The sequence below is a fragment of the Apodemus sylvaticus genome, chromosome 1 (assembly GCF_947179515.1).
Source record: "Apodemus sylvaticus chromosome 1, mApoSyl1.1, whole genome shotgun sequence".
Taxonomy (NCBI): Eukaryota; Metazoa; Chordata; class Mammalia; order Rodentia; family Muridae; genus Apodemus; species Apodemus sylvaticus.
In genome coordinates this window covers 22,537,752-22,609,840 of record NC_067472.1, presented here as the reverse complement: position 1 = coordinate 22,609,840, position 72,089 = coordinate 22,537,752, and the positions used below count along the sequence as shown (strand labels likewise).

Below are 72,089 nucleotides of genomic sequence, written 5' to 3'. Positions count from 1 at the left end.
CCAGAGATAACACCAGCGGGAGGCTGGGGGCTGCCAGCCAGCTCAATGCTGTGGGGGAAGGGACATATGTCGAACATTTCTTTAGGTGTTTTTCAGCCATCTGATATTCCTCACTTGAGAATTCATTGGTTTGCTCTGTACCCCGATTTAAATAGGGCTATTTGATTCTCCGGAGTCTAATCTCTTGAGTTCTTTGTATTTATTGAATATTAGCCCTCTATTGGATGTAGGGTTGGTAAAGAACTTTCCCCAATTTGTTGGTTGCTGTTTTGTACTATTGACAGTGTCCTTTGCCTCAGAAGATGGAAAGATCTCCCATGCTAATGAATTGGCAGTATTAATATAGTAAAAATGGCCATCTTGCCAAATGCAATCTACAGATTCAATGTAATCCCCATCAAATTCCAACTCAATTCTTCATGGAGTTAGAAAGAGCATGGAGTTCTCAAACTCATCTGGAGTAACAAACCCAAGGATAGGGAAAAATACTATCAACAATAAAAGAACTTCTGGGAGAATCAACATCCCGGAACTCGTGCTGTACTACTGAGCAATAGTGATAAAAACTGCATGGTATTGGTACAGTGACAGGCAGGTAGATCAATGGAAAAGAATTGAAGACCCAGAAATGAACCCATACACCCATGGTCACTTGGTCTTTGACAAAGGAGATAAAACCATCAGGAGGGGAAAAGATGTCCTTTTCAACAAATGATGCTGGTTCAATGGGTGATTAGTATGCAGAAGAATGCAAATCAACCCATTCTTATTTCCTTGTACAAATCTCAAGTACAAGTGGGTCAAGGACCTCCACATAAAATGAGATATACTGAAACTAATAGAAAAGAAAGTGGTGAAGAGCTTCAAGCACATGGGAACAGGGAAAAATTTCCTGAAAAGAACACCAATAGCTTATGGCCTAAGATCAAGAATTGACAAATGGGGTCCCAGTGCTTCTTTAAATCCCCCCTGTGGCATTTGGGGAAACACAGTCAAGCTCCCCACATTTAGCCTTCTCAATAGCCTGCCAAGTAGTGGGGCAAAACCTAGACCCACAGTCTTTATGGCAGGTGCCTTCATGGTGGTGGGTGTGCCCTCACCAGGAATTAGTGAAAATGTCATAATTCTGCCCTTGGTACACAGAAAGACATTGGCACAGGAATCACTTTTTTTCCCTGGGGTATTCATAGACATGGGAATTCCTTGGCAGGGACTCAAGAAACAAAGGTCTTTTAGATCTTCACAGTCTTTATCCAAATTATTGACTGTGTCTTAGCAAGGATTGCTGTCATGTGGAAAATCCTTGTGCATAGAATTGCTTTGGCCAGAATTTAACAGACACCTGGTATAGTTTTGATGGCAAAATAAATCCAAGCACCTCAAGTCACTGCAGGACTATATAAATTCTCTCCTACTGAGGCCAGTCAAGACAGCCCAGCAAGGGGAGCTGAATCCACAGGCAGGGAACAGAGTCAAGGTAAGCTCCCTCTCCAGTTGTTGGGGACCAGCCTGAAGATACACACCTCTTTCTACATTCCTGCTTCATATGTTCATGCATATGTGTGTGTGTGCATGTGTGCATGCATGTGTGTGTGTGAGTGTGTGTGTGTATGTGTGTGTGTGTGTGTATGTGTGTGTATGTGTTGGTCCAGCCTTTTCATGCTATTTGGTTTGCTCTGGGAGCCCCCAAGTTTACAAATTAGTTCAATCTGATGGTCTTCTTTTGGAGTCCCTATCCCCTCTGGGTTCCTCAACTCTCCCCCACTTTTTCCATAAGAATTCCCAAACTTAGTCTAGTGTTTGGCTGTGGCTCTCTGCTTTTGTTTTGTTTTGGAGTCTTTCAGAGGACAGTTACATTAGATTCCTGTCTGAAAGCATACCAGTGTATCTTTAAGAGTGTCAGGGATCAGTTCTTGCTCATAGAATCTCAAGTTGAGTCAATCATTGGTTGGCCATCCCCTCAGTCTCTATGGCATCTTTGTCCCTGTACTTCTTGTACATAGGGCAAATTCTGGGTCAAAGATTTTGTGGGTGGGTTGTTGCTCTTCTCCCTCCACTAGGAGTCCTGCTTGGCTATAGGAAGTTGTCACTTCAGGATACATATTCCCCACTAGTAGGAATCTCAGCTTAAGTCACCATCACCATCAGCTTAAGTCACCATCACACCAGGGAGCGTCCCCCATCCTAGGACTCTAGTACGTCCTAGAGATGCCCAACCCCCACTCCACTTCTCATGCCAATTTCTGTTCATTCTCCTGGTACTCTCTTCTTGTGTCTACTTACATCAGATCTATCCCCCAATCCCCTGTTGCCATCCTCTTTCCCACCCAGTTCCCTTACTCCATCCACTTAAGATGACTATTTTATTTTCCCTTTTAAGTGAGAGTCACACACACTCATTTCGGCCCTACTTCTTATTTAGCTTCTTTGGATATGTGGATTGTAGTGCGGGTATCATGTTTATTTTTATGGCTACTATCTGCTTACAAGTGAGTGCATACTGTGTATGTTCTTTTGAGTTTGAGTTACCTCACCCAGGATGGTATTTTCTAGTGCTATCCATTTGTCTGCAAATTTCACGATGTCCCTGCTTTTAATAGCCCTGTTCATTTGAGGGTCATATAGATTGTTTATAGTTTCTGGCTATCACAAATAAAGCTGCTATGAACATAGTGGAGGAAGTGTTCTTATGGTATGGTGGAGCTTCTTCTGGATATATGCTAAGGAGTGGTATATCTGGCTCTTGATGTAGAACTATTCCCAATATTCTGAGAAACTGTCAGATTGATTTCTGGGGTGGTTGTACAAGTTTGGCCACCTACCAACAATGGAGCAGTATTCTCCTTGCTCCACATCTTCGGCAGCATGTGCTGTTACTTGAATTTTTGATCTTAGCCATTCTTAGGCATATAAAGTGGAATCTCAGAGTCACTTTTGATTTGTTTTTTTCTGATGACTATGAATGTGGAAGATTTCTTTAAGAGTTTCTTGGCCATTACAGAGTCTTCTGATGAGAATTCTCTGTTTAGCTCTGTATACCATTTTTTAAAATATTCATTTATTTGGTTTGTTTTTGTTTAACTTCTTGAGTTCTTTATATATTTTGGATATTAGCCCTCTGTCAGATATAGAGTTAATAAAGATCTTGTCCCACTCTGTAGATTACCATTTTCTCCTATTGACAATGTCCTTTGCTTTCCAGAAGATTTTCAGGTTCCAGATGTCCCACTTATTAATTGTTGATCTTGGAGCCTTAGCAATTGGTTTTCTGTTCAGAAATTGTCTCCTGTACCAATGCATTCAAGGGTATTTTCCATTTTCTCTTCTCTTAGTTTTACTGTATCTGCTTTTATGTTGAGGTACTTGATCCACTTGGACTTGATTTTTTTTTTTTTATTTTTTATTTTTTTTTTGGTTTTTTTGAGACAGAGTTTCTCTGCATAGCCCTGGCTGTCCTGGAACTCACTCTGTAGACCAGGCTGGCCTCGAACTCAGAAATTCACCTGCCTCTGCCTCCCAAGTGCTGGGATTACAGGCATGTGCCACCACTGCCCGGCTTGGACTTGAATTTTTATGCAGGGTGATAAATATGGATCTGTTGGCATTCTCCTACATTCTGACATACAATTTTGTCAAGTATAGGTTTTTGTTGTAAGACCTGATGATTTTTCAAATTTTCTCAGTTTCTGTTTTTATGTCTCCATTTTCATTTCTTATTTTGTTAATTTGGATACTGTGTCTGTGCCCTTTAGTTAGTTTGGCTAAGTGTTTGTCTATCTTGATTTTCTCAAAGAACCAGCTCTTTGTTTTGCTGATTCCTTTTACTGTTCTCTTTCTTCATGATTGGTTGATTTTAGCTCTGAGTTTAGCTATTTCCTGCCATCCACTTTTCTTGAGTGTATTCACTTCTTTCCCTTCTACAGCTTTCAGGTGTGCTGTTAAGATGCTTGTATGGGATCGTTCCATTTTTGTTTTGTTTTTTTTTTACCAGAGAACTTAATGTTATGAATTTCCCCCTGAACAGTGCTTTCATTGTATCACACAAGTTTGGGTATGTTGTGTCTTCATTTTCATTGAATTTTAGAATGTCTTTTATATTTTTCTTTATTTCTTTCCTGACCAAGTTTTCATTAAGCCGAAAATTGTTCAGTTTCCATAAGTATGTGGGCTTTCTGTTTTGTTGTTATTGAAGTTTAGTCCTAGTCCATGATTGTCTGATAGAATGCATATGATTGTTCCAATCTTCTTATATCTGTTGAGTCTTGTTTTGTGTCCAATTATATGGTCAGTTTTGGAGATGGTTCTTTGAGGTGTTGAGTATAAGGTATAATATTTTGTTTTGGGTGAAATGTTCTATAGACATCTATTAAATCCATTTAGTTTATTACTTCTGTTAGTTTCATTGTGTCTCTGCTTAATTTCTGTTTTAAAGATCTGTCCATTGGTGAGAATGGGGTGTTGAAGTGTCTCAGTGTTACTGTGTGAGGCTTAATGTGTGTTTTGAACAGTAGTAAAGTTTCTGTTATGAATTTGGTTGTCCTTCAATTTGGAGCATAGATATTCAGAATTGGGACTTTGTCTTGGTGGATTTTTCCTTTGATGAATATGAAATGTTCTTCCCCATGCCTTTTGATTACTTTTGGTTGAACATCTCTGTTACTGGATTTTACAATGGCTACTACTGGTTCTTCCTCAGGACCATTTTCTTGGAAAACTTTTTTCTTGTCCTTTACTCTGAGGTAGTTTCTTGGTCACTTAGATGTGTTTCTTGCTTGCAGCAAAATGATGGATTCTGTCTGTTAGCTTTGTCTTTTTATTGGGGAATTGATTCCAGTAATATTGAATGATATGAAGGATAGATTGTTGTTAGTTCTTGTTATTTTTGTTTTTTGCAGGTGGTATGTGAGTGTGATTCTCTTCTTTTGGTTTTGTTGTGAGATTATTATTTTCTAGTTTTTTTTCTGTATAGTTACCCCCTTTTGTTGGGAGTTTCTTTCTAGTATCCTCTATAGGGCCGTATTAGTAGATATTGTTTAAATTTTGGTTTTGTTATAGAATATCTTTGTTTCTCCATCTATGATGGTTGAGAGTTTTGCTGGATACAGTAGCCTGGCTGTGTTGTATTAGGGTCTGCTTGATATCTTTCCAAGATCTTCTGGCTTTTAGTGGCTCTGTTGAGAAATCTGCTGTAAATCTGTTAGGTCTGCCTTTATATGTTACTTGGCCTTTTTCCCTTAAAGCTTTTAATATTCTTTCTTTGTTCTGTACTTTCATTGTTTTGATTATTATGTCATGGGAGAATTTTCTTTTCTTGTTCAATCAATTTGGACCTCTGTAGGCTTCTTGTATGTTGATGGCCATCTCTTTAGGTAAGAGAAGGTTTCTTCTATGATTTTGTTGAAGATGTCTTCTCCCATTGTACTGGGTATTGACACCCTCTTTTTTCCCTATTAATCTTAGGTTTGGTCATTATGGTCATTATGTCCCATATTTCCTGGATATTTGGGGTTAGAAGCTTTTTGCATTTTTTTCTTTTCTTTGATCAATGTGTCAATATCTTCTATAGTTTCTTCTATGCTGACACTCTTCTATTTCTTGTGTTCTATTGGTGATTCTTGTATCTGTAGAAACTTATTTCTTTTCTTGGTTTTCTATCTCCAGGGTTCCCTCCATTTGTGCTTTATTATTTCTATTTCATGTTTTAGATCTTGAACAATTTTGTTCAATTACTTCACCTTCTTGATTGTATTTTCTTGTATTTCTTTAAGGGATTATTTGTTTCCTCTTTAAGGGCTTCTACCTATTTGCATGTGTTTTTCTTTATTTATTTAAGGAAGTTATTTATATCCTTCTTAAAGGCTACTATCATCTTCATGAGATGGGATTTTAGGCTAGAATTTTGCTCTTGGGTGTATTAGGGTATCAAGGGATTGCTGTAGGAGAAATGGGTTCTCATGGTGTCAAATTACATAAGCTTCTGTTGCTTATGTTCTTATGCTTGCCTCTCACCATCTGGTAATCTCTGGTGTTAAGTTGCCAGGGTGTCTATGAGTGGAACAGGTCTCCTGAGAGGCAGGAACTGCTATTCTGTTTAAGGGATGCTCCAGTGTCCCTGATTAGGGCAGTAATCCTGTGTTCCTGGTTACTGTAGGCCTCCTGGGTGACAGGCAGGCTGTGTGTGTGTGTGTGTGTGTGTGTGTGTGTGTATGTGTGTGTGTATCTTGGGGGAAGCATACTGGTCTTTTCTGAAGATGAAGGTAGATTGGGAATGACTGCTGTGATCTTTGGGGTCTCAGTGGGTTGGATATTGGGGTAGGGTTCTTACTTGTATCCCTGGTTAAGTTAGAACTCCTAGGAGACAGGCAGGCTGTGTGTGTGTGTGTGTGTGTGTGTGTGTGCATGCTTATGTGCACATGCCTGTATGTGCCTGCTCTTTCCCAAGCTTGCCCGTGCATGGCATGCTGATTTGCCCTGGGTGGAAGTAGAGCTGTAGTCCAGAAGGACATCATTTAATTTTTTTTAAAGTATAAGTTTAGTGCTTGGAATGAACTAAATTGATTCACGTTGATGCCTTTTAGTAATGTCTTTACAAAATTCTATTCTCTGCTAAGCATTGTCATAGGTTATGTTGAAATATAATCATAGAAAATCTTTTTTTCTTTTTGCTTCTCATTGCTTTCTTTTTTTATTGATATATTTATTTACATTTCAAATGATTTCCCCTTTTCTGGACTGCCACTCCCCGAAAGTTCCATCAGTCCCCTTCCCTCCCCCTGTTTTCCCACCCAACCCTTCCCACTTCCCTGTTCTGATTTTGTTCTATACTCCTTCACTGAGTCTTTCCAGAACAAGGGGCCACTCCTCTGTTCTTCTTGTACCTCATTTGATGTGTGGATTATGTTTTGGGTATTCCAGTTTTCTAGGTTAATATCCACTTATTAGTGAGTGCATACCATGATTCATCTTTTGAGTCTGGGTTACCTCACTTAGTATGATGTTCTCCAGCTCCATCCATTTGCCTAAGAATTTCATGAATTCATTGTTTCTAATGGCTGAATAGTACTCCATTGTGTAGATATACCACATTTTTTGCATCCACTCTTCTGTTGAGGGATACCTGGGTTCTTTCCAACTTCTGGCAATTATAAATAGGGCTGCTATGAACATAGTAGAACATGTATCCTTATTACATGCTGCGGAATCTTTTGGGTATATGCCCAGGAGTGGTGTAGCAGGATCTTCTGGAAGTGAGGTGCCCAGTTTTCTGAGGAACCGCCAGACTGATTTCCAGAGTGGTTGTACCAATTTGCAACCCCACCAGCAGTGGAGGAGTGTTCCTCTTTCTCCACATCCTCGCCAACACCTACTGTCTCCTGAATTTTTAATCTTAGCCATTCTGACTGATGTAAGGTGAAATCTCAGGGTTGTTTTGATTTGCATTTCCCTAATGACTAATGAAGTTGAGCATTTTTTAAGATGTTTCTCCGCCATCCGAAATTCTTCAGGTGAGAATTCTTTGTTTAACTCTGTACCCCATTTTTTAATAGGGTTGTTTGGTTTTCTGGAGTCTAACTTCTTGAGTTCTTTATATATATTGGATATTAGCCCTCTATGAGATGTAGGATTGGTGAAGATCTTTTCCCAATTTGTTGGTTGCCGATCTGTCCTTTTGATGGTGTCCTTTGCTTTACAGAAACTTTGTAATTTTATGAGGTCCCATTTGTCAATTCTTGATCTTAGAGCATATGCTATTGGTGTTCTGTTCAGAAACTTTCTCCCTGTACCGATGTCCTCAAGGGTCTTCCCCAGTTTTTTTTCTATTAACTTCAGAGTGTCTGGCTTTATGTGGAGGTCCTTGATCCATTTGGATTTGAGCTTAGTACAAGGATACAAGGATGGATCAATTCACATTCTTCTGCATGCTGACCTCCAGTTGAACCAGCACCATTTGTTGAAAAGGCTATCTTTTTTCCATTGGATGTTTTCAGCCCCTTTGTCGAGGATCAAGTGGCCATAGGTGTGTGGGTTCATTTCTGGATCTTCAATCCTGTTCCATTGATCTGCCTGCCTGTCACTGTACCAATACCATGCAGTTTTTAACACTATTGCTCTGTAGTATTGCTTGAGGTCAGGGATACTGATTCCCCCAGAATTTTTGTTGCTGAGAATAGTTTTAGCTATCCTGGGTTTTTTGTTATTCCAGATGAATTTGATAATTGCTCTTTCTAACTCTGTGAAGAATTGAGTTGGGATTTTGATGGGTATTGCATTGAATCTGTATATTGCTTTTGGCAAAATGGCCATTTTAACTATATTGATCCTGCCGATCCATGAGCATGGGAGGTTTTCCCATTTTTTGAGGTCTTCTTCCATTTCCTTTTTCAGAGTCTTGAAGTTCTTGTCATACAGATCTTTCACATGTTTGGTAAGAGACACCCCAAGATACTTTATACTGTTTGTGGCTATTGTGAAGGGGGTCATTTCCCTAATTTCTTTCTCAGCCTGCTTATCCTTTGAGTATAGGAAGGCCACTGATTTGCTTGAGTTGATTTTGTAACCTGCCACTTTGCTGAAGTTGTTTATCAGCTGTAGGAGTTCTCTAGTGGAGTTTTTTGGGTCACTTAGGTAGACTATCATGTCATCTGCAAATAATGATAGTTTGACTTCTTCCTTTCCAATTTGTATCCCTTTGACCTCCTTATGTTGTCGAATTGCCCGAGCTAGTACCTCAAGTACAATATTTCAAAGATAAGGAGAAAGGGGGCAGCCCTGTCTAGTCCCTGATTTTAGAGGGATTGCTTCACGTTTCCCTCCATTTAGTTTGATGCTGGCTACCGGTTTGCTGTATATTCCTTTAACGATGTTTATGTATGGGCCTTGAATTCCTGTTCTTTCCAAGACTTTAAGCATGAAAGGATGTTGAATTTTGTCAAATGCTTTTTCAGCATCCAATGAAATGACCATGTGGTTTTTTTTCTTTGAGTTTGTTTATGTAGTGGATTGCATTGATGGATTTCCATATATTGAACCCTGCATTCCTGGGATAAAGCCTACTTGATCATGGTGGATGATCGTTTTGATGTGTTCTTGGATTCGGTTGGCAAGAATTTTATTGAGTATTTTTGCATCGATGTTCATAAGGGAGATTGGTCTGAAGTTTTCTTTCTTTGTTGGATCTTTGTGTGGTTTTGGTATCAGCGTAATTGTGGCTTCATAGAAGGAATTTGGTAGTGTTCCTTCTGTTTCTATTTTGTGGAATAGTTTGAAGAGTATTAGTGTTAACTCTTCTTTGAAGGTCTGATAGAATTCTGCACTGAAACCATCTGGTCCTTTGCTTTTTTTGGTTGGAAGACTTTCTATGAACCCTTCTATTTCTTTAGGGGTTATGGGACTGTTTAAATGATCTATTTGGTCCTTATTTAATTTTGGTATTTGGTATCTGTCTAGGAAATTGTCCATTTCCTCCAGATTCTCCAGTTGTGTTGAGAATAGGCTTTTGTATTAGGATCTGATGATTTTTTTGGATTTCCTCAGTTTCTGTTGTAATATCTCCCTTTTCATTTCTAATTTTGTTGATTTGGAAACTTTCTCTGTGCCCTTTGGTCAGTCTGGCTAAGGGTTTATCTATCTTGTTGATTTTCTCAAAAAACCAGCTCCTGGACTCGTTGATTCTTTGTATGGTTCTCTTTGTTTTCACTTGATTGATTTCAGCCCTGAGTTTGATGATTTCCTGCCTTCTACTCCTCATGGGTGAAATCGCTTCTTTTTGTTCCAGGGCTTTCAGGTGTGTCATTAAGCTGTTAGTGTATGCTCTCTCCATTTTCTTTTTGTAGGCAGTCAGGGCTATGAGTTTTCCTCTTAGCACTGCTTTCATTGTGTCCCAAAGATTTGGGTATGTTGTGCCTTCATTTTCATTAAATTCTAAAAAGTCTCTGATTTCTTTCTTTATTTCTTCTTTGGCCAAGGTGTCATTGAGTAGAGTATTGTTCAGCCTCCATGTGTATGTGGGCTTTCTGTTGTTTTTGTTGCTATTGAAAACCACTCTTACACCACAGTGATCTGATTGGAGGCATGGGATTAGTTCGATCTTCTTATATTTGTTGAGGTCTTTCTTGTGACCAATTATATGGTCGATTTTAGAGAAGGTACCATGAGGTGCTGAGAAAAAGGTATATTCTTTTGCTTTAGGGTGAAATGTTCTATAAATAATATCCGTCAAATCCAATTGGTCTAAAGCTTCAATTAATTTTACTGTGTCCCTGTTTAGTTTCTGTTTTCCTGATCGGTCCATTGAGGAGAGTGGAGTGTTGAAGTCCCCCACAATTATTGTGTTAGGTGCAATGTGTGCTTTGAGCTTTAGTAAAGCTTCTTTTACAAATGAGGGTGTCCTTGTATTTGGAGCCTTGATGTTCAGAATTGAAAGTTCTTCTTGGTGGATTTTTCCTTTGACCAGCAAGAAGTGTCCCTCAGTGTCTCTTTTGATGACTTTAGGTTGAAAGTCGATTTTATCTGATATTAGAATGGCTACTCCGGCTCATTTCCCGAGACCATTGGCTTGTAAAATTGTCTTCCAGCCTTTTACTCTAAGGTAGTTTTTGTCTTTGACATTTAGGTGTATTTCCTGTATGCAGCAAAATGTAGGGTCCTGTTTCCTTATGGTCGATTTTGAAAAAGGTACCATGAGGTGCTGAGAAAAAGGTATATTCTTTTGCTTTAGGGTGAAATGTTCTATAAATATCAGTCAAATCCAATTGGTCCAAAGCTTCCATTAGTTTACTGTGTCCCTGTTTAGTTTCTGTTTTCCTGATCGGTCCATCGAGGAGAGTGGAGTGTTGAAGTCCCCGACAATTATTGTGTTAGGTGCAATGTGTGCTTTGAGCTTTAGTAAAGTTTCTTTTACAAATGAGGGTGCCCTTGCATTTGGCGCATAGATGTTCAGAATTGAAAGTTCTTCTTGGTGGATTTTTCCTTTGACCAGCAAGAAGTGTCCCTCAGTGTCTCTTTTGATGTCTTTAGGTTGAAAGTCAATTTTATCAGCAAAATGTAGGGTCCTGTTTCCTTATCCAGTCTGTTAGTCTATGTCTTTTTATTGGGGAATTGAGTCCATTGATGTTAAGAGATATTAAGGAATAGAGATTATTACTTCCTGTCATTTTTGATGTTATTTTTATATTTGAGTGATTATCTTCTTTTGGGTTTGATGAAGGAAGGTTACTATCTTACTTTTTCCAGGGTGTAGTTTCCCTCCTTGTATTGGAGTTTTCTTCCTATTATTCTTTGTAGAGCTGGGTTTGTGGAAAGATATTGTGTAAATTTGGTTTTGTCATGGAATGTCTTGGTTTCTCCATCTATTGTGATTGAGAGTTTTCCTGGGAATAGTAGTCTTGGCTGACATTTGTGTTCTCTTAGAGTCTGCATGAGATCTGCTCAGGATCTTCTAGCTTTCATGGTCTCTGGTGAGAAGTCTGGTGTGATTCTGATAGGTCTTCCTTTATATGTCACTTGGCCTTTTTCTCTTACTGCCTTTAATATTCTTTCTTTGTTTAGTGCATTTGGGGTTTTAATTATTATGTGGCGAGAGGTATTTCTGCTCAGATCCAGTCTGTTTGGATTTCTGTAGGCTTCTTGTATATTCATAGGTATCTCTCTCTTTAAGTTGGGAAAGTTTTCTTCCATAATTTTGTTGAAGATATTTGCTGGCCCTTTCAGTTGTAAATATTCACTCTCATCTATACCTATAATCCTTAGGTTTGGTCTTCTCATTGTATCCTGGATTTCCTGGATGTTCTGGGATACAAGCTTTTTGCATTTTGCATTTTCTTTGACTGTTGAGTCAATGGTTTCTATGGTATCTTTGGCATCTGAAATTCTTTCTTCCATCTCTTGTATTCTGTTGTTTATATTTGCATCTATGGCCCCTGATTTCTTCTCAAGGTTTTCTATCTCCAAAAATGTCTCCTTTTGTGATTTTTTTAGTTGTTTCTACTTCTGTTTTTATATCCAGGATGGTTTTGCTCAGTTGCATCATTTGTTTGTTTGTGTTTTCCTGTAATTCTTTAAGAGATTTTTGTGTTTCCTCTTTCATGACTTCTGCCTCTTGACTCAAGTTCTCCTGCATTTCTTTAAGGTTTTTTTTTGCCTTTCTTCTTTATTGGCTTCTGTCTCTTGAGCCTTATTCTCCTGCATTTCTTTAAGTGATTTTTCTGTTTCCATTATACGGGTTTCTAGCTTATTCATGTTCCCCTGTATTTCTTTAAGAGATTCATTTATGTCCTTTTTGTGTTCTTCTAGCAGCATCATGATCAGTGATTTTAAATCCAAATCTTGTTTCTCTGGTGTGTTGGCATAACCAGGACTTGCTGATGTTGGAGAGTTTGGTTCAGATGCTGCCATATTGCCTAGATTTCTGTTAGTAGCTTTCCTGCGTTTTCCCTTTGCCATCTTGTTCTCTGGAGTTAGTTGGTCTTGTCCCTGGCTGATGTTTGGGCCTCCTGAGGGGCTCTGGGGCTATTACTGCAACACTATATGGCTGGGTTACCCCTGTAGCTGATTGCTGATGTGCTGTCTTCCTCTTGGGTGCCCTTGCAGCGCTAGTGTGCTTTGCCCCAGATTGTGTCTGTGAACCAGATGGAGCCCGTTTGCACCTTCAGGGAGTGCTGATGGTGTATGCTGCTGGGACCTTTTCTGCCTGCTGATCACTCTGCTGGGCATCTGATCTCCCAACCGGGTTGGTGCACACAAGGCTAGCCTGGCTGCTTAGGCCCTGGGTCCAGGTAGACGCCTGGGAGGCTAAGGTCCGAGCAAAGTTCCCCTTGGGCTATGACTGTTAATTGGGTCTGTCAGGTGGCCAGGATGGCGGGCGTGTGCGCTTGTGCTCCCTGAAAGTGCCGGGAGAGTCTGCTGGGCTAACAACCTCCTGGGCGGGTTGACACACAGATGGCCCACCAAGCCGCCCAGTTCTTGGGGTCAGTCCAGGGCCTGTTAGGGCCTAGACCCCCGCTTTGTTAGCCTCAGGCTATGCCTGTTAGCGGGGCTTTGCCTGCTAGAGCTCTCCAGCGTCCTGTAGGCAAAATGGCGGTGCCCTCCTGGCTGGGTTGGCACCCCGATGGCCCCCTGAACAGCCTAGGGCCTGGGTGCAGGCCAACGCCCATCAGGCTTAGACCCCCGCGATGTTGGCCTCGGGTTATGTTTGTGTACCTCAGTCTGTCCGATCTCTCTGGTGTCCAAAACCAAGATGGAGGCAAGTCTCTCATGACTGGCGGGAGGCAGAGTTCTGATGTGGCTTCTGTGCGGTGAAAGGCACCGTAAATCCGCCGGTACTTGCAGCCCGGCTGGCCAGCGAAGGTCAGTGGTCGTGGGCGCAGGGCCTAACTGGACCCTGTGTCCCCTTGGTTCCACTGCTGATGGCCCTTCGGCTGGACCAGCCACTGCTGCACTGCCGCCACCGCCGCTGCTCTCAATCATAGAAATTCTTAGATCCTCATGACTATTACATATTTTCTCTTGTTTGTGTCTGTAAATACTGTGGTAGCAGCATGCATTTGTCCAGTGAATAATATACTTCTTTCTCTATTGTATTGACTGCTTTTCTTGTTGTGTGATCAAATATTTGATAAGAAGCAACTTAAGGGATGAGGACTTTAATTTGAGTTACAGTTTGATAGAACATAGTCATCTTGGAGAAGAGTGCATGCGGCTCTTTACTTCTCAGAACAGGAAATATAGAGCAGACAGGAAGTGAGGCAAGGAACAAAATTCTAAAGGCCAGCCAACAGTTATATACTTTTGTCAGGATGGCTCTGTGTTTTAATTCTTCCCACAGAATTCTAAAACATTGCCACCAGCTATGGACTAGGGTTTATAAGTTTATAAGTTTATGAAGTACACAGTATGGATGACAGACATAAAGAATATTTTCCCATACTAACCTCCTTTTCTACCTTGGTCCCCATGCTCATGGCTGTCTCATAATTAAAAATGCATTCATTGCAACTCACAAAGTTCCTGTAGATTTCAATAGTCCACACACTGTTCAATAGTCCAAAGTGTAAAATCTCTTCTTAGACCAAAGTCAATCTCTTAACAATCTTTTCTGTGAGACAAAAACCCAGCTACATGCTTCTGATATGGCAGGAAGAAAAGTAAATATTTCTACTCTAAAAGGGAGGAATGATAGCAGAGAAAGGACAGAGCAGAGCAAAGCAAGAATGAAATCCAGTAGGGTATCAAAATTCCTGCAATTCAATATCCAGCATCTGGGGCTCAGGATAGAATCAGTTTTTGATAGCTTAGGGTAGCCGCAACCACTCATGCCTGTTTTCTACACTGTCTGTGATCACTCTTGTGACTCATTTACATACTTATGTTTAGAGCTTTCTTCAGCAAATGTCCCAAATTACTGGCAGGTCCTACTTACTACATATGGCTCTCCTTCTCAGCTTAATGTAATGGTGTCTTCATTATTTAGTGTATAGAATTCTATCCTGACTCACATTACTTTGTGTGAGAAGTTCTTTGGTGCCTTGGGGAAAGCCTATGTGACTCCGTAACTCTGTATTTTATCCTATAAGGCTAGTACCATGTAGGTAATATCACCAGGCTCTATTAGCAGATCAAGATGAACTACATGCATTCCTTGGGCTACATATGCAGTGGCATCTTTGTTCTCTTGAGGTTCACCATGGGATAATGCTTCAAAGGTAAGGAATTTTGAGATGAAAGCTGTTACAGAAATCTCAGCTTAGATTCCCCTATTTCATGTTAATTAGCATACTTATAAGTTACAACTTACCATGGGTGGTGTCTTCTTCCCAAGGAATATTTTTTATTATCTCAGTGCAGAGGTCCTAGTTTCTAATTTGTGGTGGCAATATCTTTTCCAATTACACCCCATTAGTAGCTTCACCTATCAAATACAGGGTATATTAATCTTGCTTCCATCCTTTCTCCTCAAAACAAAAGGTTTTTATATATTTCTGTCCCAGGCGTTTTTCTCTTTCACTGCAGACCTAGATAAGCGCAGTGATCAGCAAGCATGACACAACTAAAATGCTCTCCAGTCTTGATATTTCTTCAACTAAACAGATTATCTCATTACTTTTGAATCCAGCCTTACTCAAGTTCTCATGAAATAGGCAGAATGTAGCTATATTCTCTGTCCAAATGAAGCAATAATGGCCTCTAGTCCAGTTCCTTGGAGTAGTTGTTTCCCATAGTAATCCTCATGAGATAGTCTTCTGCTCTCATTTTCTCATCATTCCAGCCCTTCACATTTTTCCCAGAATGCCCCATTAGGCTCTGTTTATAGCACTCTAAATATTCTTCACTAATATCTCTAAACTCTTCTAACAGATCAACTTCAAAGGTTAAGTATTTCAAAGGTTAGATGTATTAGAATGGCCTCACTTTGTGTATAAACTTTCTGTATTGGTTACTTTTCTTGTTGTTGTGATTAAATATCTGATGAGAAACAATTTGAGGTTGGAAGGGTTTATTTTGTTTCATAGAATGATGTGTTTTGTTTCAAAATGTAGGGAATGGCATAGGGAAATGATGCCTGATGGAAAAATGTCTAATTGGGAGACCTTCAATCTTCACGCTTTGTTAGAACAGAAAGCAGACAGCAATAGATTCATGCTGTCAAACCTCACCTTCTGCTCACATACCCTTAAGAAAGTAACCTTTTCCTTGGACAAAGTTCTGTCCTATTTCCTAAAACTTCAAATACATGAGCCCATGGAATTTTTTATATTTAAAGTACACCACTCCTATTGCACCCAGTTGTTCTGCTCATGAGTTTGCTTTCTATTGTGTATTATTTAATTTTATTTGTGAAAATGATAAATTAAAATACCTTAATAACATTTTGAAACCTATGATTTTCCAAATTGTTATAACCAAGTTCTCTGGACTTCAGTCTTTCTTCATTAGGGAGAATAAAATTGATTTTATTTATTGTTTGTTTGTGAGAATATCCTATTGTATTAACCTTGAAGTAATATAAGGTATAAATTTAATGTGGTACCTATGTCTTTATTATAAGAGCAGAGGAAATATAATAGGGAAATTTCTATTGTGGCATATATTTTAGTTGATAGAATTATTCTGATCAGTAAGTAATAGTGAATAGCAGTGGTTATCTGATATAATTTAGATATAACTGACACCTAGGAGTATGCGTTAAAATGACAGGTTTCAAATGAAGAAGATACTCAGTAAAAAACAATCAATAAAAAATTGACAGGTTTCCTAACAGAAAGTTCCTTTCCATATTTGAAATATAAAATTGTATCTTTTATATTTCTATCTTAAAATTTATCTTATGATAAAAATATTCCTCATTAATTTAATTAAAATCTTTTTATTTAAAAGCTTATTGCATTATCATTCACAGTATATGTTGTTTGATATTTTATGTTTGTGACTTTGTAATGTTAGTATATTATTCAAAAACTCATTTATAGTGTTATTATCAAAGAATAGTTAATGTTTCATAAAATAAAATTTATTTTTTGCAAGTTATATAAACTATTAAACTTCTCTCATATTATAAGTTCTCAAGTGCTCATTAACTTGAGAATTCAGATTTTTTCACAACTTCCAATTTTCTATCTTGAAGTACCTTTATTATTTCTTTTTCAATTGTGGCTAAATATCAGAAAACCTTTTCACCTAAATATTTCAAACCCAACCCATTGTAATTAAGCCACAACCTACAGGATATGCTGTGATATAAAGGAGAGCAAATGACACAGCACTTTACTTTATCACTATGTTGGAACAAAGTTCATAAGGAGGAGAGATTAAGTGTTGTTTCTGGTTGGTCTGTTTTGTATCAGTGACTCATGGGTGTATCAGTAGCCTTTCTTACATAAGCTTTTGGTTGTGTGCACAGTCATATCTTAAAAAGTGAAGCAAGCAATGGTTCTTGGTGTGTTTCTGGGCCTTCTTCTCACTTGTCTGCTTCTCCTTTCACTATGGAGGCAGAATTCCCAGAGAAGAAACCTCCCTCCTGGCCCCACACCTCTACCCATCATTGGAAACATTCTTCAGATAGATCTTAAGGACATCAGCAAATCTCTGAGGAATGTAAGTATACATTTGGTTTTCCCAGCAGCACTCAAAAAAAAAAGTAAATGGACAATGTTTAAGTGAAAAATATGGCTGGGCATGCCCTCTACAATAGAGGGCTGGAAACTTGTTACCTAAGCATGACGGGCTAGTCATGCTAATCATGTCATTGTCAGAAATAATAATACAATGTAATGTGGTGCATCTGGTTAAACATTAGAGGCTGTTTAGTAGAATGAAAATCACGGTGTGGCAAAGTTGCAGTTTTTCCTTCTTAATACCTTCAGTTAATGGCTGAAGGAAAAACAAAGGAAGTTTGAGATTTCCTGCACTTAGCCATGCATTATATGTAGAATGGGGAAAACAAATAAATTTTCTGTGAAGAAATAACATCCGTTTGATATCCAGAAATTAGCTATGTGTCTGAACAATATAAAAAAAAAATCATAGGAACAAATACTGTTTCAGGGCTTAGTAGTCATCATTAGAGTTCTCAGTCTGAACACACCTTTTTCTTGGAACAAGATTGTGGCATGTGTTAGAACTTGCTTCTGGAAAATACTGCACCTTCTAGAAGTTTTATATTTGTTCATAATGCCTGTAGACAACAAAGCAGCCTGGGAGATGAAGACATCTTGAGATCACTTTTAATACAGAATAGGTGATCCTGGAGGCACTGATTCAGGACTTCTATGAGTAGGGCTTGTAGGTGATGCTGAAACAGCCACCTGGTTATTGATTTCAAGGTGAAAAACAAAATAGCGTTAAAATGTAGGATTTCAAAATATATTGGGATTTCTAGTATTTAGAATTTGAAACACTAGAAGATTGTGATGTTTCGGCTCTATTTTTTAATAATGTGATATAAATGTAATTGCTGAATATATAGATTTAATAGTTAACTGCAATCTGTTTATCAATTGTGTTGGCCACTGTAGGTCATTCATAAATGAAAATTATTACTATTACTCTAATATGTATCAAAGTAAAATAATGATTCAACATGTGGTAGAAAATGTAAAATTGTAATGATATCTGTAGTAACTGAGAATATTATATTGCATAACACTTTTTCTTTTTAATTTTTCATGTTATGAAGAAACTGTGTTCAATTTTTACCTTTGGATTTAGATTGCTTCATAGTTACACAGGACATAATAATGCTAGTATTTTTTGAAAGGCAAATGGACTTATATTTTCCAAGTTAACAGAATTACTAATTATATAGATTTCTTCCTCTCTCTTTCCCTCTCTCCCTTCCCTCCCTCCCTCCCTCCCTCCCTCCCTCCCTCCCTCCCTCCCTCCCCTCCCTCCCTCCCTCCCTCCCTCCCTCCCTCCCCTTCTTTCTTTCTTTCTTTCTTTCTTTCTTTCTTTCTTTCTTTCTTTCTTTCTTTCTTTCTTTCTTTCTTTCTTTCTTTCTTTCTTTCTTTCCTTTCTTATTCTTTAGTGTAATACCTACTCACCACAGCTTCCCTTCCTCCACTCCCCAAGTTTCTCCCCACCTACTCTTTCTCCCCGGGCCCTCCCTCTCTTTCTCTTTAGCAATTGAAGGCCTCTGGGTGACTTCAGTTAAGAATGGTAAAACATGATACAATACAGCAAGGCAAAAGCCCTGATATTGAGGCTTATCAATGCAACCTAATAGGATAAAATGGTTCCTAAGAGCAGGCTAAATACCCGGAGACACACCCACTACCACAGGTATGAATTCCACAGAAACATAAAGCTAATAGCCCATACCATACATGCAAAGGATCTTGTGCAGATCTATGCAGGATGAGCCCTGCTTAGATAATTTTTTAGGTCATGTTCTCTTGGTGTCCTCTATCCCCACTTGTTCCCACATTCTTTTCTCCCCAACATCTAAGAAGTTCTTTGTAGGCATGAACTTTCCCATCTAGCCTTTTTGTTCCCAGAAATAATGACTCTGAGACTTAATTATGAAATAATGCTTAGGTCATACACTTTGGTTCATTTCCCATCTAGCTCACAACTTATAACCCATTTATTCTATTATATGTATGTCACATGGCTGGTTACCTCTCCTCAGTTTCATGAATCTGTCTCCTCAGATTTCTGGGTGAATCTGTTCCTGTGCCTAAGTCTTTCCCATAGTTCCTCTTTTCCTACCATAACTGTTACCTCTTATTATCTGCATCAGCTAACATACCATCCAAATTTTATTGACAGGTGATTCTTCAAAAGATTGTACATTTTTTTTTTTGATTTCTGATATCAGAGACCTGATGGAGACCTTTGATTTAGATTCTTTATTTCTGCATTTTTGACAGTATATGGTTATCTATACCCACTCTCATCAGCTGCCAGAGGAAGGCTCCCTGATGATCACTGGACAAGACCTATACCTATGAGTATAGCAGAATACCATAAGGAATTATTTCATTGTTTTTCCAATTGTGTTTGGGTTATCCAGTATATGGTTCCTGGCCATCCAGGAAGTGTTGGGCTTTGGGTTCATCTTATGGTGTGGGCCTTAAGTTAAACCAAATATTGGTTGATCAGTCCCACAGTTTCTGCACCATCATTGCCCAAGCATATCTTGTAGGCTAGAAAGAATATAGGTCAATCGTTTGAGGATGTTAAGGATTCTTTTCTGTAGTTTGGAGAGTATCTTCTCACACAGCAAAGACTAGATTGTAGAAGTAAATGTTCTATTATCATACCAGCTCGACTCCTTTACTATTTTTTAAATTAGATATATTCTTTTTTAAAAATTATTTTTTGATATATTTTTATTTACATTTCAAATGATATCCCTTTCCAGGATCCCCCCTCCCTGAAAGTCCTATAAGCCCTCTTCCCTCCCCCTGTTCCCCAATCATCCCCTTCCAGCTTCCCTGTCCTGGTATTCCCCTATACTGCTGCACTGAGCCTTACCAGGACCAGGGACCTCTCCTTCCTTCTTCTTGGGCATCATTTGATATGTGAATTGGGTATTTCAAGCTTCTGGGCTAATATCCACTTATCAGTGAGTACATAACATATGTGTTCTTTTGTGATTGGGTTACATTTTCCAGGTCCACCTATTTGCCTAAAAATTTCATATATTCATTCTTTTTAATAGCTGAGTAGTATTCCACAGTGTAAATATACCACATTTTCTGTATACATTTCTCTGTTGAGGGACATCTGGGTTCTTTCCAGCTTCTTGCTATTATAAATAGGGCTGCTATGAACATAGTGGGGCATGTGTCCTTATTACATGGTGGGGAATCCTCTGGGTATATACCCAGGAGTGGTATAACAGGTTCCTCCGGTAGTATCATGCCCAGTTTTCTGAGGAATGGCCAAAATGATTTCCAGAGTGGTTGTACCAGTCTGCAACCCAACCAGCAGTGGAGGAGTATTCCTCTTTCTCCACATCCTCCCCAGCACCTGTTGTCTCCTGAGTTGTTGATCTTAGCCATTCTGACTGGTGTGAAGTGAAATCTCAGGGTTGTTTTGATTTGCATTTCCCTGATGACTAAGGACATTGAACATTTCTTTAGGTGCTTCTCAGCCATTCGATATTCCTCAGGTGAAAATGTTTAGCTCTGTACCCCATTTTTTTTATTTTTTTTAAATTTTTTAAATTTATTTTATTTTTTTTATTTACATTGCAAATGATTTCCCCTTTTCTGGGTCCCCACTCCTTGCAAGTCCCATAAGCCCTCTTCCGTCCCCCTATTCTTCCATCCACCCCTTCCCACTTCCCTGTTCTGGAATTCCCCTATACTCTTGCACTGAGTCTTTCCAGAACCAGGGACCACTCCTCCATTCTTTTTGGACATCATTTAATTTGTGGATTATGTCCTGGATATTCAAAGTTTCTAGGCTAATATCCACTTATCAGTGAGCACATACATGATTGATCTTTTGAGACTGGGTTACCTCACTTAGTATGATGTTCTCCAGCTTCATCAATTTGTCTAAGAATTTCATGAATTCATTGTTTCTAATGGCTGAATAGTACTCCATTGTGTAAATATACCACATTTTTTTGTATCCATTCCTCCGTTGAAGGACATCTAGGTTCTTTCCAGCTTCTGGCTACTACAAATAGGGCTACTATGAACATAGTGGAGCATGTGTCCTTATTGCATGCTGAAGAATCCTCTGGACATATGCCCAGTAGTGGTATAACAGGGTCCTCAGGAAATGACATTCCCAGTTTTCTGAGGAACCGCCAGACTGATTTCCAGAGTGGTTGCACCATCTTGCAATCCCACCAGCAGTGGAGGAGTGTTCCTTTTTCTCCACATCCTCGCCAACATCTGCTGTCTCCTGAGTTTTTGACCTTAGCCATTCTGACTGTTGTGAGGTGAAATCTCAGGGTTGTTTTGATTTGCATTTCCCTAATGATTAATGATGTTGAACATTTCTTAAGGTTTTTCTCAGCTCTCCGAAGTTCTTCATGTGAAAATTCTTTGTTTAGTTCTGTACCCCACTTTTTAATGGGGTTATTTGGTTCTCTGGGTTCTACTTTCTTGAGTTCTTTGTATATATTAGATATTAGTCCTCTGTCAGATTTAGGGTTGGTGAAGATCCTTTCCCAGTCTGTTGGTTGATGTTTTGTCCTTTTGACAGTATCCTTTGCCTTACAGAAACTTTGTAGTTTTATGAGGTCCCATTTGTCAATTCTTGATCTTAGAGCATAAGCTATTGGTGTTCTATTCAGGAACTTTTCCCCTGTGCCCATGTCCTCCAGGGTCTTCCCCAGTTTTTTTCAATTAGTTTCAGTGTGTCAGGTTTTATGTGGAGGTCCTTGATCCATTTGGAGTTGAGCTTGGTACAAGGAGATAAGAATGGATCGATGCGCATGCTCATTCTTCTGCATGCTGACCTCCAATTGAACCAGCACCATTTGTTGAAAAGAATATCTTTTTTTCCACTGGATGCTTTCAGCCCCTTTGTCGAAGACCAAGTGACCATAGGTGTGTTGGTTCATTTCTGGGTCTTCAATCCTATTCCATTGGTCTGCTTGCCTGATATTGTACCAATACCATGCAATTTTTATCACTATTGCTCTGTAGTAGAGTTTAAAGTCTGGGATATTGAATCCCCCTGAAGTTCTTTTACTGTTGAGAATAGATTTAGCTATCCTGGGTTTTTTGTTATTCCAGATGAATTTGAGAATTGCTCTTTCTAGCTCCATGAAGAACTGGGTTGGGATTTTTATGGGAATAGCATTGAATCTGTAGATTGCCTTTGGCAAGATGGCCATTTTAACTATATTAATCCTGCCAATCCACGAGCATGGAAGGTTTTTCCATTTTCTGAGATATTCTTCAATTTCCTTCTTCAGAGATCTGAAGTTCTTGTCATATAGGTCTTTCACTTGTTTGGTTAGAGTCACCCCAAGATATTTTATGTTGTTTGTAGCTATTGTGAAGGGGGTCATTTCCCTAATTTCTTTCTCAGTCTGCTTATCCTTTGAATATATAAAGGCTACTGATTTGCTTGAGTTAATTTTATATCCTGCCACGTTGCTGAAGTTATTTTTCAGCTGTAGGAAATTCTCTGGTTTAGTTTTTTGGGTTGCTTTAGTATACTATCATATCATCTGCAAATGGTGATAATTTAACTTCTTCCTTTACAATTTGTATCCCTTTGACCTCCCTTTGTTGTCTAATTGTTCAAGTTATAACTTCAAGTACTATATTGAATAGATATGAAGAGAGAGTGCAGCCTTGTCTAATCCCTGATTTTAGTGGGTTTGCTTGAAATTTCTCTCCATTTAGTTTGATGTTGGCTACTGGTTTGCCGTATATTAATTTTACTATGCTTAGGTATGGGCCTTGAATTCCTTTTCTTTCCTAGACTTTTACCATGAAAGGATGATGAATTTTGTCAAATGCCTTTTCAGCATCTAATGAAATCACCATGTTGTTTTTTTCTTTGAGTTTTTTACATAGCAGATTACATTGATGAATTTCTGTATTTTGAACCATCCCTGCATCCCTGGGATGAAGTCTACTTGATCATGGTGAATGATTGTTTTGATGTGTTCTTTGATTCTGTTGGCAAGAATTTTATTGATTATTTTTACACTTTTATTCCTAAGAGAAATTGGTCTTATGTTCTCGTTCTTTGTTGGATCTTTGTGTGGTTTTGGTATCAGTGTTATTTTCGCTTCATAGAATGAGTTGGGCAGTGTTCCTTCTGTCTGTATTTTACAGAACAATTTGAAGAGTATTGGTGTTAGGTCTTCTTTGAAGATCGTATTCTTCACTAAAACCATCTGGTCCTGTGCTTCTTTTGTCTGGGAGACTATAAATGACCACTTCTACTTCTTTAGGTGTCATGGGACTATTTAAATGGTCTAGCTGATCTATTTAAACTTTGGTAGTTGGTGTCTGTCTAGGAAATTGACCATTTCAGCCAGATTTTCCCGTTGTGTTGAGTATAGACTTTTGTGGTAGGATCTGATGATTTTTTGAATTTCCTCAGTTTCTGTTGATATTTCTCCCTTTTTGTTTTATTAATTTGGATACTGTCTCTGTGCCGTATGGTTAGGCTGGCTAAAGTTTATCTATCTTGTTGATTTTTCTCAAAGAACCAGCTTCTGGTTTTGTTGATTCTTCATATAGTTCTCTTTGTTTTTGCTTGATTTATTTCAGCCCCTGAATTTGACAATTTCCTGTCTTTACTCCTCTTGTGTGAATGAGCTTCTTTTTGTTCCCGGGCTTTCACATTGCTGTTAAGCTGCTAGTGTATGCTCTCTCCAGTTTCTTTTTGGAGGCACTCAGAGCTATGAGTTTTCCTCTTAGCACTGCTTTCATTGTGTGCCATAAATTTGGGTATGGTGCTCCTTCATTTTCATTAAATTCTAAAACGTCTTTGAGGTTTTTGCTTATTTCCTCCCTGACCAAGTTATCATTGTGTAGAGCATTGTTCATCTTCCATGTATATGTGGGCTTTTTGTTGTTTTTGTTGTTATTGAAGACCACCTTTACTCCATAGTGATCTGACAGGAGGCATGGGATTCGTTCAGTCTTCTTATATCTGTTGAGGTTTGTTTTGTGACCAATTATATGATCAATTTTGGAGAAGGTTCCATGAGGTGCTGGGAAGAAGGTGTATTCTTTTTATTTAGGATGAAATGTTCTATAGAAATGTAGTAAATCCCTTTGGTCCAAAACTTCTGTTAGTTTCACGGTGTCTGTGTTTAGTTTGTGCTTCCCTGATCTGCCCATTGATGAGAGTGGGGTGTTGAACTCACCCACAATTACTGTGTGAGGTGCAATGTGTGCTTTAAGGTTTAGTAAAGTTTCTTTAACAAATGAGGGTTCCCTTGTATTTGGAGCATACATGTTCAGAATTGATAGTTCTTCTTTGTAGATTTTTCCTTTGAGTATAAATTATCCTTCCATGTCTTTTTTGATAACTTTTGGTTGAAAGTCTATTTTATTGGATATTAGAATGGCTACTTCAGTCATTCCTAGAATCATTTGCTTGGAAAACTGTTTTCCAGCCTTTTTCTCTGAGGTAGTGTTTGTCTTTCACACTGAAATGCGTTTACTATATGCAGCAAAATGTTGGTTCCTGTTTTCATATTCAGTCTGTTAGTCTATGTCTTTTTATTGGGGAATTGATTCCATTGATGTTAAGAGATATTAAGGAATAATGATTGCTGCTTCCTGCCATTTTTGATGTAATTTTAATTTTTGTGTGGTTATCTTCTTTTGCGTTTGTTGAAAGAAGATTAATTTCTTGCTTTTTAAGTGTATATTTTACCTCCTTTTGTTGGTGTTTTACATTCATTTTACTTTGAAGGGCTAGATTTGGGGAGATATATTATTTAAATTTGTTTTTGCCATGGAATGCCTTGGTTTCTCCAACTATGGTAATTGAGAGATTTGCTGGGTATAGCAGACTGGGTTGGCATCTGTGTTCCCTTACGGTCTATATGACATCTACCCAGGGTCTTCTGGCTCTCATTGTCTCTTGTGAGAAGTCTGGTGTAATTCTGATTAGTCTACCTTTATATGTTACTCGACTGTTTTCCCCTACTGCTTTTAATATTCTTTCTTTGTTTAGTGCATTTGGCATTTCATTTATTATGTGACAGGAGGAGTTTCTTTTCTGGTGACATCTATTTGGAGTTCAGTAGGCTTCTTGTATGCTCATGGACATCTCTTTTTCTTTAGTTTAGGGAAGTTTTCTTCTAAAATTTTGTTGATGACATTTACTGGCCCTTTAAGTTGGAAATCTTCACTCACTTCTATACCTGTAATACTTAAGTTTGGTCTTCTCATTTTGTTTTGGATTTCCTGGATGTTTTGGGTCAGGAGCTTTTTGCATTGTGCATTTTCTTTGATTATTGTGTCAATGCTTTCTATGGCATCTTTTGTATCTGAGATTCTTTCTTCTATCTCTTGTATTCTTGTTGTTGGTGCTTGCATCCATGCCTCCTGTGTTCTTTCCTAGGTTTTCTATGTCCAGAGTTATTTCTCTTTTTGATTTCTTTATTGTTTCTACCTTCATCTTTAGATCCTGGATGGCTTTGTTCGATTCCTTTATCTGTTTGCTTGTGCTTTCCTGTAATTTTTTATGGCCTTCTACCTGTTTATCCGTGTTCTCCTGTATATCTTTAAGGGAGTTATTTATGCTCTTCTTGCAGCCCTCTATCAGTATCATGAGCTGTGATTTCAAATCCAAATCTTGCTTTTCAGGTTTATTGGGGTATCCAAGACTTACTGTTGTGGGAATTGGGTTCAGATGGTGCCATGTTGCCTTGATTCATGTTAGTAATGTTCCTACATTTGCCTTTTGCCGTCTCGTTATCTCTGGTGTTAGTTGGTTCTGCTCTCTCTGGCTGGTGCTTGTCCCTCCTGTGTGCCTGCGAGCCTGTCTCAGCACCCCTGGGTGACTGGCTCTCCCCTGACACAGAGTGTTGTGGTAATGCCCAGTTCCTGGGTGCAGGCGGGGCCCTGGTAGGCTGAGTGCCAACTGATCTGACACTCATGTGCTTCTTGTGTACTTAGCTGTGACAGCCTGCTCAGTTGCAGGAGTGAAGATGGCTGCCTCACCTCTAACCATGGGACTCCCTGCAGAGCAGATGTCCCCTGGCAGGATAGTTGCACAGACAGCTGTGATACTGCCCAGGTCCTTGGTGCAGGTGGGGCCCTGGCAGACTGTGTCCCAAGTGATCTTGCACTAGGGTGTTCTCTGCATTCCTGGCTGCACCTGTCTGCTCAGTCACAGGAGCAGATTGTTCTCTTTGTTTCTATTTTATTGATTTCAGCCCTCAGTTTGATTATTTCTTCTGTCTACTTTTCTTGCATGCCCTAACTTCATTTTGTTTTAGACCTTCCAGGGGTGTTGATAAATTGCTAGTATGAGATTGCTCCATTATTTTTAATGTAAGCAAACAGTGCTATAAACTTTCCCTTTAGAACTGCTTTCAGCATGTCCTAAAAGTTTGTATATGTTGTGCCTTCATTTTCATTGCATTTAAAAAATTCTTTAATTTCTTTCTTTATTTCTGTCTTGGCCCATTTTCATTCAGTAGAGAGTTGTGTCTCCATGAGTTTGTAAGCTTTCTGTTTTTTCTTTTTGTTTTTCTTTAGCTGAATATTTTAATCAGGTGTTTTATTTATTTACATTTCAAATGTTATCCCATTTCCTGTGTTTCCCTCCCAAAATACCCTATCCCACCTGCCCCTCCCCCTTCTCACCAACCAACCCATTCCCTCTACCTTGTCCTGGCATTCCCCTATACTGGAACATTTAGCCTTCTTAGGACCAAGGCTCTCTCTTCCCTTTGATGACCAACAAGGCCATCCTCTGCTTGAGCTTCATTTGGTCTGTGAATTGTATATTGAGTATTCCAAGCTTTTGGGCTAATATCCACTTATCAGTGAGTACATACCACGTGTATTCTTTTGTAATTGTGTTACCTCACTCAGGATGATATTTTCTAGCTCCATCTATTTGCCTAAGAATTTCATGAATTCATTGCTTTTAGTAGCTGGGTAATATTCCATTGTGTAAATATACCACATTTTCTGTATCTATTCCTCTTTTGAAGGGCATCTGAGTTCTTTCCAGCTTCTGGCTATTATCAATAAGACTGCTATGAACATTGTGGAGCATGTGTCCTTATTACATGTTGGAGCATCTTCTCAGTATATGCCCAGAAGTGGTACAGCTGGGTCCTCAGGTGGAACTATTTCCAATTTTTTGAGGAACCACCAGACTGATTTATAGAGTGGTTGTTTTAATTCTTGAACAGTTTTGTTAGCTTTACCTTGTTTTTTTTTTTGCCTAATTTTCTTTAAGATGTTTATTTATTTTATCCAATGTTTTGTGATTCCTGGCTTTCTTTGAGGGATTTATTAATTTCTTCCAATTGTTTGTTTTTGTTTCACTGTATTTTGTTAAACGTTTTATTCCTCTCTAAGGATCTCTGTCATCTTCACAAAGTTGGCTTTAAGCTTTTTCTTGTGATTAAACTATGCTAGCATTTTGAGGTCCTGCTGTGGTAGCATAACTGGGCTTCAGTGGAGACGTATTGGCTTAGCTGTTATAGATTGGGTTATTACAGGACATCTAGCCATCTGAATTTGGGGTGATTATATGTCTAGGTGCTAATGTCTGAGTTTGTCTTGGAAGGGTGAATGTTTTGGTCCTTGGTTCCTGCTTATACTGTGTAATTTCACTGTAGAGTGGGTTTGTTGTGGGTTGCCTGACTTTCTGGCTTGCTAAGCTTGTGGACTTAAGGAGAATACATGCTGATGTTGGAGGCCTGGAGAAGGGAGGTAAAGGTGAGATTTGTCTGTCATTGTGATAGGCAAGACTTTGAGTATTGTGTCTGGATAACAGAGATTTGGGAAGCCTACTTCACCTTCTGGTAGGCATGTACTGTGCTTCAGAAGGTTGTATCTCCCTGAGTTGGGAGTTGGAATACAGCAGAAAGTTGGTGAGGGATGTCAAAGTTGGGATGGTTTTTGGAATCCACAGGAGGCATGAAAAGTAGTAAGAGGTCCTGCAACTTGTATTCTGTTGCAATACTAGGGGTTACCCTAAGAATTGCATTTGCAGTAAGAGACAGAATAGGGAAGGACAGTGAGCAGCATCCTTGTCTTCTTGCAAGTGTAGCCTGTCACTTGCTGACATATTTTTTACTACATCTTAATCTCTTTTTTGTTTTCTAGTTCTCAAAAGTCTATGGCTCTGTGTTCACTCTGTACTTGGGCAGGAAACCTGCTGTGGTGTTGCATGGGTATGAAGCTGTGAAAGAAGCCTTGATTAATCATGGGGAAGAGTTTGCTGGAAGAGGAGCCATTCCAGTGTTTGATAAGCTTAAGAAAAACTGTGGTAAATGTCCATGTACTAATATGTTCATGTGCCTACGTATCCATGCATCCAACTGTGCTCATCCACCTATGTGTTCATATTGTGTGTTATGTTGTGGTCATAGGGAATATGAGGATGGAAAGCAGACTTGAAACTTGCTCAATTCCAGTTTCTGTTTCTGTGTGGCAGCCACCATCAGCACTCTTACCCACCTGGGAACTCCCTACTCATTTCTGTTCTTCCTTTTAGGGCTTGTTTTCAGTAGTGGAAGGACCTGGAAAGAAATGAGACGCTTCTCACTCATGACTCTGAGAAACTTTGGGATGGGGAAGAGGAGCATTGAGGACCGAGTTCAAGAGGAGGCTCGCTGTCTTGTGGATGAGTTGAGGAAAACCAATGGTGGGTGTCACTCATCTTAGACTTCTGTCTTTTTATGAGAGCCTCAAGGAATTTTAAGGCTGGCTATAGATTTCAGTCTATGTTATACCCCAGTCTTCATACAAAAAGTGTGATTTGTAGAGAAAAATAAGAGTGCTTATTATCTGTGATGATTGTTTTATGATGGGATTGTGTCTGTTGTAGAGGGTCTAGGGCATCACTTAATGTCACTCTTTTCCAACTGTTTTGTTTTCAAATAATAAAATGATTATATGAATTTATGTTGTGAACTTATTTTCTGACTATTGAAGGACAATGATTTCCATTAGTATGAATATTAATTTCACTAGCAAACATGTTGTGTGTAATCACAGCATCACACTTATATAGAAAAGGAATCACAAAGTACAATTGTCTTTAATTGTACTATGTTGTAGAACTGATATATGTCACATCTATGCATAAAATTCTGACAGAATGTTGCTGTGTAACACATTTTTTATTTAGCTATATCTTAATAAAGTTTTATCAGTCCATGTTCTTTTGAAACCATAGCATAATTTATAAAAGAATAAATTACTTATTTTTATGCTTTTGATTTATATTTTTGAATAAATGAATGCTATTATATGATTTTAAAAAGTAGTGTTCAATTATCAGTAATGTATGTAACTAGGATTCATTATTGGCTCCATTTTCATTTATTTATATCATTTCCTTTTATTTGCTGTTTTAGGGATTGCAAATATACGGCAATAATTGTTTTCCCTCACAAGTTTACAAACATTTTGAAGTACTTGTCACAATAAAACATGACCTTGTTTTTAAATGCTGTCTTTCACATTTAGTAACTGAAGAGAAAATCAATCAGGTTTATTCTCTGAGTCACACATATATCCATGCTTCTTAAGTAAACTTTATTTTGTCCTTTGAAATAACAAAATATTTATTGATGCAACATTTCCAGCAATGCTATAGTATTTCAAGCCCATGAAATCTGAATGACTAAATCATTTTCTTATTATCTAATGTCTCAGTATTTATCCAAAGTACTTTTAATTCAAGTTATTTTTATTTTAGGTTTCAGATTTTCTAAGTACCTTAGGGATTTTATTATAGAGTCCTCTTCAAAGAATACACAAATGTAAAAATATAATAATGTTAGGGGATGATGGACATGCTAGTTACTTCTGTTGCTATGATAAAATACCCAAGGAAGCATCTGAAGGAGGGTAATTTGGGAGCATAGATTTTGTCTATAGATTTACCATGATGCCATTTCACAGAAGGGGAACTTCAATCACTTTCTGGTTACTCCATGGTCCCTGACACATATGTAGCAGAGGACTGCCTTGTCTGGCCTTAGTGGGAGAGGATGGGCTTAATCCTGTAGAGACTGGATGCTCCAGGGAAAGGGATGCTGAGCAGGGTGAAGTGAGGGTAGGTATATAGGGGAGGAGGGTGGGTCAGGGAACACCTTAGAGGCAAAGGAGAGGGGAGATAGAGCGACGAACTTTGGGAGGGGGAGAAACATTTGTAATGGAAATAAATAAAATAATTTATATAAATATAAATAAATATGAAGTACAAGGATGAAAAAATGCTCCCTCTTGGCCAACTCTTTTCAATTTATGCAGTCTAGCACCCAAGCCTATAGAATGGTGCTAATCAATGGAATGGGTATTCCCACTACACAGACATATCTAGAAGGCCCTCTTCCAGGTGATTAAGAGCCCATCACATTGATAATCAATATTAAGTACCAAAGACATTTAGTTCCTTTGAAATGGGGGACAATTATAGGGAGTTTTTAGACATAGACGAAAGGATTCAAACTACCTATTTCTTACTTTTATTTGTTTTCTTTTGGGGGCATATTCCAAACAAATTTTCTCATTTTAACTTTGCTCTAAGAAATCAATTTTATATTAACTGATTATTTATACATTTTCAGGTCACATAACATAGATGTGCTTCATTTTCATATTAGTTTTCCAAATACATGAACTTGACACAATCTCTATTTATTGCATTCTATTGGCTAAAGACATGAATCTTTTAACTGCTGCATATTAAGTGTTCCTAGGTTCCTATAATTCCCCCGCCCTTTTTTTCAGGGGGATGCTTTTACCCTTTCATTTTTATTAGTTCTTTGAGAAGTTTGTACAGTGCATTTTGATCATACTCATCCTCAAACTATTCCCAGATCTATTTTGCCTTCCACTGCCATTCATCTTTGTACTGTGTTGTTTAGAGGCTTTGCAAACAGGCATGACTAACTTCTGGCCTTGGATTGCTAAAGATTTGCAAAGTCCTTTTTCCCCTTCAAAAAGAGCAGACACCTTGGTTGAAAGGCCAGTCAATAGAGGAATGAGATGAAAATCACACATAAATTCATGATTTAGATAGAAGGCCAGATCAATGAACTTACATTAAATAAAAAAATGATGCACAGCTATAATGGACTACTGTTATGTCTATGAGGCCGTGTATAAGACTTGCTTAAATTGTCATCAGTTTATCTATTAAGAGATATCATTTTAAATACAAACACACACACATGTATATTTCAGTAGCATTTTACAATTGTTCCCAATTCTTTAGGTATGCCCTGTGATCCCACCTTCATTCTGGGCTGTGCTCCTTGCAATGTCATCTGCTCCATTGTTTTCCAAAATCGTTTTGATTATAAAGATCAAGAATTCCTTACCTTTATAGACATCTTAAATGAAAATGTTGCGATTCTGAGTTCCCCTTGGATTCAGGTGAGTTCAAGCTTCTTTCTTTCTTTTTTTTTTTTTCTTTTTGGTTTGGTTTGGTTTGGTTTTTTGTTTGTTTGGCTTGTTTTTTTTTTTTTTCATTTTCTATATTCTTTGTTTACATTCCAAATGATTTCCCCTTTCCTGGTCCCCCCACCCCATAAGTTCCATAAGCCCTCTTCCCTCCGCCCATTTCCCAATCAGCCCCCTCCCATTTCTATGTCCTGGTATTCCTCTACAATGCTGCATCAAGCCTTTCCTGGACCAGGGCCCTCTCCTTCCTTCTTGGGAATCATTTGATATGTTAATTGTGACTGCCTTCCATGTGTATTCTTTTGTGATTGGGTTACCTCACTTAGGATGATATTTTCCAGTCCCAACCATTTGCCTAAAATGGAATACTACTCAAGCTTCTTTCTTTAAAAAGAAAACAAAACCCAACAACCACTTAGAGATATGGCTCCGTGAAATTCCAAAAAATTCTTTAGATAAATAAGGCTTAACTGTGGGCTGTTAGAACAATGTTCACTGATTTTTCTATTAAACCTCAAATCAGTTTTTGTATGAATCATCAGGTAAATGCTTAGCAGATGCCTATATAACTCAGTGGACATTTATTTCATTGTTGAAATCTGTTAGCAACAAGACTTATGCTCCATTCAATATTTTAGAGACCTGGCCATCAAAACACTTAGCAGAAACATCATATTGTAATAATAATATTTTCTTCAAGCAGAAAGTGTTTGGGATAGAAACTGCTAGGAACTCTGGAGTACAGCTTTGATATTTAATCAACAGTTGATGACTTATGGGTGGTACAAGAGTGACAAAATATTTGTGTGGTATCTGGATCCTGTCAAACTGTCCCTGTGCTGAGTTGGCATATCTTACAGTTTGTATAAACACTGCTTGTATGATCTTGAAGAAATCATCTAGCTGGTCTGCGCAGGTTCACAGTTGTAATCCAAGAATCCTTGAGAATTTTTGTTAAAATTCTCATTTTGTTCTCCTGTAAGCATTTTTTACAAGCAAAAAGAATTTCTATATAAAACATGAATTAACTCAAGATGGATAACATATATTTTTTGTATTTGTATCTACTCTTCCTGGCCACGGTGCACTAAAAGGTACACATACATACATTCTGTGTTTTAAGCTTCTACCATTTTCTTTTGTAGATTTGCAACAATTTTCCTGTTATGATTGATTACCTACCAGGAAATCACAGAAAATTACTTAAAAATTTTGCCTTTGCAAAAGATTACTTTTTGACAAAAGTAACACAGCATCAAGAGACACTGGATATTAACAATCCTCGGGACTTTATTGATTGTTTCCTGATCAAAATGGAGCAGGTAAAATGTTAATAAAACTACAATTTAGCTATTTGACTGCTCGAGCATTTCTTTGATCCATAAATTGTCCGTGTCTGCAGGGATGTTTAAATGATTCAGACCTGCACTTTCCGAGAAGCACTTCATGTGCTTAATGTGCACATGAATGTGCAGCAATCATTCCAGTAATAGAATAGTAAGTTCAGTGATTTGAATGTATTGACCTTATTTTTTTAGACAAAATAACCTTGATAATGAGTCACATAATGCAATGGGTCCAACAAATGAAAACATTTCCAAAATTCTCAAAAAAAATATGTCATGCCATAATATAAAGATGAATGCTGTCTTTCTAGACAGTGTGTGGAAACTTAGAAAAGCTGTTCAAGATAGCTAGACTACCTACAACATCTGCAGATTGAATCTTAAATATCAGATTTTAAAATATTAGCTGTGCACAGCTGAGGAGCTTTCAGATGAATTCTAAGGTGCGGATTGCAGTGTGAGAAGGAAATGATTAGTGCCAAGGTTGAAAGACGCCTTAACTGAGTGTAACTTCAAGTGAATTGACATGGCTGTGGAATTATAGATTGATGTCCCTCAGGCACCTATATGAATAAATGCTTCTGCCCTGGCTCCATTTTGTTGAAAAGACATTATTTGTATTGAATACTGTTGGCATTCATCATCAGTGTAAGGTCTTTGTTTTGTTAGCTCTCCATTCTGATCCACTGATCTGTACCTTTATGCTAGGTGTGTAATGTTTAATGCATTTACTATGTTTATTCAAGCAGTATAATTGCCTGATGAGTCAGGCAGGGACCTTCCAGTTTTTTTTTCTACATTTACAATTGAGACCTTTATCTTCATGACTAGCCCTCACATCACATGCTGTGTGCTTTTACTCCTTCTTATGTGTGTTGAGTTAAACATGTTTTTTTTTTTTTTTTTTTTTTACAAAAGGGAAGTGGGGCATCATTTCTCTCTTTATGTATTTTTTGGAATACAGTAGACAGAATGTCTCACCTGGCTGAAGAGTCTCATGTAAGACTTTTCCATACAAGAAACTGGGTATAAGTTTGGAAGATGGGGCAGGGGTCTACACATCTGAACACAGGTCAGTTTCTCCTGCTACATTCTCCAAGGTCTGTCAGGTCAGGCTTGTCACATGTAAGTAATTTTATTCACTCTACTAAGTACATTGACAAATAATTTCCTGGATAACACAGTCAAACCATTTCTAGGAAAAGCACAACCCAAAGACGGAGTTTACGTGTGAGAACTTGATCTTCACGGCATCTGACCTGTTTGCTGCTGGGACAGAGACAACAAGCACAACCCTGAGGTACTCTCTGCTGCTCCTGCTCAAGTATCCAGAAGTCACAGGTAAGGACACAGGTGGGAAGCCAGTGAGTTTCAGAAAGAAATTAGAAGATATCCCTGGAGTCCTTTATTTTTTTTTTTTGTCTAAGGGAAGCCTCAGAATTTAACCTTTTGTGGCGCCACAATCTGCTACATTTATCAGAAGAACCGAAGTAGATATCTTAGTCCATAGCAGAGGATGCTTCATAGAAGTGAAGGCACAAGGAAGAGTAAAAATGATCAATAAAGTCCAGTTCTATTGTATGGATTTCATAGGAAGTGATTGTGCTCACACAAGCTGTCTTAAAAATACAAGTTAGTTTAAGTTGAAAAAAGCCATACAGAATAGTAGATACATTCTTGAAGATATTTTTCTTTATACTTATAATTCTTTTGTTGTTATAGAAACTATTTTTTTTTTACAGAAAATATACCACTCTCAGAATTTAATGAAAGGACATTTCATTTTAGCCAGAATTTCTAAAAAAATACCACATCTGTTATTTTAGAAATCTGCTTCCCTAAAATGCTGTTTATCATAGAACAAATAATTGAGGAACTATACTTTTTTTGTTTTAAAAATTTATTTATCTGTTTTTTTTACACTCCATGTTATTCCTCCCCCTGTCCACCCTCTGACTGTTCTACATTCCATACCTCTTCCCCACCCCCGTGTCTCCATGTGGATGTCCCTACCACTCACCCCATGTGACCTCTAAATTCCCTGGGGCCTCCAGTCACTTGAGGGTTAGGTGCATTGTCTCTTAATGAGCACAGACCTGGCAGTCCCCTACTGTATGTGTGTTAGGGGTCTCATATTAGCTGGTGTATGCTGCCTGTTTGGTGGTTCAGTGTTTGAGAGGTATCAGAGGTCCAGATTAATTGAGAGGGCCGGTCTTCCTACAGGGTTACCCTTCTCCTTAGCTTCTTTCAGTGTTCCCTAATTCAACAACAGGGCTCAGCTGCTTCTGTCCATTGGTTGGGTGCAAATATATGCATCTGATTCTTTCAGCTGCTAGTTGGGTCTTCTGGAGTGCAGTCATACTAGGTTCCTTTTTGTGAGCACTCCAATCCTCAGTAATAGTGTCAGACCACTTTCCCTCCCAGGCCTCTCCCTCCCTCCCCACTTGTGATTGTGTTCTTCTTCCTTTCAAGTGGGACTGAGGTGTTCTCACATGGACACTTCAGTTTGCTAACCTTTTTGAGTTCTGTGGACTGTATCTTGAGTATTTTGTACTTTTTTTTTTTTTTGCTAATATCCACTTATTAGTGAATACATACCATGCATGCCCTTTTGTTATGAGACACTATTTGAATAGTGGGAATAGAATCCAGGTCCTCTGTAAGAGAAACAAGTGCTCTTAACCTCTGAGCCAATTCTTTTTTATTTTTATTAAGCAATTAATCAATTAATGCTTCATGACCTCCAAGTACTTCCCTCCTAGAGTCCCTCCCACTTTCTATTCTCTGCCGAGAGGGTGGGGTCCACTGGGTTTTCCCCAACCCTGGCATATCAAGTCTCTGCCTGATTAGGTTCATTCTCCCACTTAGACCAAAAAAGGTAGCCCTATAATGTTGTCTATTAAGAACATCTTTATAATTTTTCTGGTTTTTTTTATTGTACTGCAAATACTTTTTTATTTTTAAATAATTTTATTTATTTATTTATTTATTTATTTATTTATTTATTTATTTATTTATCTCCCAGTCTACACTCTGACTGTTCCACAACCCATACCTCCTACCTGATCCCCTATCTCCATGAAGATGTGCCTACTCCCATACCCTACCCCACCAGACCTCTAAACTCCCTGAGGCCTTCAGTCTTTTGAGGGTTAGGTGCATCTTCTCTGACTAAAACCAGACCCTGGAGTCTTCTTTTGTATATGTGTTGGGGACCTCATATCAGTTGGTGTATGCTGCCTGGTTGGTGGTCTAGTGTCAGGGATCTCAGGGGTCCAGGTTGAGACTACTGATCCTCCTACAGGGTTGCTCTCCTCCTCAGCTTCTTCCAGTTTTTCCCTAATTCAACTACAAGGATGAGTAGTTTCTGTCCATTGGTTGAGTGCAAATATCTGTATCTGACTTTTTCAGCTGCTTGTTGGGTCTTTTGGAGGGCAGTCATGCTAGGTCCCTTTTTGTGTGCGCTCCATAGCCTCAGTAATCAGGCCAAGGGGCCTCTCCTTGAGCTGGATCCCACTTTGGGTCTGTCACTGGACCTTGTTTTCCTCAGGCTTCTCCCCTTTTCCATCCCTGCAGTTCTTTCAGACAGGAACAATTATGGGTCAGAGTTTTGACTGTGGAATGGCAACCCTATATCTCACTTGATGTCCTATCTTTATGCTGGGGGTGGACTCTACAAGTTCCCACTCCCCACTGTATGGCATTTCATATAAGGTCCCTCACTTTGAATTCCAAGAGTCTCTCATCTCCCAGGTCTCTAGTACATTCTGGAGGGTCCCCACAACCTTCTATTTCCCTAGGTTGCCTGTTTCTATTCTTTCTGCTGACCCTCAGGGCTTCAGTCCTTTCCTTCACTAAGTACTAGAGTATGTCCCTCTCTCCCCCTCCCCTTTCCATCCTAGGTCCCTCCCTCCCTTCCTCCCCACTTTTGGTTGCTTTCTTCTTCCTCCCAAGTGATACTGAGGCATCCTCATTTGGGCCCTTCAGCTTGTTGACCTTTGTGAGTTCTGTGGACTGTATCTTGGGTATTCTGTACTATTTTTGGCTAATATCCACTTATTAGTGAGTACATGGCGTTCATATCATTTGGGATCTGAGTTATCTCACTCAGAAAGATATTTTCTAGTTCCATTCATTTGCCTGCAAAACTCAGGATATGTTCGATCTTAATAGCTGTGTAGTATTCCACTGTGTATATGAACCACATTTTCTGTATCCATTCTTCTGTCCTGGGGCATCTAGGTTGTTTCCAGCTTCTGGCTATCACAAATAAGGCCGCTATGAACATAGTGGAACAGGTGCCTCTGTGGCATGGTGGGGCATCTTTTGGATGTGTTTCCAAGAGTGGTATTGCTGAGTCTTCAGGTAGATGTATTTCCAGTTTTCTGAGGAATCTTCAGATTGATTTCCAGAGTGGTTGTACCAATTTGCAATCCCACCAGTAATGGAGGAGTGTTCCTCCTTCTCCATATCACCACCAACATGTGCTGTTGCATGAGGTTTTGATCTTAGTCATTTTGATTGGTATAAGGTCGAAGCTCAATTTGCTTTTCTCTGATCACTAAGAACTTTGAACATTTCTTTAGGTGTTTCTCAGCTATTTGATAGACAAAGAGAACAATACAAAGAACCAACAAAGCCAAAGCTTGTTCTTGAGAGAATCAACAAGATAGATAAACCTCTGGCCAAACTAACTAAAGGGCCCAGTGGTAGTATCCAGATTAACAAAATCAGAAATGAAAAGGGAGACATAACAAGATAAATGAAGGATATTAAAAATATCATCAGATCCTACTACAAAAGCCTATACTCAACAAAACTGGAAAATATATATGAAATGGATGCTCTTCTAGACACATACCACTTACCAAAGTTAAATCAAGAGTAGGTAAATTATCTAAACAGGCCCATATCTCATAAGGAAATAGAAGTCATTAAAAATCTCCCAACCAAAAAAAGCCATGGGCCAGTTGGATTTAGTGCAGAATTCTATGAGACCTTCCCAAAAGACCTGATACCAATATTCCTCAAACTACTCCATTAAATAGAAACAGAAGGAAAACTACCTAATTCGTTCTATGAAGCTACAATGACTCTGATACCTAAACCACACAAGGACCCACCCATAAAAGAGAACTCCAGACCAATCTCACTTATGAATATCAATGCAAAAATACCCAATAATATTTTTCAAACTGAATCCAATAACACATAAAAACCATTATTCATCATGATCAAGTAGGCTTCATCCCAGGGATGCAAGGTTGGTTCAATATAGGAAAATTCATTAATGTTATCCACAAACTCAAAGAATAAAAACCACATTATCATCTCTTTACATACAGAAAAAGCATTTGACAAAATACAACACTCCTTCATGTTAAAAGTATTGGAGAGATCAGGAATTCACAGCCTGTACCTAAACAAAATAAAACCAATATACAGCAAACCAACAGCCAATATCAAACTAAATGGAGAGATACTTGAAGCAATCCCACTAAAATTAGGGGCAAGACAAGGATGCTCACTATCCCCATATCTATTCGATATAGTACTGGAAGTGCTAGCTAGAACAATAAAATAACAAAAAGATATCAAGGGGGTTCAAATTGGCAAAGAAGAAATAAAGGTATCCCTGTTTGCAGATGATATGATAGTATATATAAACTATCCCAAAACTCTATCAGAGAACTTCTCCAGCTGAAAAACAATTTCAGCAAAGTGGCTGGACACAAACTTAACTCAAATAAATCATTAGTCTTTAAATAAATGATAAACAGGATGAGAAAGAAATTAGGGAAACAACTCCCTCACAATAGAGACAAACAATATTAAATATCTTGAGGTAACTCTATGTGAAAGATCTGTATGGCAATAACTTCAAGACTCTCAAGGAAGAAATTGAAAAAGATTTCAGAAAATGGAGCGATCTCCCATGCTCTTATATTGGCACTATAAACATAGTTTATAAATTTTCTTAAAGCATTCTAAACATGAGCAGTCAGATGCCTCAATGAGGAAAGGTTCTTGCTGAAAATCTAAATTCCTTACTTCTAGGTATATGATGGAAGAGAGAATAGACTCCTTGATGTCATATGTCATTCTCCACATACCCACTGAGGCACATCCAACACTGCACATCCACATGTCTGCATTCATGTCCTCATGTGCATTCAGACACACACACACACACACACACACACACACACACACACAGAATAAGAAACAAACCTCAGCTATGCCACACATGTGAAAAAGACTTTGCAATTGTGCCACACATCCACTCAAATGATGGCCATAATTTCTTTTTTCCTTTTTATTAATCGATTATTTCATTTATTTACATTTTCAATATTGGAATTTCTCCAGCCTTTTACTCTGAGGTAGTGTTTTTCCTTTTCACTGAGATGTGTTTCCTGTGTGCATTAAAATACTGGATCCCGTTCACTATCCAGTCTGTTATCATTTGTCTTTTTATTTAGGAAATGAGTCCTTGGATGTTAAGAGATATTAAGTACCAATGATTGTTACTTCTTATTATTTTTGTTGTTAGATGTGGAATTATATTTGTGTGGTTCTCTTCTTTTGAGTTTGTTGTGAGAAGATTAATTTATTGGTTTTTCTTGGGGGTACCTTCCCTCTTTGTGTTGGTATTTTCCTTTTCTTACCTGTAGGACTCGATTTATGGAAATATATTGTTTAAATTTGGTTTTGTCATGGAATATCTTGGTTTCACCATCTATGGTAATTGAGAGTTTTGCTGTGTGTAGTAGTCTGGCCTGCCGTTCTAGTTTTTGAGTCTCTGTTGAGAAATCTGGTACACTTCTTATAGGTCTGCCTTTATATACTTGGCCTTTTACCATTACTGTTTTTAATAGTCTTTCCCTGTTCTGTACATTTGGTGTCTTGATTGTTATGTGTCAGGAGGAATCTTTACTGGTCCAATCTATTTGTCATTGTGTAGGCTTCTTGTACATTTATGGGCATCTCTTTCTTCAGGTTAGAGAAGTTTTCTTTTATCATTTCCTTTCAGTGTCTCCATTCATCAGGAAACCAAGGTTTCTAATGGGACAGAAGAAGTTTGTTTCAAAGAAATCTAGTTAGACAAGTCCTCTACACAGGAATCTTTGGCAGTCATGAGAGATGTATAGCATGAAAAAGAAAGTGGGTGAATTTGCAGCTTTCAAATCTTCTAGGCCTCTGTTTTCCTTTGGTTTCTTCAATTTAAGTAGCAATACATACTTTCATAGAGTAACTGTGAAGTACACCCCTCCATGTGTATCTTATTAGAAAATGCTATCCATTGCAATGAATAAAATGAAATAATTGACCCAAGATATCAGGTCTTATAGTTTCAGATTACCTGCATGGAAGAGAAATCTTCAGGGAACAAACCAACCATGTTATACATAGTGAATTAGCAGTCAATTTGTACCATAATTCTCACAGGATGTTATTCTATTTACTTCTGGAAAAGAAGGGTATTTTCAGCCCTCTAAGTTTGCCATGGAGTTTAATATTTCCCTTTTTTTCAAAAATACTAAAACGTACTACATAAAAATATGAAACCAAATCATAAGAAGTAATGGGATACAGGAATCCAGGGTACTCATGGGGGGAGATTGAACTGTAAAGGAGGCTTTTGGTCATCACAACCAAAACTCTCTGACCAGTTAAAAATGGATTGATGAATAATAAAAATGTGAGAAGAGAACCAGGAATTAAACAGAAATAAGAGGTCAATAGTATGGAACTTCCTTATAACTGGACAAGTTTCAGTAGAAATTTGAAACATCTACCTGAGTATTTCAAAATAATTCTAATAAAATGAAAAATCTAAACTGATAAAATGAAATGGAGTTAGGCCCAAGATAAAATCAACAATGAAAACAGTCATTGTTTACTTACCAGGACACAGATTGTGCTGCCATCCCTTCTCTCTTCCCAGTGCCACCTCTGCAAGTGCCTCCATCATTGGTTCCTCCCCTTCTCTTCAGAAAAGAGGAGCTCCCTGGGGTACCACCACACTTTGTGGCATCTAGTCCCAGCAAGACTAGATGGATCCTCTTCCACTGAGGTTCAAACAGGCAGTCCAGTTGGTGAAAGGGGATCCAGTGACAAGGAACAGAGACCAAAATGCCATCACTTCACTTGTTAAGGGACCAATATGCTATCCACTACATAAACAAACTCAAAGAAAAAAACCACATGATCATTTCATTAGATGCTGAAAAAGCATTTGACAAAATTCAGCATCCTTTCATGCTAAAAGTCTTGGAAAGGACAGGAATTCAAGGCCCATATCTAAACACAGTAAAAGCAATACACAGCAAACCGGTAGCCAACATCAAACTAAATGGAGAGAAACTTGAAGCAATCCCACTAAAATCAGGGACTAGACAAGGCTGCCCCCTCTCTCCATATCTTTTCAATATAGTTATTGAAGTCCTAGCTAGAGCAATTAGACAACAGAAGGAAGTCAAAGGGATACAAATTGGAAAGGAAGAAGTCAAACTATCACTATTTGCAGATGATATGATCGTATACTTAAGTGACCCTAAAAAATCTACTAGAGAACTCCTACAGCTGATAAACAACTTCAGCAAAGTGGCTGGCTACAAAATCAACGCAAGCAAATCAGTAGCCTTTATATATTCAAAGGATAAGCAGACTGAGAAAGAAATTAGGGAAATGACCCCCTTCACAATAGCTACAAACAGCATAAAGTATCTTGGGGTGACTCTAGCCAAACAAGTGAAAGATCTATATGACAAGAACTTCAGATCTCTGAAGAAGGAAATCGAAGAAGATCTCAGAAAATGGAAAAACCTTCCATGCTCATGGATTGGCAGGATTAATATAGTTAAAATGGCCATCTTGCCAAAGGCAATCTACAGATTCAATACTATTCCCATAAAAATCCCAACCCAGTTCTTCATAGATATAGAAAGAGCAATTCTCAAATTCATCTGGAATAACAAAAAACCCAGGATAGCTAAAACTATTCTCAACAGTAAAAGAACTTCAGGGGGATTCAATATCCCAGACTTTAAACTCTACTACAGAGCAATAGTGATAAAAAACTGCATGGTATTGGTACAATATCAGGTAAGTGGATCAATGGAATAGGATTGAAGACCCAGAAATGAACCAACACACCTATGGTCACTTGGTCTTCGACAAAGGGGCTGAAAGCATCCAGTGGAAAAAAGATAGCCTTTTCAACAAATGGTGCTGGTTCAATTGGAGGTCAGCATGCAGAAGAATGCGCATCGATCCATTCTTATCTCCTTGTGCCAAGCTCAACTCCAAATGGATCAAGGACCTCCACATAAAACCTGACCCACTGAAACTAATCGAAAAGAAACTGGGGAAGACCCTGGAGGACATGGGCACAGGGGAAAAGTTCCTGAATAGAACACCAATAGCTTATGCTCTAAGATCAAGAATTGACAAATGGGACCTCATAAAACTACAAAGTTTCTGTAAGGCAAAGGATACTGTCAAAAGGACAAAACGTCAACCAACAGACTGGGAAAGGATCTTCACCAACCCTAAATCTGACAGAGGACTAATATCTAATATATACAAAGAACTCAAGAAAGTAGAACCCAGAGAACCAAATAACCCCATTAAAAAGTGGGGTATGGAGCTAAACAAAGAATTTTCACATGAAGAACTTCGGAGAGCTGAGAAAAACCTTAAGAAATGTTCAACATCATTAATCATTAGGGAAATGCAAATCAAAACAACCCTGAGATTTCACCTCACAACAGTCAGAATGGCTAAGGTCAAAAACTCAGGAGACAGCAGGTGTTGGCGAGGATGTGGAGAAAGAGGAACACTCCTCCACTGCTGGTGGGATTGCAAGATGGTGCAACCACTCTGGAAATCAGTCTGGCGGTTCCTCAGAAAACTGGGCATGTCACTACCTGAGGACCCTGTTATACCACTACTGGGCATATATCCAGAGGATTCGTCAGCATGCAATAAGGACACATGCTCCACTATGTTCATAGCAGCCCTATTTGTAGTAGCCAGAAGCTGGAAAGAACATAGGTGTCCTTCAACGGAGGAATGGATACAAAAAAATGTGGTATATTTACACAATGGAGTACTATTCAGTCATTAGAAACAATGAATTCATGAAATTCTTAGACAAATGGATGGAACTGGAGAACATCATACTAAGTGAGGTAACCCAGTCTCAAAAGATCAATCATGGTATGCACTTACTGATAAGTGGATATTAGCCTAGAAACTTTGAATATCCAGGACATAATCCACAAATTAAATGATGTCCAAAAAGAATGGAGGAGTGGCCCCTGGTTCTGGAAAGAATCAGTGCAAGAGTATAGGGGAATTCCAGAACAGGGAAGTGGGAAGGGGTGGATGGAAGAATAGGGGGACGGAAGAGGGCTTATGGGACTTGTGGGGAGTGACGACCCAGAAAAGGGAAAATCATTTGCAATGTAAATAAAAAAAATAAAATTAAATTAAAAAAAGGGACCCATATGAAGACCAACATGTAAATTTGCTACAAATGTTGCGGGATGGGGGAGTCTAGGTCCAGCTCCTGCATGCTTTCTGGCTGGTGATTGGCACAGATTTTATGTAGTAACAAAGATTTAACTCATGGATTCAACACAGTTGCCTATGAGAATTGGACTCAAGGAAATTTGTTTATGTTTATGAAACCACTATTCCCACATGAAGAATTAAATTTCCCTAATGATTTATAAGAATGAAATAGTCATTACATGTAAATGTAAATTTAAGGAGAAATTGCTAGAATGTAGCCATATTTGGAAAGTTAGACAGCATTACATACCTTTGGAAACTACATGCAGATGTTCAAACAATTATATTAAAATTTATTTTTAAATGTATCATGTTGTTTTGGTATGAGCATAATATTTGTTTAATAGTCTTCTGTCAGACCTGTTTTTCTTGACTTAATGTTCTGTTTATTATTTGAAATCAATACCAATATTGATTGTTAAGTATGTTAACTTATATATAAGAGCTATATATTGTGACACCTAATATATAGGATATTAGTATTTATATCATAGCAACTGTCACTTCATTAGCATATATTATGCTTTTAAAATACTGCCAGGCATCTTCATCTTGATACCAGTAACCCTGAGTTGTGACCTGTGTGTCATTTCTTTCCATTTCTGTCATTTTTCACTGTGTTGAAACAGCCAAAGTCCAGGAAGAGATTGACCATGTGATTGGTAGACACAGGAGCCCCTGCATGCAAGACAGGAATCACATGCCCTACACTGATGCTGTGTTACATGAGATCCAGAGATACATTGATCTCCTTCCCACTAGCCTTCCTCATGCAGTGACCTGTGACACGAAATTCAGAGATTATCTCATTCCCAAGGTAAGCTTCCTTCTTCCATACTGTGCTATAATGCTCTTGATCTCATATGAGTGAGTGAAATTACATCATTGGCCAAAGATATTGGCTCTTGCAATTTCAGATTACCAATGTTAAAGAGAAAGTTATAAAAAACCTTCAGGGAGTTTAGGAGATTAAGCCAAACAAATCACAGATAGAATATTCAAAATCAGACTGTATTAGAATTATTAAAAATTACTGAATTGTTGATTGCAATTTTCTGTCCCCACAATATAAGAAAAATACAAACACTTTAAATGTGGAACCTGGATATTTCCAGAACAGTTTATAATTTTTTAGATTAAGTCTTAGTTCGTGGCACTGGTAGGGCTTTAAATTTTCTCTTGGCTGTTTGCACTTTCAAATAAAATTCAGATTGCCATTCTTTGAAAAGACTCTTATAGGATTTAATCAGAATTCTAAGAAGTATAAATGTACATTTAGCATAATTCATATATTGACTTATTAAATATTCCAGTTCATATGGTTATGTCCTCTGTTTCTGGGTTGGTTTGTGTGCCATTGTCCTCTAATAGTTTGTTCCCAGTTATTACTTTGGCAGAAAAATGGACAAAGAAGATCCTACAGGGCTCACATGTTGTAAGGTCGGCTGGAGCATGTAAACTATGCTATTAGTGCATATGCCTACTTCTTGTCTTAAAGTGACATTCAAATCTCTCCATTATAGAAGTTCTGCTCTTTTTGTAATTAATAAAATCTATGGTATGACTCATTGACACCTTATGAATATCCCATTTTTGTGAGTCATCTGATCAATTTTATAGTGTTTATATTCTACTAAACTGATGACCCTGGCTAGAATTTCTAGAAAATCAGGACATTTCTAAGTCTGTCATCTCTTTAGTTTTCTTTTTCCAGTTGTTCTAACTGTGTGAAGACCTTGTCTATATTTTAAAATTAAGGCAAATAAATTGTGAGGCGGGGAAAACTCTGAATAATTTGGTTTTGGCCATGGTATTTTATAAGACATTGTTAATTTTATCAGACATTATTAATGCAACATTGTTATGAGCAGATACTTCTGATTTTTCACACAAACCTTATATTTGAAGACACATTTCAAGCATTCATGATGCAGTAATAACAGTTCTGAAGCAGCGACGTGGGTGGTAATGCATAACAGTGTTAAGCTTGTTGATAACAGAATATCCCATTACTTTATTAGAGGACACTATATCAAGATTACTGACACTAGACCACTGCTGACCTATCCCTGTGTATTACATGATCTGTCTGTCTAGCTATGCCTCAGCTCTTGTTTGGACGTGATTTCCTCATTAGCTTTGACTATGTCATGCACATTGCTTCTCTTACTTTTAAAACCTTTATATCTTGACTTGTCTATTCTTCTTGTTTCCAGGGTACCACTGTCATAGCATCATTGTCTTCTGTGCTATATGATGATAAAGAATTCCCCAACCCAGAGAGGTTTGATCCTAATCACTTTCTGGATGAGAGTGGCAAGTTTAAGAAAAGTGACTATTTTTCCCCATTCTCAATAGGTAAGCAAAATTATATTCTGGTCTTTTGAATCATACAATTTTTCTAACCCCTTTTCTACAATGCTGCCTGAGTGTTTGCTGCAGGAGTTGTGTTGTAGATGTATCTCCTGGAAATAGGTACCCAGTGCTCAATTGCTCTTTGCATTTTGATCAGTTATGGTTTTTCATAAGGGTCTTTATTTTTTGCAAAGACAAGTTTCTTTGATATATGCGAGATAGATACTTGTCTGCAAATATATATAAGTAGAACTATGTCCTCACTATCTCAGAGAAGTTGAGTATGTTTCCAGTACCAGGCAATATTTTCCTCTTGTTGAGGGGGCTTTAAGCCAAATTAGACAGTTACTGTTTACCAATACAATGTGTGTGTGTGTGTCACTATTGAAAATTTCCTTAGGGATATTTTGACATGCTTGGCAGTATTATGGGTCATCAATAACACAGCTAGGTAGGAATAGTGGCTGCCTTCTTCCTGTATGAAATTATGTCTCCTAGAAATGATAGGGAAACTTGACCCATAATATCTCAGCAATACTGATGCCTCAACAAGAGACCTGAGCATGTGCAGCTCCAATAGGCACACTAACATGAAACAGGGAAATCTCATGAACTTTCATCCCTAAACAAAGAACTAAAGACAATTAATGAATGCTGAATGGGAAAAAAAACTTTGTCCCCATTGATGAGCATCCTAATTGATTTATATTACTAACTGGTTAGCTTTTACATCATATGCATATAAGTAATACTAATGGAGTCAGCATGGTATATTTTTATGTTTATACATATATGTTACATATATATGTATATATGTACATATAGATATAGCATTTATATGTAATAATAACACAGAAAAAGAGGCCATGAATTTGAGAGGAGTAATTTTGTAATTACATTCATATATTTGAATTTCAAAAAAAATATTTTCCAGGTAACAGAGTAACTTGTATATATCCCTTTGGGATAGTAGATTAGATTTGATCTAATCATTGTTCCCAATGCCCATGCACTTTTTCTGAGACAAAATGTATCTTCAGATCCACATTAGTGAGACATTAGAATGCTGACCCATCCTTTCCAAACTCAGCAATTTAGACCATAGTGTGGTTTTATCGTGTGTCTAGATATATCACTGAGCTACTGTAGAAGTTTTCCTAGACATTAAGACACCTTGCACTCTGTGAGGAAGGCAGCCAGTCCTCATGATAGCCCACTCCTTGGTACTGGTTTTCTGTACAAGTTACTTTTCCTGTTTTTATGTACAAATACTGGTTAAGAAGTACCTTTAGGGTTTATTTTGGCTTAAGGTTTTGAGGGAGGATCATAGAAGAGGCATGACACAGAAGCCCCAAGTTTGGGTAGGGAAGCAATGGTTCCCTAGCAACTGCACACTGCCTGTAGCTGGAACTGCAGAAGGGGTGAAGTCAGGCCCTGTTTCTTGGTGGGATGTTTGAGAAACCAGCAATATGTGGCTCTAGAGTCTCTTAAAAGATTCACCTCACATCTTGGCTGAACATAAAACAGATGTTAGGATGAAAGCCAGAGAGACTATAAACCTTTAAGACATCTTCAGTGACTGAGTTTCTATCCTAAGCTTCCACCTACTAAAGTTTCCACAACATTATAAAACAGCATTGCAAACTGTGGACTATATATTTAATTAAATTCATGAGTCAATGGAGGAATATTGTATTTAGTATGCATTACAGATTCTTTTCTAAGCAACTTTCTCTAGTGACCACTGCCTGTCCAGTTATAGCTATGGACTATCCATCCATGGTGACTCAGTTTGTAATGATGTCAAGTTTTCTAGTCCCCAGAGTAGTTTAATTTTTACAATTAAGGACTATCCTCAAGATAGCTGCTGGCCATAGTACTCTGAGTATTTGCTAAGAGATATGTGAAGGTTTTCTTTAAAGCGCCCTGGTTGGGAAGGGTTATGGTTACCTGCTCATTTAAACTATTTTTTTTGGTTTGGGTGGAGCCTTCTGCCCAGGTTGCCCCACTTTCTCTTCTCCCTTTCCTCTCTTTGATGATAGTCTTTCACATTATCGTGGTATTTGGTTCTAAAGCAATGGGATGCTGCCTCTTCTGTTGTATTCTTCATATTCTCTGGAATACACCCTCTCTCTTTTTTGTGCTCCATTAAATACCAGGGTTTACCAGGGCTATTCATATCCATAAGCAGTTAAATAAGTGTTTGTTTTCATCATGTGGATGGGAAGTCCAGTGTTCAGTGCTGCTATTTCACCCTTTAAAGCTTTTTATACAACTACTTCAATACTGTGTTCCCTAGTATTAGACATGGAGAAAAGTATGTCTAATTTTTACATTTATGCACCCAAATGATCATCCATTCATCCATCTATCCATCCATCCATCCATCCATCCATCCATCCATCCATCCATCCATCTAAATCAAAAGTCACCTAGATTCTCTTTCATTATAGTTGCAAACACAGTCCTAATCCCAGTCAAGCATTAGGAGTTAATTACATTCTGTGTTTTTTGTTTGCAGGAAAACGGATTTGTGTGGGAGAGGGTCTGGCTAGAGCTGAATTATTTTTATTCCTGACAACCATTTTACAGAACTTTAACTTGAAATCTCCAGTCGATCTGAAAGACCTTGACACCACTCCAGTTGCCAACGGATTTGTTTCTGTGCCACCCAAATTCCAGATATGCTTCATTCCCATTTAAATGGATTTCCCCCCTAAAGCCCTTTCCTTGAGGGTATAGTTGACCTGTTCTGTCAGGCAAGTCTCTTTGACCCTGTCACCCAAGTTTTGGTATTCGATATATATACCTACACAAACAGATCTATGTCTTTATTCATAAGGCAAGTAGTAATGCATTAAAATAATGTCCCAGTATTTCTTCAACATGATACATACAAGGAAATCATGACATTTCTGACCTTCTATCTCTTAAAGGCATAGGTAATTTCTATGTTCTATGTGAGACAAGTTTCAGAGTCACTGCAAACAAGTCTGCAATTCTCTATGCCATGTAATGATCTGTTGATTTCAGCACTGTTAGTTATTGTCTGATGGTGAATTACTAATATATTATTATTTTAAAACTGAGAAATATGACAGTTTTAAAGCTCTGTGTGTTTTAAATAAAAGTATTATAATTCTGGTCTGTTTTCAAAGTATTTTTTTTTCTTTTTGGTATGGTCTCATAAAGTCCAGGTTTGACCTAAACTATGTAGCTGAATATAATTTTAAATTTCAAATCAGAGGTGTGATTGCCCCATCTTTCTCCTGTGACTGAGCAGCCAGGTACAGACAGGTATGCAGAGATCACCCAAGTAGAAGATCACTTGGGACATGTCCCACCAGGACTCTACCTGCACCCAAGAGCTGGGCCCCACCACCACAGCCATCTGTGCATCTAGTCTTCTAGAGGATAACTGTTCTGCAGGGAGTCTTGGGATTAGAGGTGAGGCCACCATATTCACTCCTGCAGCTGAGCAGGCTGTTACAGCCAAGAACACAGAGAACACCTGAGTGTAAGATCACTTGGGACTAGGTCTGCCAGGGCCCCACCTGCACCCAGGAGATGGGCAGCCCCACCGCAGTCTGTGCCAGGGGAAAGCCAGTCACCCAGGGGTGCTGACATAGGCTTGCAGGCACACAGGAGGGACAAGCACCAGCCAGTGACAGCAGGACCAACCAATACTAGAGATAACCAGATGGCAAAAGGCAAATAGAGGAATATTACTAACAGATATCAAGGCAACATGGCACTATCTGAACCCAAATCTCCCACAACAGCAAGCCCTGGATATTTCAACACACCAGAAAAGCAAGATTTGGATTTAAAACCACAGCTCATAATGCTGATGGAGGGCTTCAGAACAAAATGAGAAGACCAACCCTAAGGATTGTAGGTATAGAAGAGAGTAAAGATTTCCAACTTAAAGGGCCAGTAAATGTCTTCGATAAAATTATAGAAGAAACTTCCCTAACCTGAAGAAAGAGATGCCTATCAACATACAAGAAGCCTACAGAACTCCAAATAGATTTGACCAGAAAAGAAATTCCTCCTGTCACATAATAATTAACACATCAAATGTACTTAAAAGAGAAATAATATTAAAAGCAATAAGGGAAACGGTCAAGTAACATATAAAGGTAGAACTATCAGAATTATACCAGACTTCTCACCAGAGACTATGAAAACTAGAAGAGACTGGTGACATGTCATACAGACCCTAAGGGAACACAAATGCCAACCCAGACTGTTATATCCAGCAAATCTTTCAGTTACCACAGATGGAGAAACCAAGGTATTCCATGACAAAAACAAATTTACACAGTATCTTTCCACAAATCCAGCCCTTCAAAGGATAATGTATAGAAAACAACAACAAAAGAAGGGAAACTACACACTAGAAAAAGCAAGAAGTTAATCTTCTTTCCACAACCCCAAAAGAAGATAAGCACACAAACATAAAAACTACATCAAAAATAGCAGGAAGCAACAATCATTATTCCTTAATATCCCTTAACATCAATAGACTCAATCCCCCAATAAAAAGACATAGACTAACAGACTGGATATGTAAACATGATTCAACATTTTGCTGCATAGGAAACACACCTCAGTGTCAAAGACAAACACTACCTCAGAGTAAAAGGCTGGAAAACAATTTTACAAGCAAATGGTCTCAGGAAACAAGCCGGAGTAGCCATTCTAATACAAGATAAAATTGACTTTCAACCTAAAGTCATCAAAAGAGAGAAGGAAGGACACTTCTTACTGGTCAAAGGGAAAATCCACCAAGAAGAACTCCCAATTCTGAACATCTATGCTCCAAATACAAGGGCACCCTCATTTGTAAAAGAAACAGGAAAATCAGGGAAACACAAACTAAACAGAGACACAGTGAAACTAACAGAAGTTTTGGACCAAATGGGTTTAATAGATATCTATAAAATATTTCATCCTAAATTGAAAGGATATACTTTCTTCTCAGCACCTCATGGTACCTTCTTCAAAATCGAACATACAATTGTTCACAAAACAGACCTCAACAGATATAAGAACATCAACCTAATCCCATGCCTTCTATCAGATCACTATGGAATAAAGGTGGTATTCAATAGAAAAAAAAAAACAACAGAAAGCCCACATACACATGGAAACTGAACAATGTTCTACTGAATGGTACCTCAGTCAGGGAAGAAATAAGGAAGGAAAGAAAGGATATATAGAATTTAATGAAAATGAAGGCAAAACATATCCAAATTTTTGGGACACAATGAAAGCAGTGATAAGAGGAAAACACAGAGCTCTGTGTGCCTCCAAAAAGAACCTGGAGAGAGCATACACTAGCAGCATAATAGCACACCTGAAAGCTTTTGAGCAGAAAGAAGCTAATACATTAAAGAGGAAGGGAGGAAATCATCAAACTCAGGGCTGAAATCAACCAAGTAGAAACAAAAAGAACTATGCAAAGAATCAACAAAACCAGAAGCTGGTTCTTTGGGAATATCAGCATGATGGATAAATCTTTAGCCAGAGTAAAAATAGGGCATAGAGACAGTATTCAAATTAACAAAATCAGAAATGAAAAGGGAGAAATAACAACAGAAACTGAGGAAATTAAAAGAATCATCAGATCCTACTACAAAACCTATACTCAACACAACTGGAAAATCTGGCTGAAATTGACAATTTCCTAGACAGATACCAGCTCCGAAAGTTAAATCAGGATCAGATAGACCATCTAAGTGGTCCCATAACCCCTAAAGAAATAGAAGTGGTCATTGACACTCTCCCAACCGATAAAAGCACAGGGCTAGATGGTTTTAGTGCAGAATTTTATCAAACCTTCAAAGAAGACCTAACACCGTGACTCTCCAAACTAATCCACAAAACACAAACAGAAGGAACACTACCCTACTAGTTCTATGAAGCCACAATTTTGCTGATACCAAAACCACACGAAGATCCAACAAAGAAAGAGAGCTTTAGACCAATTTCCCTTATGAATATCAATGCAAAAATACTCAACAAAATTCTTGCCAACTGAATCTGAGAACACATCAAAAAAACCATTCACCACGATAAAGTAGGCTTCATCCCACAGATGCGGGGATGGTTCTATAGGAGACCACTGGAGTCAGACATGTCTTTCTCAGGCCTGAGTGGGGTCATGGTGCTGGCATTCACTATGAGAAGTGATTTTGTCAGTCTGAAACTGTTGGCTGCTGACTATACTCTGAGCTCTTGATGAGAGACAGTGTGCTGACATATACTTTAGATTAGATTCTCTGTGAAGGTCAGGTTGTTTATCTTCGCTGTTTGCTTACCACATACTGTTTTACTTTTTGCTGCCAAATGCTTTATGATATAACAGCTATGTGAACCTGCATTAAACAAGACTTGATCAGAATCCTGTCTTGTCTGCATTTCTAGCACCTCTTGCCCCTAGGTCCTCACTGAAACCCTCAGGAATCTGTTCGAGAATCTGCAGGCAGGTTCACTTGGCACCAGAATGAGAGACCTAAAGTAAGATGGATTGTGTGAAGGACTTCTGAGAAAGTGCGGCTACGTGGACTAAAGTAAAAAAAAGCAAAGTAGTTGCTAACCTGGCAATTTGTTTTGTGTCAAGTCATAGGGAAAGACATAAATAAGTCAGGATGAAGCATACATGAGACAGTTAAAAGTTAAAGGAAACTTCAGATGCGAGGAGTAAAGCTTAAAATTAAGGATTTAAGAAAAAAAATTGATTTTGTTAAGGAACTATGTCCTTGGTTTCTTGATAAAGTTATGAGTAATCCAAAACATTGGAAGCTAGTAGGAGATGTTTTTGAAAATTATTATAGAATTATGGGACCTGTTAAAAAGTCCATGTAGCAGGCTTTTCCTATTGGAGTCTTATTAATGACTTTTTGAAAAATCCATCTGTTTCAGTCTTGTCAGCTGTAACAGAGGGTCAGAAATTATTACAGAAAAAGAAATCAATTTCTGACTTGAAAAAAGATTCAGATTTAATTAGTTTAGATAGTGAACATGAGATTGTCATGAAGAGCCAGTTTAAGTCTGCGGAATCAAAAAAGGGAAGTTGAGAAAAAGAAATCAAAACAAAATATTTACCCTGATTTATAATAACTGGAGGTTAGTCTTAAGGAAGGGCTCTCACACACTTCAAAGGATAAAAATGAAGATGATGTTAGAAAGAATATTGGCACCAGGGAAGGCAAGCAGAAGATTTCTAATATTAATAAGAAAAAGAAAACAGTTGCTGAGGCCATTAAGGACTATGAAAGTTGAGAAAAAAGTGATTTAGACTCAGGAAATGCAGTGGAGTTAGAAAAAGAGACTTTCAGATATCATCATGTAGATCGTCCTCCTTTTAATTGGCTACCTCTTTACAGCCCTCATGGGCTGGTGGTGGGAGCTGTTTTTCATATAGAATTTTCATAAAGAACTCCATCAACAAAATCAGCAGCTCCATATGCAGATCCAATTAAAAAAAGGAGAATCAGGCATTAAAGAATTATATGATCTTCACTGCTAGCGAGGAACCAAAACTTAAGGGTGTCATTCAAACTGCCAAGAAGAGACATCAGAATCAGCTAGTCTTCCCTGTGGAGACTATTCAGCCAGATGACACAGCGGTTCAAGAGATTCATGGATTCAATTTGAAATTGATAAATGAATTAAAAGCTGCAGTCTCTCAATATGGTCCCAATGATCCTTTTATTATGGCCCTTTTAGAGAGTAGCACAGCTGAATGGCTCACACCTCAAGATTGGTATATTTTGGTTAAAGCTGTCTTAAGTGGGGGTCATTTTCTTCTTTGAAAATCATAAGGAAACAGGTAAATGGTCTTTGGCCCTTTAAAAGAAGTTTTTGGTCTTATCTTAGGTAGAAATAGCTCCACCATGAAGGGATTTCAGGTGTTTCTTGGGGTCATTGACCAAGACTAAAGGGGAAATTAAGATTATGGCCACTGTTACTAAAGACATAGTAAGTTTTAATGCTGGTCAGTAGATTGCACAGTTATTACTGTTGCCTTTACTACCCTCAGAACATAAACATATTAATCCCACTCGAGGCTGTGGAAGATTTGTATCCTCAGATGTTTATTGGGTTACTCAAATTGCACTGGAAAAGCCTCTATTAAATATCTAGATTAATGGAACAAGATTGCTCATTGACACTGGAACTGATGTTACAGTAATAAAGGGATCTGAATAACCTTCTTCTTGGCCTTTAACACTATTACTCACCTTAAAGGCATCGGTCAGAGTCAAAATCCTCATAAGAATGCACTGTTGTTAGTATGGAGGGATTCTGAGAGAAATCAAGGATCCATTCAATCATATGTGCTGAATGGACTGCCCATTAATCTTTGGGGAAGAGATTTTTTATCTCAGCTGGGTATTATTATGAAAAATCCCTATGATGTAGTTATAGTTCAGATGCTTAAAACTGGATTTGTTCCTGGATAAGGACTTGACAAGGACCAGAAAGGGATCACTGAGCCTATTTTCCCCTCAGGTCAAATTGATACTAAAGGACTTGGATATTCATTCTATGGGCCACTGAGATTCCTATACTCCATGCTGATACTATAACTTGGAAAAGTGATGATGCAGTGTGGATTGACCAACTAACTAAAGTTAGTGTGGACCCTTACTAAAGAAAAACTAGAAGTTGTTCATATGTTAGTGCAGGGACAAATGGCAGCAGGTCATCTTGAAGTCAGTAACTACCCCTTGGAATATACCAAATTTTGTCAGTTGGAAAAAGTCTGGTAAATGGAAATTGCTTCAGGATCTTTGAGTTGTGAATAGCATGATGGTTCTCATTGGTACTTTGCAGCCAGGGTTGCCCACACCTGTTGAAGTTCCTGAAAATTTTCACAAAATTATTATAGATCTTAAAGATTTCTTCTTTACTATTCTTCTCGCTGAAAAGGGTAAGAAGAGACTTGCCCTTTCTTTACCTGCTATACATTTTAAAGAACCTATGCATAGGTTTCAATGGAAAGTATTACCTCAAGGGATGGATAACAGTCCTACTCTCTGTCAAAAATTTGTTGCTGCTGCTATTCAACCAGTTTGCAAAAAATGGATAGATGCATATATAATTCATTATATGAATGACATATTGCTAGCTCATCCTAATTATGATGATCTACAAACACGTTTTAAGGACCTGAAATTTCACTTAGCCAAATTTGGGTTAGTAGTTGCTCAAGAAAAAATTCAGTTACAATATCTTTATTCACATTTAGGTTTTCAGCTTTTTCCTCAAGATATACATTCACTTAAAATTAAGATTAGAACTGAGCATGTGTATACTCTAAATGACTTTCCAAAGTTGTTAGGGGACATTAATTGGTTGAGACCTTACTTAAAATTATCTATATGACAATTATAGGCCTTTATTTAACATTTTAAAAGTGATTCTGATCCTTTAGCTGTTAGAACCCTGACTACAGAAGCTAAGCAGGATTTAGAGTTAGTAAATCAAGCTATTCAAAAATCAATGAGTCAAATATATTAATTATGACCGTCCCATCATATTAACTATTTGCAAGACAGAAATATTACCCACAGGAATCTTATGGCAGGAGGAACTTTTGCTATGGCTTCATCTACCTTCTTCACCTAAGAGAGTTATTTATCCCTCTTATTTATCAGTTGCTGACCTTATTAATATTGGCAGATTCCAAATCTCCATATGCAAAGATCATGTGGAAGGACCCATTGTCTGGAGTTTGGAATGGTCCCTTTCCTGTTCTCATATGGGGTAGAGGATCTGCTTGTATTTTTGATCATCAAGCTAACTCTGCAAGATGGCTACCAGAAAGATTGGTGAAACAATGATTGATCCAGGACTGAGTCCTTGAGAAAATATGTTTTATGTGTTTTCAGATGAAGAGCATCGTGCTGATGGTCATGATCCAGATGGTTGTGGAGGCTGCCTGTATACCTGCACTGCATGAACCAATGGAGCTGACATTGATCTTAGAAGATGGAAAGGGAAGAAAACTTACATCAATGACAAGAACAACAAATCCTGAAACCCGGTTTCCAGAAATCACTCTCTTGAGGAATGACTTTTTTAGCTGTGCCACTTGGACTCAGTCACCCAAAGGACATTTTTGCATATGTCCTGCTCATGATTATGATGAAAATTCTTGTGTCTCTAGTGACTATTTTTATTGTGCATCTTGGGGCTGTGAAACTTCTGGGCACATCTACTGGAAGACTTGATTACCATGTATCTCAGGGGACAAGATTCTGGCATCTCTATGAGATGTAAGTGCTTTGTGTCCATGAATAGCCTATATTCTTGTAAAGGAAGCAACACTGTCTATCCCACCACAGGTATTTCATTCACTGACAAGGGTTAATTGGTCAAGAGATTTTGTATGGGGTATTTGAGTCTACATATCAGGAGGTTATGATGTTGGAAATACTTTCAGAATTAGGCCAAGAAGGCTGTTCCTCCTATGCAGGGCCTTGGTCTGAATGAACTTCTTGTTCCACCTTTACTGCATCCAGATTATGTTACTCCAAATCCATTTTCTGTGAGTCATCCTACCCCGATCCCCCCTCAGGGATCATTTTGTCCTCTTCCCATGAGGGATTGTTCAAGCTTGTCAGTGGATCCTTTACAGCATTGAATTTTTCTCAACCTAACTTTTCTGAAGACTGTTGGCACTACCTTTCCTCCAATACCCCATTTTATGAAGCCGTAGCCTCTAACGGAACTGTCAGGCTGACTTCTGATCAGGCTGCTGGTCAATGGCATCAATCTCATGAAAGAGTTACCCTTTTGTCCATAGTGGGGACTGGTTTATGCATTGGTCAGTTACCCAGATACTATGGTCATTTTTGTGCCATCCATAGGGTGTTCAATACTACTAACTATTTGGTGCCACTAGAAAATTTCTGGTGGGCTTGTAACAGTGCTGTTACTCCCTGTTTCTTTGTAGTTTTTGAAAACTATGATTTTTGTATTCCAGTGCAACTTGTTCCACATGTTACTGTTTTTTCTTGTCAGGCCTTTTTAGATGGTTGAAACCCCCACGACACCCTGGTCTTTAGTAGAAGGATCAGAGAACCTGTAACTGCTGTGACTATGACTGTTTTGCTGGGGTTTGGAGTCATTGGAACTTGCACTGGTATTTCCTCACTTGTTCTGCAAAACAAACATCATAATGAGCTTTGAAGCCAGAGATGAAGATTTAGAGAATTTAAAAGTAGCTATGTCTCTCATTAGAGATTCTATAACATCCTTATCTGAGGTAGTTATTCAAAATAGAAGGGGCTTAGATTTATTATTTTTGCAGCAAGGAGGTTTATGTGCTGACTTAAAGGAAGAATGTTGTTTTTATGCTGATCATACTGGAGTCATAGAAGATTTTCTAGCCAAAGTGTACAGAGGGTTAGAGGCTCATAAGAGGTTGAGGAAAAGGGATGCAGGATGGTTTCAGATTTGGTTGAGCAATTCCTTGTGGCTGACTACTCTTCTACCTTCTCTGCTTGGGCTATTGTTAGGTCTAATCATCCTATTTTCCCTTGGTCCAGTTTTATTCAATAAGCTGATGAACTTTCTGAAACAACAGATTGATCAAATTTGATCTAAACCTATACAAGTTCATTATCAGTGTCTAACCTTAGCTGATGAGTAGGTAATGATGGAAAATCCTCATGGTGACATCGTTACAGGGGAATCATGTTTTTGAGTTAAGACAGAGGCATCTCTTTGCTGGATGTTCATTCAACAACAGATGCAAACATGACCTGAGGTTGATTGCACCACATAACCTAAGACAGGCTCTCATCCATTGGGTTTTATTTTATTTTGCAGAAGGGAGACATCTAGGAGACCACTGTCAGGAGTCAGACATGTCTTTCTCAGGCCTGAGTTGGGTCCAGGAGGAGGCATTAGTCATGGGAAGTGGTCTGGTCAGTCTGGAACTGATGCTGTTGACTGTACCCTGAGCTCTTGATGAGACATAGTGTTTTGACATATACTTTAGATTAGATTCTCTGTGAAGGTCAGGTTGTTTATCTTTGCTGTTTGCTTACCACATCCTGTTTTATATTTTGCTTCCAAATGCTTTACCATATAATGACTATATGAACCTGCATTAAACAAGACTTGATCAGAATCCTGTCTTGTCTCCATTTCTCATGCCTTTTGCCCCTAGGTCCTCACTGCAATCCTCAGGAAACTGTTCAAAAATCCGCGGTGGGTGGGTTCATGGTTCAATATATAGAAATCCATCAATGTAATCTACTACATAAAAAAATTCAAAGAATAAAACCACATGGTCATTTCATTAGATGCTTAAAAAGCATTTGAAAAAATTCAGCATCCTTTCATGTTAAAGGTCTTGGAAAGAACAGGAATTCAAGGTCCATACCTAAATGTAGTAAAAGCAATATACAGCAAACCAGTAGCCAACATCAAACTAAATGGAGAGAAATTTGAAGCAATCCCACTAAAATCAGGGGCTAGACAAGTTGCCCTCTCTCTTCATATTTATTTAATATAGTACTTGAAGTTCTAGCTAGAGCAATTAGACAACAAAGGGAGGTCAAAATGATACAAATTGGAAAGGAAGAAATAAATTATCACTATTTGCAGATGATATGATAGTATACTTAAGAAACCCAAAAACTCCACCAGAGAACTCCTACAGCTGATAAACAACTTCAGCAAAGTGGCTGGATATAAAATCAAATCAAGCAAATCAGTAGCCTTTCTATATTCAAATTATAAACAAGATGAGAAAGAAATTAGGGAAATGACACCACTCACAATAGCCACAAACAATGTAAAGTATCTTGGTGTGACTCTAACCAAACAAGTGGAAGATCTTTATGACAAGAACATCAAAGCTCTGAAGAAAGAAATTGAAGAAGACTTCAGAAGATGGAAAATCTTCCATGTTCATGGATTGGCAGGTTCAATATAGTAAAAATGGCCATCATGCCAAAATCAATCTACAGATTCAATGCAATTCCCATCAAAATCCCAACTCAATTCCTCATTGAGTTAGAAAGAGCAATTCTCAAATTCATCTGGAATAACAAAAAAAACCCAGGATAGCTTAAACTATTCTCAACAGTAAAAGAACTTCTGGGAGAATCAGTATCCCTGACCTCAAGCAGTACTACAGAGTAATAGTGTTAAAAACTGCATGGTATTGGTACAGTGACAGGCGGGTAGATTAATGGAATAGAGTTGAAGACCCAGAAATGAATCCACACACCTATGGTCATTTGATCTTTTACAAAGGAATTACAACCATCCAGTGGAAAAAAGAGCCTGTTCAACTGGAGTTCAGCATGCAGAAGAATGCAAATTGATCTTTTCTTTTCTCCTTGTACTAAGCTCAAGTCCAAGTGGATCAAGGACCTCCACATAAATCTAGACACACTGAAACTAATTGAAAAGAAACTGGGGATGAGCCTTGAGCACATGGGAAAACTTCCTGAAGAGAACACCAATAGCTTATGCTCTAAGATCAAGAATTGAAAAATGAGACTTCATAAAATTACAAAGTCTTTTTAAGGCAAAGGACACTGTAAATAAGATAAAACAGCAACCAACAAATTGGGAAAAGATCTTTACCAACTCTATATCCAACAGAGGGCTAATATGCAAGATATACAAAAAAGTCAAGAATTTAAACCCCAGAGAGCCAAATAACCCTATTAAAAATGGGGTACAGAGCTAAACAAAGAAATTTCATCTGAAGACTATTGAAGGGCTGAGAAGCACCTAAGGAAATGTTCAACATTTTTACTCATCAGGGAAATGCAAATCAAAACAACCCTGAGATTTCATTTCACACCAATCAGAGTGGCTAAGGTCAAAAACTCAGGAGAGAGCAGGTGCTCCTAAGGGTGTGGAGAAAGAGGAACACTCCTCCACTGCTGGTGCGATTGCAAGCTGGTACAAACACTCTGGAAATTAGTCTGGCTGCTCTTCAGAAAACTAGGCATGATGCTTGTACTGGCTGGTTTTGTGTGTCAACTTGACACAGGCTGGAGCTATCACAACGAAAGGATCTTCAGTTGGGGAAGTGCCTCCATGAGATCCAGCTGTGGGGCATTTTCTCAATTAGTGATCAAGTGGGGAGGGCCCCTTGTGGGTGGTTCCATCCCTGGGCTGGTATTCTTTGGTTCTATAAGAGAGCAGGCTGAGCAAGCTAGGGGAGGCAAGCCAGTAAGGAACATCTCTCCATGGTCTCTGTATCAGCTCCTACTTCCAACACTGCTTGAGTTCCAGTCCTGACTTCCTTTTGTGATGAAAAGCAATGCAGAAGTGTAAGCTGAATAAACCCTTTCCTCCCCAACTTGCTTCTTGGTCATGATGTTTGTGCAGGAATAGAAACCCTGACTAAGACAATGCTACTGGAGGACCCCACTATACCACTCTTGATATATATATACCCAGAGGATTCTCCAGTACGTAATAAGGACACATGCTCCACTATGTTCATAGTAGCCCTATTTATAATAGCCAGAAACTGGACAGAACTCATGTCCCTCAATGGAGGGATGGATACAGAAAATGTGGTATGTATATATACCACATTCCATATATATATATTATGGAATACTACTCAGCTATGCTATTAAAAACAATGAATTCCTGAAATTCTTAGGCAGATGGATGGAACTGGAAAATATCATCCTGAGTGAGGTAACCCAATCACAAAAGAACACACATGGTATGCACTTACTGTTAAGTGGATATTAGCCCAGAACCTCGGAATACCCAAGACACAATTCATATATCAAATGATGTCCAAGAAGAAGGAGGGAGAGGCCCCTGGTCCTGGAAAGGCTTGAAGCAGCAGGGTAGGGGTATACCAGGATTGGTAAGTGGGAGGGTGTTGATTGGGGAACAGGGGGATGGAAAAGGGCTTATGGGACTTTTGGGAAGGGGGCAGCCAGGAAAGGGGAAATCATTTGAAATGTAAATAAAGAATGTGTTTTTTAAAAAAAGGTATTGGGACTAAGAGTTTACTTAGATTAAAAGGGGGAGATTTTATACTAGGTGTGGTGATACATACGTATTCTTCTAGCACTTAACAAGAGGGTTGATTCTGGCTGGAGAAATAAGAGCACTGACTGCTATTCCAGGGGTCCTGAGTTCAATTCTCATCAACACATGGTGGCTCACAACCACTGTAATGAGATTTGACACCTTCTTCTTGTGTGTCTGAAGACATCTGCAGTATATGTGTGTGTGTGTGTGTGTGTGTGTGTGTGTGTGTATGTATCACAAACTGATTCATTGTCCTTTTTTGTTCATAAGGCAAATAGTAAATTTGCATTAAATTAAAATAATGTCCCAAGATAGTTTTGTTTCTTCATCATAATACATACAAAGAAAGGAAGAGTGTTTGGTAGAAAAGCTCTTTAGCCAAGTCTCACTAAAAACAAGTGCAGGATTGGATCAGAATGAGAAAAATGATAGTATAAATGAACATATAGAAAAGACTCAACATAGGGAAGATGGCACATTAACTGTCAGGATTCCTGTCCCTGAGATGATATTACTCTGAACATAATATTTGGTACTGTTTTTTCAGTCTATGATTCTTAGCTATAACCAAGTATAAATCCATGCTTCCACACTGGAAATCATGTGCTGTATGTATTATTTTTCTTTCCCAAATAAGATCAGAGATCCTTAAATCTCATCAATTACTTTTTCTAATTTCCACAATTCTGTTATATCCATAAGAAATATGGTAAGTTGATTCTATGAGTCTGAAGTCATTAGCATCATTGGATCACTAAAAAAACACACAAATGTATTTTCAGATATTATTAAATTCTGGTTAACATTTTCATTTCTTTCAACCTTATATCAGCCATTGATCTTTAAAATTGACACACACACACACACACACACACACACACACACACACACATTTGCATGTATGTTTGCATACCAGAAGAGGGCAATAGATCTCATTATAGACAGTTGTGAGTCACCATGCTGGGGATTGAACTCAGGATCTCTGAAAGAACAGCCAGTACTATTAATCACTGAGTCATCACTTCAATATAGTCATTAGCCTTTTAAAGTTCATTTCTCAAAGGAAGCACCTGCCACTCTGTTTGTTATAGCTGCAAACACAGTGCCTGTTCCACTCAAATATAAAAAGTTAATTATATAGCAACAAAAACAACAGAAAACCCACATACATGTGGAAACTAAACAATATTCTACTCAATGATATCTTGGTCAAGGAAGAAATAAAGAAAGAAATTAAAGACTTTTTAGAACTTAATGAAAATGAAGACACAACATACCCAAATCTATGGGACACAATGAAAGCAGTACTAAGAAGAAAACTCATAGCCCTGAGTGCCTCCAAAAAGAAAATGGAGAGAGCATACACTACCAGCTTAATGACACACCTGAAAGCCCTGGAACAAAAAGAAGCAATTTCACCCAGGAGGAGTAGAAGGCAGGAAATCATCAGACTCAGGGCCGAAATCAATCAAGTAGAAACAAAGAGAACCATACAAAGAATCAACAAAACCAGGAGCTGGTTCTTTGAGAAAATCAACAAGATAGATAAACCTTTAGCAAGATTAACCAAAGGGCACAGAGACAGTATCCAGATTAACAAACTTAGAAATGAAAAGGGAGATATAACAACAGAAACTGAGGAAATTCAAAAAATCATTAGATCCTACTACAAAAGCCTATACTCAACACAACTGGAGAATCTGGAGGAAATGGACAGTTTCCTAGACAGATATCTGACACCAAAACTAAATCAGGATCAAATAGATCATCTAAACAGTCCTATAACACCTGAAGAAACAAAAGGGTCATAGAAAGTCTCCCAACCAAAAAAAGCATGGGACCAGATGGCTTCAGTGCAGAATTCTATCAGACCTTCATAGAAGACCTAACACCAATACTCTTCAAACTATTCCACAAAATAGAAACAGAAGGAACTCTACCCAACTCGTTCTATGAAGCCAAAATTTTGCTGATACCAAAACCACACAAATATCCAACAAAGAAAGAGAACTTCAGGCCAATTTGTCTTATGAATATTGATGCAAAAATACTTAATAAAATTCTTGCCAACTGAATCCAAGAACACATCAAAATGATCATCCACCATGATCAAGTAGGCTTCATCTCAGGGTCACACCAAGCAGGGATGTGCATCAACCATGCAGGGATGGTTCAATATAAGAAAATCCATCAATGCTATCCACTACATAAACAAACTCAAAGAAAAAAAACCATATGATCATCTCATTAGATGCAGAAAAAGTATTTTACAAAATTCAGCATCCTTTTATGCTAAAAGTCTTGGAAAGAACAGGAATTCAAGGCCCATACCTAAACATCGTTAAAGCAATATACAGTAAACTGCTAGCCCACATCAAACTAAACGGAGAGAAACTTGAAACAATCCCACTAAAATCAGGGACTAGACAAGGCTGTCCTCTCTCTCCATATCTTTTCAATATAGTACTTGAAGTTCTAGCTAGAGCAATTAGACAACAAAAGGAGATCAAGGGGATACAAATTGGAAAGGAAGAAGTGAAATTATCTCTATTTGCAGATGACATGATAGTCTACTTAAGTGACCCGAAAGCCTCCACCAGAGAACTCCTACAACTTCAGCAAAGTGGCTGGTTATAAAATCAACTCAAGCAAATCAGTTGCCTTCCTATACTCAAAGGATAAGCAGGTTGAGAAAGAAGTTAGGGAAATGACACCCTTCACAATAGCCACAAACAATATAAAGTATCTTGGTGTGACTCTAACAAAACAAGTGAAAGATCTATACGACAAGAACTTAAGGTCTCTGAAGAAGGAAATTGAAGATCTCAGAAAATGGAAAAATCTGCCATGCTCGTGGATTGGCAGGATTAATATAGTTAAAATGGCCATCTTGCCAAAAGCAATCTACAAATTCAATGCAATCCCCATCAAAATCCCAACTCAGTTCTTCACAGAGTTAGAAAAAGCAATTCTCAAATTCATCTGGAATAACAAAAAACCCAGGATAGGGAAACTATTCTCAACAACAAAAGAAATTCTGGGGGAATCAGTAACCCTGACTTCAAGCAATACTACAGAGCAATATTATTAAAAACCTGCATGGTATTGGTACAGTGACAGACAAGTGGACCAATGGAATAGAATTGAAGATCCAGAAATGAACCCACACACCTATGGTCACTTGATCTTCTGCAAAGGAGCCAAAAAATCCAGTGGAAAAAAGATAGCCTTTTCAACAAATGGTGCTGGTTCAATTGGAGGTCAGCATGCAGAAGAATTCGAATTGATCCATTCTTATCTCTATGTACTAAACTTCACTCCAAGTGGATCAAGGACCTCCATGTAAAACCAGACACACTGAAACTAATAGAAAAGAAACTGGGGAAGACCTTAGAGGACATGGGCTTGGAGGAAAAGTTCCTGAACAGATCACCAATAGCTTATGCTCTAAGATCAAGAATTGACAAAAGGGACTTCATAAAATTACAAAGTTTCTGTAAGGCAAAGGACACTGTTAAAAGGACAAAACGGCAACCATCAAATTGGGAAAGGATATTCCCCAACCCCACATCTGATAGAGGGCTAATATCCAATATATACAAAGAACTCAAGAAGTTAGACCCCAGGGAACCAAATAACCCTATTAAAAATGGGGTACAGATCTAAACAAAGAATTTTCACCTGAAGAAATTCAGATGGCCGAGAGGCACCTTAAGAAATGCTCAGCATCATTAGTCATTAGGGAAATGCAAATCAAAACAACCCTGAGATTTCACTTTACACCAGTGAGAATGGCTAAGATCAAAAACTCAGGAGACAGCAGGTGTTGGCGAGGATGTGGAGAAAAAGGAACACTCCTCCACTGCTGGTGGGGGCTGTAAGATGGTACAACCACTTTGGAAATCAGTCTGGCGGTTCCTCAGAAAACTGGACATGAGACTTCCAGAGGACCCTGCTATACCTCTCCTGGGCATATACCCAAAGGATTCCCCGGCACGCAATAAAGACACATGCTCCATTATGTTCATAGCAGCTGTATTTATAATAGCCAGAAGCTGGAAAGGACCCAGATGCCCCTCAATGGAGGAATGGATACAGAAAATGTGGTATATTTACACAATGGAATACTACTCAGCAATTAGAAACAATGAATTCACAAAATTTTTAGGCAAATGATTTGATCTGGAAAATATCATCCTAAGTGAGGTAACCCAATCACAAAAGAATACACATGGAATGCAATCTCTGATACGTGGATATTAGCCTAGAAGCCCTGAATACCCAAGGCACAAATTGTATAACAAATGACTCCCATGAAGAAGTATGGAGAAGGTCCTGATCCTGGAAAGGATTGATCTAGCATTGGAGGGGACTATAAAGACAGAAAAAAAGGAGGGAGGTCATTGGAGAATGGATGGAGAGAAGAAGATTTATGGGACATATAGGGAGGGGGTATCCGGGAAAGGGGAAATCATTTGGAATGTAAACAAAGAATATAGAAAATAAAATATTAAAAAAGAAGTTAATTATATAATTTTTTGCAGGAAAATATATTTGTGTGAAAAATGACATGGCTCAAATGAAGTTATTTTTATTCTTCACTGCCATTTTATAGAACTGTAACCTGAAATCTCCAGTTGACCCAAAAGAACTTGAAAACACTCATTAATGTTGCTTAGATACATATATATATATCTGCAAATATACATGAGCACATTTATAATTTACTTCCAATACATACCATATACATATGCATTTATATGAAATTAAATGTGATTCATTCTTAAATTTAACTCATGTACTATATGTTTTGTTTTTTGCTATTTTCTATGTAAATGTACCTTTTATTCATCAGATGTAATTGCTGTTGGCATGACATATGTCCAGGCTCTTCTGTCTTTTAGAGTCTCTGTTAAGTAGTCTGTTGTAATTCTGGTAGGTCTGCTTTTATATGTTACTTGACTTTTTCCCTTACAGCTTTTAATATTCTTTCTTTGATCTGTGCATTTAATGTTTTAATTATTATGTGATGAGAGGATTTTCTTTTCTGGTCCAGTCTATTTGGTGTTTTATAGGTCTCTTATACATTTTTTGCTATTTATTTCTTTAGGTTGGGGAAGTTTCTTCTATGTTGTTGTGGATGATTTTTTCTGGACCTTTGAACTGGGAATCTTCTTCTATTGAAGATACAATGTCTGAACCAGTAAGTAGACAAGGCTCCAAGTGGTAGAGCACAGACACAAACATAGCCATAAAGTCTTTGACCCAAACCTGTGCTGCCTGAGAAATGTGCTGGAGTCATGGTGGTTCAGAGCTTATGGGAGTTTTCTGCACATGATAAATTGAGGCCCATGTCATGAGAGGAAGCTCCTGCATGACACTGCTTATGTTCAAGAACCAGAAGCCAAATGAAAATCTAGCATAGAACCTAATACAACTGATGCCCCCCACCCAAAACCAGTGAAGGAAATGACCCCTAATGACATTTTGATGTACTTAGATGAGCACTATGTCCAATTGCCTTTACAGAGGCTTCCTCTGTTAGGTGATGGGAGAAGATGCAGAGACCCACAGCAAAACACTAGAGGGAGCCCATGAACCATGCAGAAGAGTGAGAGGTAGGACTGTAGTAGCCAGAGGCATTAACATCATTATGAGTTCTTTGTAGATCTTGTATATCCCCTCCCCCTCAATATCCCTTTGTTGGGGCATCTATTGAGCCTTCACCTGACAAAGGACCACTCCTCCCTCTTATGCCCAACAAGGCATTCCTCTGCCACATTTTTGGGTGGAACTATATATATCCCTTGGTTGATGGTTTTGATCCTGGGAGTCCTGAGGTGTCTGGGCAGCCTACATCATTCTTATTTCCATGGGGCTGTAGACCCTTTCAGCTCCTCTGGACAACTCTCCAACTCCTCCATTGGGGACCCTACACCCAGGCCAATGGTTGGCTGCTATCATTTGCCTCTGTCTGTGTAAGGCTCTGGCAGAGCCCCTCTGGAGTTGGAGTTGTCATCCATAATAGTGTCAGGGCTTTGGTGACTACTTATAGGATGAATCCTCAGGTAGGGCAGTCTCTGGGTGGTCTTTATTTCAGTCTCTATTCAACACTTTGTCACCTTTATTGCTCTTATGAGTATCTTGTTCTCTTTCTCAGAAGAACCAAAGCACCCTCACTTCAGTCCTTCTTGAGCTTCCTGTGGTTTGTGAATTGTAATTTGTTTATTTTGAGCTTTTGGGCTAACATCCCCTTAGTAGTGAGTGCATACCATGCACGTTCTTTTGTGGTTGTGTTAACTCACTCAGGATGATACTTTCTAGTTTCATCCATTTGCCTAAGAATTTCATGAACTCATTCTTTTTAATAGCTGAATAGTACTCCATTGTGTATATATACACCACAGTTTTTGTATCCATTCCTCTGTTGAAGGACATCTGGGTTCTTTTTAGCTTCTGCCTATTATAAATAAGGCAGCTATGAACATAGTGGAGCATGTAGTCCTTATTACATATAAGAGCATCTTCTGGGTATATGCCCAGGAGTGGTATATATGGGTCATCAGGTAGTACTATGTCTAAGTTTCTGAGAAACCGCCAAAGTGATTTCCAGAGTGGTTTTACCAGCTTGCAATCCCACCAACAATGGAGAAATATTCCTCTTTCCCCTCATCCTCTCCAGCATCTGCTGTCCCCTGAGTTGATGGGGCCTTTTATAACCATTTTATAATCCTATGTTGACTCCTTGTTTTCAACCAAGATCCATACTGTGATTGTAGAAATACAGCTCACATGTTCATCTGGCATCTATGTTACAGTGTCATCTTCCCTGTCCCATTTTTTTCTCATGCCTCATTACACTTGTATTTCAGGTTTTTTTTTGAAGCTTTCTTGGGTCGTTTGCCATTTTGCTCCCTTCCTACTTTTTAATTACTAATTGCCTTTCATGTTTATGCTAGTGTCACTTCAATGTGAATTAAGAACACAAATGGTATGCACTCACTGATAAGTGGATGTTAGTGCGGAAGCTTGGAATACCCAAGATAAAGTTGACACATCAAATGATGCTCAAAAAGAAGGAAAAAAAATATGGATACTCTGGTCCTCCTTAGAAGGGGAAACAAAATTCCCACAGTATGAGATAGAAGGACAATGTCTAGAGCAGAGTCTGAGGGAAGGACCATCCAGAGACTACCCCACCTAGTGATCCATCCCATATACAGTTTCAAAACTCAGACACTATTATTGATGCCCACAAGGACTTGCTGACCAGAGATGGATATAGCTGTCACCTGGGAGGCTCTGGTAGTTCATGACAAATATAGAGGGGGACACTCTCAGCCAGCCATTGAACTGAGCACAGGGTCCCCAATGGGGAGCTAGAGAAAGGATCCAAAGAGCTGAAAGGGTTTGCACCACCACAGGAAGAACAACAATATGAGCCACCAAGTACTTTCTGAGCTCCCAGAGACCAAACTATCAACCATAGAGTGCACATGGAGTAACCCATGGCTCCAGACATGTAGGCGGTAGAGGATGTCCTTATTGGACATTAAGGCTTGATGCCTCAGTGTGTGGAAATGCTGGGATAGGGAAGTGGGAGAGGGTTGATTGGGGAATGGGGGGTGGGGGGGTGGGGGATATTGGTTATGAGACTTTTGGGGCAGGGACCAGGAAAGGGGACAACATTTGAAATGTAAATGAAGAGTATATCTTATAAAAAAGAAAAATAAAAGAAATGTAAATAAAGAAAATGTCCTATCAAAATAAAAATAATAAAAATTAAAAAATAAATCTTTTTTTAAGAATGGAAAAAAAAAAGAAATCACAGTATGAAATGACCAGACTGTTCAGAATGGAATATGATTTCACAGAGATTATAAAAATTAAACTATTAGTGGAATGATATGTGTTATTCTCATCGTAATGCCAAAGCTCAAGCAAAGTCTTAATTTTTAGGGATGGCATCATAGTTACTCTAAATTGACTAAGCAGATATTTCCAAACTCTCTTAGCTCAGAAAAGACATTGTCTTTTAAGAGTATGTCCTGCAGTATTTCATATATAATATACATGTTCTGTGGATTTTATTAAAATGCTCACATCAGCTTTTATTCTGATTTCCTCTCCTTTCTTTGTCTAAACAACAATTATTCCCACAGGAGATAAAAAGGGGAGCATTGTAGATTCTGTCCTTTGGCTAGGCAGACAGAGTCTATGGAGTCTATGGGTGGTAGATCCAGGGTTTGAGTCCTTATCTTACACTTGTTTTCCTCCACATAGACATTCAGTCCTATCAACAACCAACCTTAATGACTGTGTACTGTGATTCAATATCAACCATATTTAGTTCTATTCAAAGCAAACATGAGTTTAGTTAATAATTACGTCATCTTTCTGACAGAGTTCAGAGAAGTTTGAGCTTAATGATTTTTCAAATCTGGTTAATAATTAGATTATCATTTTTGACATGGAGGTCAGAAAAGTTCTATTTTAATAATCTTTAGACATTTGGTGACCGAAAGGAGGAGAAGGAGGAGGCAGAGGAAGCATCAAACTCAGAGGAACAAGATTTCCTGGAAGGATATCCATGACTTGGTGATGGCTGCCCAGGCCATGTTTCCTCCACAGTCTTCCCTCTCCTCTATTCTCTTGGCTAGTTTTGTCATTCTTCATACTCACTTTGCTACTGTACAGCCTCCTCCTAGCCTTCACAACACATATACCACCAAAGATTCTTCACTAGGGAAACCTTCAATAGACACAACAAATTTATAGGAATGCAGGATTGCCCACTTGAAAGATGCTGGATCAGAACTGCGATGCCCCTACACCTGGATTTCATCTCCACTGCACCCAGCCTGAGGGAGAGTAAAACTATGCCAAGAAGCTCGGTAAGGTAGAGTGGACTTGAGACCTGAAGACTTGATGGGCACACATCTGAGAATTAGGCAACTCCCTACTCCCTGCCCGATTTCCAGCCTGGAACAAGTGCCATACTCACCACATAAGAAAATGTTACATGTTGTCATGCAGGCCCAGAACAGAGTTCCCCCTTTTAATGAAGTACCTAGAGACTTTGAGGACTTAGCCAATAAACTTCCCTTCCCAGATATTCCTTCCTGTAGCAGGTTTTTAATCTTGGATGTACCCTGAGAAGTTTATATCTTTTTTTTTTTTATATTGACATACAGAGTTTATTTTAGAGACAAACTCAAAGAAGTTCCTCCTCTCCACACCCAAACTGGAAAGAGATGCTTGTTACTTGACAGTATCATAAGGGGATGAATTCTGTAACAATTTACTACAAATTAGTTCGGTGGCGATGCTTATCAATTCCTGATCTTTGTAACATAGATCAAATGAGCCAGGGCAGGATCTTTTCTTTCAAATGCAGTCACATTGTCATTCAGCTTCCAGAAGACATTGAGATATAGTTTGGGAGCTACCTCCTAGAGTGATAGTCAGAGACATCATTGTCTGACAGTATTGTTTAGTTCTGCTCTTGACCTCTGTTCTTTTCCCAAACCATTATTCGTCTATTGGTTATTTGAACAAATGAGTATGACGCTAAAGGGTTGCCTCTTAAAACAGGCAACTCAGTTCCTAAGAGCCTAAAAGAGAAAGCCACTATCATCAGAGCTCTTGTGGAAGTGAGCCAGCTGTTGTTTCATAAGGTTTTCCTGTTTTTTTTTTTGTCCTTTTGTTTCAAGTTGGAAATTCTATATAATTGTGTTCTTTTTTTTTATAATGTTGATGGTTTTTTCTTTCTTTTTATTCAACATATTCTTTATTTACATTTTAAATGATTTTCCATTTCCTTGATCACCCCTCCCCGAATGTCCCATGAGCCCTCTTCCCTCCCCCTTTCCCCCATCGACCCCTTCCTGCTTCCCTGTTCTGGTATTCCCCTACACTGCTGCACTGAGCCTCTCCAGAACCAGGGGCCACTCCTTCCTTCTTCTTGGACATCATTTGATATGTGGATTGTGTCTTGGATATTCCAAGCTTCTAGGCTAATATCTTTTGAGTGTTCTTTTGAGACTGGGTTACCTCACTTAGGATGATATTCTCCAGCTTCATCCATTTGTCTAAGAATTTCATGAATTCATTGTTTCTAATGGCTGAGTAATACTCTATCATATATATATATATATATATATATATATATATATATATATATATATATATATATATATCTCACATTTTTTGTATCCATTCCTCCATTGAGGGACATCTGGGTTCTTTCCAGCTTCTGGCTATTATAAATAGGGCTGATATGAACATAGTGGAACATGTATCCTTATTACATGCTGGGGAATCCTCTGGGCATGTGCCCAGGAATGGTATATCAGGGTCCTCTGGAAGTGTTGTGCCCAGTTTTCTGAGGAACCACCAGACTGATTTTCAGAGAAGTTTATATCTTATAGTATGCATCTAGTTTCTGCTATGAACATTCAATACCACAGTTTAGAACCATGGACTGTTTCTTTCATGAAGATCTACTGTAGGGAGCAATAGAGAAGGCATTCAACTGTTGAGCTACAGCTTAATTCTCCTCTAGAAAGCTTCTCTGTACTCTCAGACATGATTACCAAGGACAATAACCTCTGAAACAGGCCAGAGTTCCACTTTCCTCCAGCGCCAGTCTAAACACTACTGTTCAAATTTGAGTATGCAGTGTCTTTATTTTCATTGAATTCTAGAACGTCTTTAATTTCTTTCTTTCTTTCTTCCCCAAACCAAAGTTCATTGAATTGAGAGTTTTTTAATTTCCATGAATGTTTAGACTTCCTGGTGTTTCTGTTGTTGAAGCATTTTATCTGTGGTGTTCTGATAAGATACAAGGTGTTATTTTACTTTTCTTGTATCTAGTAAGCCTTGCTTTGTGACCAACTATCTTTCCAACTTTGGTTAAGGATCCAAAGGTTCAGATAAGGTTCAATAATAGGTTCAGAGAAGAAGGTACATTCTTTTGTGTTTGGGTGAAATATTCTATAGGTGTCTGTTAGGTCCATTTTATTAATAATTTTTGTTAGTTTCATTATTTCTCTGTTTAGGTTTTTCTGGACAACCAGTCAAGTGGTGAGAGTGGGGTTTTTGGTATTGACATTAGGCTAGAGTTTACCCATGACTCTGCTTCACCAATATTTACCCATGAGTTACTAATGGAAAGCTGAAAATGAGTTTTAACATTGACCATAATGCTGCCTTGACT

The 72,089-nt window shown here is 38.3% G+C and overlaps 1 protein-coding gene across 3 annotated transcripts; it reads left to right on the top strand.

The window, feature by feature from the left end:
• The first annotated feature begins 16,920 nt into the window (after window positions 1-16,920).
• LOC127677178 (cytochrome P450 2C42-like) lies at window positions 16,921-48,526 on the top strand. Of its 3 annotated transcripts, XM_052172358.1 has the most exons (9): window positions 16,921-17,088; window positions 28,230-28,392; window positions 28,621-28,770; window positions 31,354-31,514; window positions 32,687-32,863; window positions 34,087-34,228; window positions 44,098-44,285; window positions 45,685-45,826; window positions 48,345-48,526. In XM_052172358.1, exons 1-9 carry the CDS (start codon window positions 16,921-16,923, stop codon window positions 48,524-48,526), a joined length of 1,473 nt encoding a protein of 490 aa, XP_052028318.1. The 3 variants fall into 3 exon arrangements, with proteins under 3 accessions (XP_052028318.1, XP_052028319.1, XP_052028322.1); XM_052172359.1 differs by lacking the exon at window positions 28,621-28,770; XM_052172362.1 differs by lacking the exon at window positions 32,687-32,863.
• The last annotated feature ends 23,563 nt before the right edge of the window (window positions 48,527-72,089 follow it).

What these genes read in the sequence shown, in the direction of transcription:
- LOC127677178 (XM_052172358.1), top strand. Translation starts at nt 16,921, where the DNA reads ATGGTTCTTGGTGTGTTTCTGGGCCTTCTTCTCACTTGTCTGCTTCTC. An exon ending in TAAGCTTAAGAAAAACTGTG is followed by an intron (nt 28,393 to 28,620) that starts GTAAATGTCCAT and finishes TCTTCCTTTTAG; the next exon opens with GGCTTGTTTTCAGTAGTGGA. An exon ending in CAAGTATCCAGAAGTCACAG is followed by an intron (nt 34,229 to 44,097) that starts GTAAGGACACAG and finishes GTGTTGAAACAG; the next exon opens with CCAAAGTCCAGGAAGAGATT.